The sequence below is a fragment of the Talpa europaea genome, assembly GCF_964194135.1.
Source record: "Talpa europaea genome assembly, chromosome: 10".
NCBI lineage: Eukaryota > Metazoa > Chordata > Mammalia > Eulipotyphla > Talpidae > Talpa > Talpa europaea.
Genome location: NC_140077.1, coordinates 101619603 through 101691691, shown reverse-complemented (window position 1 = coordinate 101691691; position 72089 = coordinate 101619603).

Sequence of the window (72089 nt, the reverse complement as noted above, 5' to 3'; positions counted from 1 at the left end):
ACACTATACATGTATGTACATACCTACTTTCTTTGCTACTTTCTAGTCAATATTCATTCAGGTGGTTGCATACAATTATTATTTATTCACACTTGCAAATTAATGGTATTCCATTTATGACTCTGTGATCATTACATTTGCTCTAATTAAATATGTGGGCTGTCAAAGTTAGGGTTTTAAAACACAATGATGCCATGTGCATTGTTTGGTTCATGTTGCTATAACAAAAATACCATACGCTGGCTTAAATGGCAAACATTTATTTCTCACAGTTATAGAAGCTGAAAGTCTGAAATCATGGTGCCATTGTGGTGAGGTTCTGGGGAGAACCCTCTTTTTGGTTTTCAGATAACTGTCTTACCCCTGTATCTTCTCATGGCAGAGAAAGAAAGAACCCACATTTCCTCTTCATTATGTGGATTCTAATCCAAATATGACCTAATAACCCTTCAAAAGCCCCATCTCTAAAATTATCATGTTATGGATTAAACTGTTAACATATGAATCCGGGGTAAACAAAAAACATTCAGTCCATAATAGCATGGATTTCTTTAAATGTACAACTTGGTTATTCTTAAAGTTTTTCTCTTATTAATAGAACACAAGACTTCCAGAAACTCTGCAACCCTTGGTACAAAACTTACCAAAGTTTTGATATTGTCTGATTTGAAACATTTTATAATAATATCTCAATGTTTGTAATTTGTCATTTCTTTGATCATTAATATTTACTGAGAATTTTACTTTGTCCTATTTACTGACAAGATAGTACTCTTTTATGCTGTGACTCAATTTTGTTCTATTTCTCTATCTCTTTTCCATACCTTACTGTCAATTATTTAAAGACATAGTTTTTTTTAACTCCAAGAACACTAGGCCTACTGTCAGCATTTTGTACCTCTTAAAAAGTTTTTGAATCAACTTGTTAAATTCCACTGTGAAGAAAATGAACCTACAGAGAATGTTTTGAATTTCCAAATAAATGTGAGGAGAACTGATGTCTTTGCAATAACGAGACTTCCAATCCATGAGAAATTTCCATTTCTCAATTTATTCAGAATTATCTAATGTAGCTCAATGTAGTTTACAATTCTGTTATTTGAGTTATGCAAAATTTACTTAGATTCACTTCTTGGTGTTTCATATTTTATATATTGATTGTGTATATAGTAAAATTAATGAAATTGTTAAATTATCTCATAAATTCTAACACTCTATATTTCTATTCTTTTATGTTCATTATCATATTATCTTACAATACTTTGAGCTTCCTTTCTAAGCTTCTCATTTGATTTTCTTATCAGTTGTTTCCTTTCTACTGCGGCTAACACCTACAGTGTATAATTAGATAGAAATGGCAATGAATGACATATTTATCTGGTTCCCTATCTCAGAGGGATAAGATTTCAACATTTTCTCATTGGATGTGGTATTTATTATAAGTTGATTTTGCTGATACTCCTTATCAAAGAAGGAAAATTTTCATTCCTTTATTAGTTTAATGGTTTAATCATTCATGGGTATTTAATTTTGCCAAAAGCTTTTTCTGCCTCTAGTAAGATCATCATAGGTTTTTGTTTTGCTTTTTATTAGTTTATATGGTAGAGTTCAATAATTAATTGCTTAATATTTTACCATGTTATATTATTTAGATTAAGCCAAAATTAGTCATCAGAACATATTGTAAAATTTATATATATATATATATATGCTTACTACTGAAAAGGATCTGTAATTTTCCATTCCTATAGAGTTATTGTCATATCTTATCACAAATTATAGTAAGAGATGTTCTTTACTTACTATAATATTTTATTTGGAATTAAAATTATTTTGTCTAAAATACTTGTTAGAACTCATCACTAGAGAAAAATGTTTATAATAATAATGCTCAATATAGAATCAGTAATCTATATTTTATAATGGGTAAGTAAAGTTTCCTATATCTTTATGAGGATTTTTGTATTATTATTTATTCACTTCATTTAAATTGCTGAAAATATTGTGATAAATTTTATAATAGCTCATTGCTTTTCTCCTGAAAATGTTTATTTGTTTCTTTTCTCTTCTTCTTGATGTTCCCACACTGTTGTGCCTAACTCTGGATCTTGTTTAAGGCAAAATTATATTTTGATAGTTGCTTATTCCACTCATTTTCTGATTTTCTGTTATTGACAACAGAAGCTATTCCTTAAAAAATTTTCTACAATTAAAGAATTTAGACAATGATAATTTACTCTTAAATAGACAGTTTAATTCAAGTAAATGTTAGATATTTGGATAAGTGATCATTCTTCAGTATGCCCTACTTTTAAAGAATTGCTTCTTTTAATTTTCATGTGAGGAATATTAGGTTTTCATGGAGATTAAATAACTTGCCTATGGTTAAAAAAGTAAGTTTTACAGCCTGGTTTCAGAGGCTGGCTTTTCTGGAAATAACCTTGTACACACATCCACCACTGTGCTGCATTGCCTCAAGTAATGCTCAGGTAATTGTAATCCCTAAAGATCCAAGTCAAGCCATTAAACTACCCAATAAAGGAATTAATAAGGCAGAACTAAATTCAAAAGTAAATTGACTTTAAAAAAGAAGATACAAAATGTGGAAGAGATCATACGCTTCCATTTTCTAACTTATTCTTGAGTTTCTGTTTAAATATTGTGAAGAATGGTCTTTTCCAATTTAATGAATCATTCATATGTCAAGTAATAGTATTCTGTTTTAGTAAAAATTATACTAATATATAATCTATTTAGTGATTCTATCATCACCACATACTGGTTGTGGTAATTGAATATATAATATTTCAATGTATTATTTAAAGATATTGGTAATTTCAGTCTCATTTACTGAAATTATTTATGTTTCCCAATATTTAATGATGAAAATCTCTAGCTGCTTTTATGTAATCTTAGACATGATTTCTAATTCTTGCTCTATTGTTGCACAGTTCTCAGATTTGGTAGATAACAATCATAAAGGGAAATAAGATTAAAGGGATAAAAGTGTCACCACATTTAATGAGTGCACATGGTATTCTGTCATAACAAATTAGCCCATGATACTTATGATTAACTAGGCTGCCACTTGTTCTATGAGCTTACAGTTGCGTGAGCCAAGTAAGCATAATAGAAAACTGTCTACAGAATTAGAGGGCTGTTTTAATTTCATATTTATCACTATCCTGTCATCTGTGATAACATTTCATCATATATGCGCTCTTGCCTGAAGTGATCAAAATTAAAATTTACTTATATAGAGGTATTGCAAGACCAATGAGGCAATTCAGTGCAGCAAAACAATAAGGTGAACAAATTAGAATGAATTTGTTCCAGTTTGAAGATAACAGCATTATGATAATCTCAAAGGGTCTCATTTCTTCACTGCTATCATATCTTTCCATTACTGGAAAATACATATCATTACCTCTCTTGGCAGTGATGTACAAATAATATTTTGGCACATTGTACTTTTACATCATCGTTTTTCAGCCTGGTTTGATTTTAGAAAAGATCCCAGGTAAATATCTTTTGCAAAGGAGTTGTGAGGACAGAATATTTAATATCAGATCACCTAGTAAAAACGCTAAAAAACTAAATGCCAAAATATAATCAATAATACCATAACAATGTATCAAATTCAGATCAAGGGGAGATTGTGTGTGTGTGTGTGTGTACACACTATCCTTTCATCCTTTCACTTCATATCCCTATCAATTTTGATCACCATCTTTCACCAGGACTTAAATCTATATTCCATTGCAAGCAGCCAGCATCTATCCATCTCTCTAGAGCAATTAACAATAGTCTTCCCTGCTCATTAGCTGTGATCCTATAATTTTTTCCAATCCTGAAGACTCTCCTTTTTCTATCTCTCTATGTCCACCTTCCTTAAGGTACCCCTATAAAACTATATAATATTACTACAACTCAAAATGCCTTAATTTTCTCTTAATTCATATTGTACTCATAATCCTCAATTTCTTTTTGCTTTACATATTTTAGCTTTTCCTCCATAGCTTTTTGTACTATCTTTGAGGTCAAGATGGATAATATACTTTATCATTGCTTGACAATATCTAGAGCAGTAATAAATATATCATAAATGCTCATATAATGTCATTGAATTTAATTTTTATCCCTTTTGTAATACTTATGAAGTCTTAATATAGCCTCAAATATATTATCCTAAATCTTGAAAATTTCACAAAAAAAAAACTCTGTTAATATCTAACTTTTTTATAATGTTATTTTCTTGAAAATATCATCATTAAAACAAGTTGGATAATATTTGAGTTTGGGAATAGTTAATTCAGAATAGTAATGGGAATATATTTCCCAGTTTAAACTGATTCCAATCTATCCTTGGATCTTTGTTTCCTGCAGTTCTATTTCCTATTTAGTGATTACTTTCTTGAAGACCACCACTGTTAAGGTCATTCTTTCTACTCCCCATTTTATTGGTCTCCTAGTTTCAGAGCTGCTTTTATATTTACTTTCCCAGATGCCTATATCTCAGGCAACAACCCCTATGGGTGATTTTTGTGTTGAGATGTAATTTTAGTATTTTCTAATATGAGGAATAGAACTTGCAAGAGAGAACCATATTTCTCCATAAGAACCCTCCATTTTCCCTCCTCAGAATACATACAAATACAATCAACTGCTCACTATATCAACATTCTCAAAAGTGTTTTCCTTGAAACACTGACCCCTGAAGTGTTAATATGGTCAAGCACATTTAAGAAATATATATCTTTTGGTTTTTGTTTGCTTGTTTTTGTTTTGGTGACTCTGGTGGGACATATACAGGAAATATATTTTATAAGATATATCTCTTTTTATGGAAGACTTCTCAGATGCTTTAATAAGCAAATGTAAATTGTGAATTTCCAAGACTACCAACTATATTTGTTAATTCTGTCGCCTTTCAGAATAGACAACTATACTGAATACTATAGCTCTCATGGAGTAAATTTTAATCATTTTCTTGTCTTTAATTAAGTCATGTAAAATCTTTAGGGAATACCTTTCAGTCCAAGCCAGTTCATTTTCCCTTTGAATTTCAAAATATTTATATTAAAACTTGATACATAGATGAGTTTTCCTACTTCTTTCATTGTTATCTGTGGATTCAAAGAGTGTATCATGTGTAAAATGATCAAAAAATACTTCAATGCTATTTTTTGCCAAACAGGTCAATAATGTGTATTGTTTTCAATTAGGAAGGGAAGGATATTCATATTTATTCTACTTGCCTTTAATTTATTAATAGTCAATTCAAGTACATCCCCTGCATTACAATAACTGCAGCAGAAACTGAATACAATGATGAAAAGACAGACACCATTCTTATGAAACCTTAGGTCAGGAAGAGACAGATCATTCATCCATGAGGAGACTGTATAACTTTGCTACCAGGCAGGCTAGCATGGACTGCAAAGGAGTGAGACCCTTACCTAAACTTCAACTTAGGAAGTCTTAGGAAGACTGTGCTTAAGTTAACCCTTGAACTGAAAGCAGAAAGATATTTAGGCAGAAGACTTCTAGTGAAAAAAAAAATTTCATGTCTAGGAGATCACAAATAGCTTTTCTTTTTGAAGGGAACAGCATGAGGAAAGGAAAAACCTCTTCCAGCCATTCTCGGCACAAGGTTCCTACTATTATGCTGTGGTTTTAGTCTCTTTTAAACATAGTATCTTCACTTGATCTCACAATTTTCTGATTTCTCCTTTACAAGAGTGAGAGAGAACAGTGTTTACCGACTGCATATGTGGTAAAATTATTGCTTTTTGAGAATAAGGCCAGGGTCAATGGATATATTTACAATATCACAGGAAAGAGGCATCTGAGAAAATGAACAGCATCTTTATTATCTTTATAATAAATATAAAGAAAAGTAGAATGAGAAATTGGAAGAGAAAGTGAATGCAGATGGGTAGGACAGAGTAAATTGTTAGAGAAAAGTCATATCATTTATTCCGTTTAATATCATAAAAGTATGAACTTATATTCAGTATTAGTGAAAACGGAAAAACACACACATCTTCATTGTACTTTGAATACTATTATGGGAAAAAATACAGATACATCAATAAAATTAGTATAAAATATTTGTCCAGTTTAGAATTAGCACAAAAGAGAAATACTAAAAGTAATACCAGAACATGCACAGCAAGTTTAAGTTTTCTTCTATCTAGAAATGTTTCTTGTCATTTCTCCCTCTCACTTGCCTAAGAGGTTTTTTTTCTCTAACATAAGTGAAACTCCACTGAAGCTTCCCAAAACTAGAAGAAAAAAAGATTTAGGAAATCAATTCACTGTACCAAGCGGCAGGGTTTTCTAAACTACTTGAAAGGCGCATCACTGACATATAGAAGGAGGAGCTGAGACTTGTAAAGGAAAAAGAAGAGAAGAAACTAGAAAAATTGCTCTTTTGAAAGGCACTATTGTGGTTGGGATAGGATGGGAATAATTGTTCACACTTACAAGGCTATTTTTGTAGGCAAAAAATAGAGCTCTCAGTTCTATGTATAGCCAATACATTAGGTGCCTAAATGACTCTAAGAGATAGATTCTATTATTGCTTCCACTTTAAGAATAGTCATTTGGCCACAGTGGGGTTAATGCTTTATTTTACATGACTTATCTACTAAGCAAGGACAGCAATTGAAATCCATGTATTCAGGCTACAGAATATAGACTTAAGTTTTCTCTAAAAATATTGCAAACAATAATGTTTTTATATGCCAAATACATTTTGTAAAATCAGATATTCATTATTTCTTTAAAGAGTGAATCTAAGTACGTAAAGGTAATTTCTTGGCCAAAATATTTAGGTCATATAGTTTGTCATAACTTGATTCAAGGACATACCTGAAAGTATCAATCCCACCTTCATATTCTTATTATAATGACACCAGAAGAAATTGATGAGGCATCATTTTTATTCATTATTCTTGCTTTACATATGTATGAGTGAATATACCTTGCCTAATTCTTAAAACTCCTAAGTGTAAAACACATTCTGAAAAAAATGAAGCAAAAAAATTAAAATAGATGTTTAAATGTAAAATGTAGTTAATATTAAGTTAATGCATGATATATAAACCCTAAGAGACTGTCTACTTGTTAGAGAAGAATATGCCAATTTTGATGCAAGATTCCTGTTGGTCTATATAAAATAGTAATTTATCAGAAGAATCAAATCATTCTTCCCCCTGAGAAAAGACATAAATTTCTCTTATAGATTATTGTAAAGTAATGAGAAATACTCAGGAAATAAGGGCATTTACCATTTCCTTCACTAACTAAATAATAGATTTCATTGTTGCACTTTGTTGTACACTAATAACATTGTTCCAAGCAGAATCCAATAAGAATATAGATGATGTAGTATCATCATAACAGTGTCCAGTATAGTAGTCAGTGATGACATATGTTAACATAAAGATAAAACAAAGTATTTTACGAATCACAATAAAATACAGATTATAGTATATAGATGTAAACGCGTACACATATGCATATAGGAAATGAAATAGCCTATGCTCTTATAGTGTAAGATGTACTGATATTTTACACTTCATTCTAGTATCATTCAATATTTATGTGTGGACCAAAAACTATTAATTAATTTCCTGACCCACAAATTGGTTGTGACCTGTGGTTTGAATATTACTGAACTTGAGCATATTTGGATCTCACATTACCTGTTATGTTCCTTATAATAAATCTGGAGAGATATTGAATAGAAGTGAATTTAAGTTTTTATTCCAAAAATAGTAAGAGGAACCTAACTACTATATTAAGGAGAAACATTTTCTTCTTTTACTGTTTAGCAAAAGTCTAAGGAAAAGTTCTGAGGAAAAGTTGTGATTACCTCACATAGATATAACTGGATAAGAAGACTTCTCAAATTTCAATTGAAAGTGGGCCAAGGGACCCAACCTGAGTCTTGACATCAGTCTAACTCAAATAATCATTCTTTTTTTTAAAAGATTTATTTATTTATGCATATAAGAGCTGGGGTATAGGCCAGACGTGCAGGGGGTAAGAGGATTTACCAGAGACAGAGTGGGGAGAACAGGCGAAGTGACAGAAATACACTGCTGAGGGGAGCAGCAAGTAGACAGGAGAGGTCTGCCGCCAATATGGGTTAGCTCCCTGGCCAAGGATTGAACTTATGCTGCAGTGGCTGGATATTGCTTCATAGAACTGAGACTTTACCCCTTATGCCACCAGAAAGGCCCTCAAATAATCATTCTTAATTCACTCCAACAGTAGGATAGATGTACAATGAAGACAGAAGGTTTTAGGTCATTGAATATAGCCTCAAATATATTATACTAAAACTTAAATTTTTCAAAAGAAACTATTAAAATCTAACTTTGAATAATGCTATTTCTTTGAAAAATGTCATCAATAAAACAAGTTGCAAAATGCCATCTATTTGGGTTTGGGAATAGTTCATTCAGAATAATGTAGGGGGATGAAATACTTGCATTTTATAAATGGGACCCACCCAAGGGAGACTGGCGCTTGGAGTTCTGGCTCACCATGAAGGACCTTTTAAAGCTGGTAAATAAGGAGCCACAAACTTTCTTCTACAATAAATAAAATCAGTAATAAATAAGTTAAGGAAATTAATACAAAATGCCAGCTCTGTGCGGAAGTATTAAAAAGTATGTTTCATTTTATACAAGTGACCCATATCTACTTTAATTTCTATGTTTTCTGAAAAACAAGGCTTTATTTGTATATTTTAGTCATCGAAAATTTATATAGTAGGCATTGAAATCAAATGATTTCTAACTTAATAAAATATAAGCAACCTTCAACAAAGTGTTCACCAAAATTTGAAACTCTTTGAAAAGCTCCATGCTGAATCTTTTGAAATTATTTTCTGATTTTTTTTTTTTTGCTTCCCTTAATTTACTTTCACCTTAAACTACTAATGATTGAATCAACAGAAATGCTGTGACTGCGGTTGGTTCTGACAAATTCTATCATTACTATCTGCATCACTTCACCTTTTCCTTCCACAAATCAATACTATGAATAAATGATTTATTATTGACATTGCACATCATAAAAATGCTAGGAATAAGTGTTGAAAAATAAATATAGAATGATGGATACAAAAATTAGTAGGACATAGATTTTTCAGGGATCAGAAACAGCATTTGATGGGACTAGAAAAAAATTTTTAGAGAAAGACTATTACACTAACATTTATTTTTCTTAAAGATAGAAACCATGACATTTCATCTATATGCACAATAATTTATTATTTACAGGAAAGAATATAATAGCATGCTCTTTTTATTCTGAAGGAACTGTAAAACTAATGAAAGTTGTTTATCATTTTCTCATGCATAAATATCAAAGTTAATGTCTGAAAACAAAATTTGTAAAAGCAGCATTGTAAATGATTTTGGCAACTCAAAATCCCCCTAACGTTGTAAGAAGAATCTAAATTGGTGTCTACTTATTACTGTGCTTATAATTCCTCATTCTTTTATGTCTTTCCAATGTCTTCAATTTCACGAGAATATACCTAAATCAAAAGGAAAGATATGCCTTTAAAAAATACGTGCTCAAGATAATATAGCCTAGATTTCTTTTGATCTTTGAAAATGTCCTGTTTCCATACCCTTTGAAGTTTAGAAAAATGAATCTCTACCAGTTACAAGTAGATAGTCAACTGCTGATTATTCTGATTAATCAATTATAATTCTGATTAATCTAATTATAATTTTAATAGGCTCAAGATCAAGACATATTTTCACTTGAAGAACAATTTGGATAGTTATTTTATTCTTACTAAAGTAGGTCTAGGTCAAATTAAATTCTATTTTCTTAACAAAATGAAAATTTTAAGTGCTATTTATGAATGTAAGTTTAAAAATGTATATATCTATAACACATTGACTACTAAAGTATGTAAATAATTCCATAATTGTTATTCTGAATAAGATGTGTATACAGACATAGCATATATACACACAATGGTTACCCTTTTCATTACACATAATGAGAAATGATTCTGTTCCCATTTGTCACTTACTAGATCTTTTAGAAACTATGTCTGCTGTTCTCACATTTATCTTGGAGATTTTCAGAAGACCAGGCTATAAATAAAATAAAAATCACTGATGAAAATGAATTAGCACCATCTCTGAAGGAGTCAAACCTCTCACACAGATGCCAAATGAAAGTCATTTGATGACCGTCATAAACACCTTGTGTGAGTTAATAGGAGTGAAGGTTCATTTCCATAATCACTCCACATTTACATCTGTTACATTTACTCAGGGTGCACAATAATAGAGTCTGTGTATGGAACAGGCTGGCAAAAGTCAACTGTGATCAGACAGGTTGTGATTCTCATCACTTCTCTAATAAAAATGACCATGCAGACTTTCTATATGGCCCAGTGCCCAAGTAACAACCATTAAATTGGCTTAACAACCACACAGCCTTTGAAGCACACCATCTGCTTGTCATCTTTGTTGCTACTTCCTCCTCCTTGTAACTACATAAATATTAATTTACCATCAAATGTACACTTCCAGAAGGACCACCTAGGACAAGGTGAAAAAACAGATTCTCTCTGTGGTTTAACTCTGTCACTGATATCCTCTGAGCAAAAGGAAGAATATAGCATGGAACAAGCTTGATTATGCAGTATAGAGAAGGCAATATGAATATGAAGGCAACATGAAGGGGAAATTATATCTCTTTGGAGGTTCTGCTCACCTGGAAAATATGAATTGCATTCTGGAAATCTAGTGGTTCTATTATTCCAGCACAATCATAGACTCAAATGATAAAGATGAAGAAAAAATTTCCATCTACTAGATAATGACTTAGAAAGAAAATTAGCCCTTAACCAGCAGTGGATCCCAGATTATATTATTTCACATTGAGAGAAAAATAACTATGCATTTCATTTTCCCATTATAAGAAAAACTAATGTGATAGCATTTAATAATAGAAGAAAATTCAAGTCAATTTTTACAGATTTTAAGTAAAAAAAATAGAATTGACCTTCATATATTCACATAAGTATTAAGCCATAGAATTGCAATATGTGTCTTATAATGTAAAAATAATTTTGGAATTGAATGCTTAAAGGAGCAGCAAAATATTTAATCTGGTTTTGACTTTAGTCACTTTGCAAGACCTCTTAAATTGAAAAAGACAAAAAAAAAATGATAGCTTCAATTGTTGCTTCAGAGAAACTGCCTATGACAATTTAGCAAATGTGAAACTTAAGATGGTGGGAAGGAAGGCTATCCAACAGGAAAAGGTGAATGTAGTGAGAAGAAATGATGATAATCCATAATGCTCTGGTACGTTATCCTTCAGGGACCACAATAAAGAAGAACCCATCTGCCATCAGAAAGATTGATAACCATTGCAGACTTTCCTAGATACGCTATCACAATACTTCCTTATTCAGAGACCCTTCCCATTTTGTGCATTCAACTTTTATTTTATTACTGATGGTTTTAATATCTGCAAGTTCAGTCCTGTTTTCCCATTCAAACACTAGCTATTATTTTCAATTGTTTTAGACACTCTTCAGATATTTTCTGCCATTTAAAAGTCAATATTAACCAATGCTTCCTTTCCTCTGTAAATAGCCGACAGTCTTTATAAGTCAGAAAGCCTTGAAAATTTTCTTTGAAAAATCTTTCTTCTATTCCATCATTTTTATTTCTACTGCCACTAATGTTTTTCACTACTTTTTCAAGCCTGAAGTGCTGAAATCCTCCAATTTTTCAAGCTAAATTCTCTCCATTTTTATTGAGTCCTATTGCCAACTCCAATATGGCCCCCTAATTTTCAGTCTTTAGGGAGAACTAATTTATAACCCCATTAAATGTATTATTTCTTTGCTTGCATCCATTTAATTTTTAGTTAATATTTATTGAACACAGACATTGAGCTAATTATTTGAGAAGAATTATCTTATTTATTTACCAGAATGTGCTAGGAGTAGAAATGTTCCTATTTTAATAACATGGAAATTTGAGGCTTACAGAGATTAAATCAATTTCCCATGGTCAGTTATAACTAGTTAAGACCAGAGTAAGATTTCTAACTCATATCAAAAAGAAATAGTACATTATTTTTATTTACTATAATGTAACATGATAAGAGGTGTTAGTTGATGCTACAATGGTAATCATATTGCAACAGGATAAATGTATCAAATCATGTATACCTTAAACTTATACAATGCTATGTAGTAATTATATTTCAATTAAAAATTATATGAAGGGTCAAATCACAATTTTAGTGGTAAACTTAATGTAATATATACACATTGTAATATAATATATTGTAATGTAATATATACACATTGATTTTCAATGCTGCACACCTGAAACATATGTTATGATGCACTACATCAATAATTTTTTTTTAAATCCTATATCAGTCTGACTTCGAAGCTAGTGGTCTTCATCACTCTGCTATACTTTCATACCATTTAGCTTTAAGTTCTAATTTTAACACATTTTCCTTTGATTTAGAATCTCTCCCCTCTCATCAATCTTTATTTTCTTTTTTTCTCTTTCTCTCCATCTATCTTTTTTCCTTCCCGTCTGTGTACACACACACACACACATACACACACACAGAGCTCCTTATATGATCTTTCTTACATAAAACACCATCCTTCTCCTTCATATTCTCTACATAAACATTTCAAGACAAAGTTCCTGTCATTTTCCAATAGAGAATCCAGTTTATCATAAAAGTATTATGAAGTTTGCTTTGAATAATTCACTATTTCCTCTTGAATTTTTATCTGTACAACTGATTTAGAGGTCCTTCAAAACAAGGAACTTATAGTTTGCTGCAATATACTATGAAAATGTATTTTATTATTATTTCTATTTAAAGATGAATACTCTGCTGATACCAGTGTACTGGGGATATAATGGATACTCTTTGTGATCTGTGCACATTCATTAATGGGCAAGTGGAACTTAATTAAACATAGATTTTTGATTTTCCGATTCAATGGAATGAAACTGTAACTCACAAGCAGCTTTATATTTGGAACTTGAAACCTAAGCTTCTTCGTAAAGCAAAATTGTAAAGTTAAGACTGAGTGAAAAGGAAGGATATTTTGTCTCAAACTAAGAAAGGACTTTGATGTTGTCAGAAATACAATGGTAATGAAACTTTACCAGCCCTGGAGGCTCAGACAAGACAGATTCTTGTCTGAGAAGGAGACTCAATTTTAAGATTCTCATTTTTAAATTTTGTACTTTAAATTCAAGATTTACATGTTCTTGATTGTGGGAAAATGTATATGGTTGAAACCACAACATTGCATAATACAGAATAGAGATTCTTAAACCTGTCAGCACATTAAATTCCTATAGAGAACTTTTTAAAAATATCAATGCTTAAGTACAGCTATGAACTAATTAAGTCAGAGTATTTTCAGTGCTGTCCATGTGATTTCTCTGTGTATCCAGAACAGAGGAGTCTGCCATCAAGCTTAGTGTGGAAGTTATGGAGGTCAAGGACTGCCAATTGAATGTGAGTCATGGGAAAGCTATTAAGTAGTTCCTGTTACAGACCTGACTTTCATGGACCCATATCCCAGTGATGAGCTAGATGATACTAGGTAAAATAAGAGAGTCAATAAAACTGTGCCCTAGTTCTCACTATTCTGTAAACACTGTGAGGCTATCAGCAGCTAAGTCACTTCTTATTATTGAGCTTCATTTGCAAGTTTATTCTCAGTTATGAGTCTAAATTGGCCACTGGACTGAGTTTCCCCTGAACTAACCTTGCAGCTGCTAAATGCTGCATTCAAATATGTCCCATTTATGTGTCATTAACACAGAATCTGCTGATGTCAAATCCTCAGTCTCTCGTTGGGACACTCAACTACGATAATGGTGATAGCCGGAGAGTACATTCCAGTATTACAATAATATTAAATCAGGAGACAGAAATTGAACTCTGGAGCCAGAAACAAAAAGTATTGATTGTGAACAAATTTCTGCCTTTATATAAGTTTTCTAGGCAGTTCAGATATTTTTGTTCCTTATGTAATAAATTCACATTGAGAAACTCAACTGGATAAAAGCTGAAATCTAAAACTTAGAAACTACTAAAAGAATATTGGAAGTGACTAAAAAACCACATATATATCATAAATAATATTATATGACCTCAGTAATAAGGACTAAACTGAAAATAGTTGAAGTTCTGGCCTAAATCTGTAATATTTTAGACTGTAAAGTGAAAAGCAAATTAATAAGACTGTACAATGACCTAAAAATGAGATACAGAAACTTGCTCCTGTGAATTCATCAAGTAAAATGCTAGCTTGAAAAGATTATACAATCAAAACTCAGGAACTTGTTTAATTAACAACATTTTTTTAAAGACTTTTTTTTTTATGCCTACAGGAGCTGGGGTACAGGACAGAGTTGCAGGGTGGGAAGTGTGAGAGAATTCACCAGAGACAGAGCAGGGAACAGAACAGGCATACCGAGTGAAACACACTGCTGAGGGGAGCAGCAGGTGAGACAGGAGAGGTCTAATCACCATGTGGGTCTCTCCCTGGCTGCCCAGGGATCAAACTTGTGCTGCAGAGGCTACAGATTGCTCCATAGTGTGGTGCTTAACCCCTTGCGCCACCAGGGAGGCCCTAATTAACAACATTTTTGAACTGGCATGTGATGTTATATAGCTAAAGTATAAAATGCTTCTCAGTGCTACTGAGAAAACTGTCATTTCTAAAAACAGGAGGAGAAAACTTTAAAATGAAACCTCAGTGACTAGTCAAAGATTCAGGTCTTCTTCTGCCCATTGATATATAATTTTCTCTGAGATATGCCTTTGCACCTGCATCTTCAAATTTGTTGTTCATGTTTCTGAGTGGAGGGTACATGAGTGGCTCTATACTGGGCTCCTGAAATATGTGAGAAAAATAGCTCTAGTCCTTTATGTGAGGCGTCCAGATCTTTGTGTGGGATTTTCAGTATTTAAGACTTCAGTATACCATGAAGAACTTTACCTGCATGACCAGCACTTACTGATGGTCTGTTTAAGTGCATAACAAAGCCCTGAAGTCATGCTTTGTTCAGTGATTTGAAAGAGAAAGTTGCAGTTTCTAATTCTATTCACTCAATCAAAAAAAAAAATAACTGAATTTATACTTTTTTAAGTTTTGCTTATGAGACAGACTACCTGGCTTCAGAGTTGTTAAAAGTTATAGATCATTTTTCCGCTCTAGCATAGGAACTGTCTCATGGAACAAAGGACATTAGAGTCAATGAGTATGTTGGGACATAACCCTGGTAATTTTATCCAGTTAGGACAATTGATTTGAACTTATAGGTGTTATTTTATATTTTTTGAGAGCCCAGTATTTTGTATAACTTCCAGATTCTGCAGATTACAACAAATTCACAGTAAAAGGTTATCTTATTTTTCATTTATCATTGTTCCAGGATATTTTTAGAACTGTTTGTGGAATACCCTGCAGAGTTTCTGATTGATATACTACTCCATTCTTACCTTTGTAGGGCAAGGAAGGGCAGAGAGTAGTGGAGATATCTGCTTATTTTGTAATAAGAGCAAATATCATCCATTGCCTGCACTACAGTAAGATTCTCAGTTATAGGAAAAAAAAAAAAAAAGAACATTTCACCTACTTCCTATTGCTTGCTTGGCCAATATAGTTGAAAAATATGTTCTTTTTGATTAAAGATGAGAGAGGAATATTAAAGTTAATTGAAGGAGATCATCAAAAATATTCAAGAAAATTTGATGTAACCGAGAGAGAAACTTTTAAAGTGGGTGGAGTGTCCAGCAAAATGGATAAAAATAGACCCACTATGAGGAACATTATGTGAATTTTTGAGTGGAGAAGACCAGGAGAGGTTTCATTTAGCCCCAGAGACACAAAGGAGGAAATTATAATGCTCACGTAAAAAGAATCTATCAGCTTAAACACAAGCTTGATCCATATGATCAAGAAAGTAGAGGAAAGAATAAGAAAGTACATGAAAGTTTTTTGTTTTGTTTTTTTTTTTTAAGATTTATTTATTTATTTATACAAGCACTGGGTACAGTCAGAAGTGCGGGAGGGTGAGAGAATTCACCAGAGCCAGAGCGGGGAGCAGAGCAGGCAGAAGGACAGAAGTACACTGCTGAGGGGAGCAGCGGGCGGCAGGAGAGGTCTGCGCGCCATGTGGGACCCTCCTCCGGTGGCCGGGGAGCAGCCTGGAGCAGCTGGGGATCGAACCGAACCTTCGCCGCAGAGGCCGCGGGCAGCTTTGCAACCCAGCGCTCAACCGCTGCGCCACCAGGGAGGCCATACATGAAAGTTTTTAAAAGCTCCAAGACAAACACCTAGAGATGAAAAACGCAACATCTAAAATTTTTTATGTGTATAATATATATATACAAACATATACTCTCATAATTTTTGTGTCCATTTAATTTTTATCACTCAACTGTAATTTTATATTTTTGTATCATTATATTATTAGTGTTCATATATTACATTACTATGAGTCATAAGTGTAGGGAATAGAGTTTATTAAAGGGTGAATTCCCAATATCTAGCACGATATCTGACACATACTAAGTAATCAATACATATCTTTGAAAAAAATGACACATTAAATTGTTTTAAAATAAGATTTCTCACTGAAATAAAATGTGTTTGGTTTATGGAATCTTTTCTTTATTCAATGTAATTATGCAGACACAAACTTTTCATTAGCATTTAAGCACAAATCAATTAGATTTGTATGTGTAGATTTATTAGTATTCCTAAGGGGCAATTTCTCAGAAATATTAAGTAAATTGAGACTAACACACTAAGCTCAAGCATGAAGGGATTGATGTTCTAACTAAAAACCTACAGAAGCATAATAAATGAAAGTATACATATCATAATTCTAAAATAATCTTAAATTTTATAAAATTTTATTTATGCTGAGAACATAATTTAATATAGATTGATAGTTAAATACTATACAACCAACTAAACAGGCATTTAGATAATAACAATAAAGACTGGATAATAAAGACAAAGATTCTAAAAGACTTTTCCTTCACTATTTTGGGTATTGGGCATTATTGTTAAATATGTCTAGTTCCAGGACCTCAGACACACCAAGGGAGTCTTTTTTTTTTTTTAATTTATTTATTTGTACAAGAACCAGGGTACAGGCCAGATGCACGGGAGGGTGAGAGAATTCATCAGAGATAGAGCAGGGAGCAGAACAGGTACAAGGACCAAATTACACTGCTGACGGGAGCAGGGGGAGAGACAGGAGAGGTCTGCAGCACCATGTGGGATTCTAGCTGGCCAGCTGGGATCAAATCAGCACCAGCTGGGATGGAACCGGAGCCAGCTGGGATTGAACCAGCACTGCAGAGGCTGCAGACAGCTTCACAGCACTACGCTCAACCATCTGTGCCACTAGGGAGGACCACCAAGGGAGTCTCACCAAGGGAGTCTTAATGAAGATCATAGAACTTTTTACCTTGCTCAGAGTTTAAAAAAAAATTGTCCTAAAAAATATTATATATGTACCTACAGCCACGAAGTAATTGAAACAAAGTCCATTTCCTTCTGCTCTCTGCCACCGTGGGGGAGTCAATGAAGACCAGTCTTTATTTTTCTATTTGAACAGATGTTGTTCCTGTTGCATTTCTTGGAAAGGATAATAAAGGTTTGTTTTTTTTTTTAATAAAAATATTGTTAAAATATATCCCTTCCGTTTCTAATCTTCTTGCTGCTATATGTGCTATTATCTACCACGGAGGCAGCTGTCTCCTAGAGCCAGGAGCAGTGACTATGTAAGAGTTGCAGTAGATATTTCACACTATGAAGTGATGCTACAGAGATTTTATTAATACACGTAATTGGTAAAGTATATTGAAGAATTCCTTTAAGTACAAAAAATATTGCTTGGGAATAATTCTTGCTGCTTTATTGCCCTCTGGGTAAAATATTGTCCCTTCTCAATACTATTTTTGGAGAGCAAAGTATTGTTCTCTACAACGCAGTTATTCTTTAGAGAACAGTATTAAATGCATCTGCCCTGGATTTATAATTCAACCCCTTACTTGATCTCACCAACCTATTGCTATGTAGAAAAAGAAGAAATTGCATAATAGATGAGTTTATTGTTTTGTAGAACTTTTCAACCTGACACTTAAGAAAAAAACACTTGCTTGGAAATTTTGTTTTGAAGAAGCAACTTCTTATCTTAAAGAATTAACAAAAGTTAATAGTAAAACAAAAGAAAATGCAGATTGCAATACCCTTCCTGTGCTGGGGTATTGATAATTTTCTTTTACTGTTTACCTTAAATATCATAAAGCCTTTTTAAAATTATTTTTTTAATTTTATATATTTTTACATCATTTTTCATTTTTGCACAATGTATGCATTTTCATGTTGGTTATAGTCTCCATGCAATTCCCACTCCCTATATTAATTTAATAAATAAATGAATGAATAAATAAGAAAATGAGTTAAAAAAGAAAGATATTTTTAAGGTGTGAATATCATGATCCAGTAATTTGACTCTTCCTATTTTCCTGATGTCTTCTTCATTAATATCTTAGTTTCTAATATAAAGAATACAGTAATGAAAAAAATAAGAATTGTTTGTAAAAGTTGCAAAAGTAGACTTAACTATTATTAAAATGAAGATTACTAAAATTTCCAGTTGTGATCAGCTCCCGGACTGGTAAGACTTAATTACCGTGCTCTTTATTTGAAATTGAATATTACTAAATGTCCTTCATTTTAAAAATAAAGTGCACAGAAATAAATGTAGAGATTATATGTTCTTATAAAGTAATATATATATATATATATATATATATTAGAAAGTCTGGCTCTCTTGACCTTACATGATACTGCAAATCAAACGTGGAGTGAAAACAGATTCCAGATACTAGATCCTACTTCCTATTGTAAATTACCTGTATTGTTTATACATTTACCTGATCATTTTGTTTCCATAGAGTAATACATAAAAGGGAATGCATGATTTGCTGACAAGCCTAGTTTTTGTTTTTTCAGCCTCAGATAAGATCCTAATAATGCATCTTTCCCAATTGTAAAGGAGCAGATAATTCTTTATTTTCCATCTAATTTTTCTCTCATGATGCTAAAGAATATTCTGTAACCAACCCCACAAATATCAGCTTCACCTTTTGTGAAATATATGACAATATGCTTAAAAGGAGAGTATAAATTGACTGAATACATCAACTAGAGACTATGCAGGCACAAGGCTTGATTTTCCTCTTTCTAAAGCTCGATTGTTCTATATGGGTCCAGGAAAGCCACACAATTCTGCTAGAAAAGTTTTTGAGAAATTATTGATTTCATTCCCATCATTCTTGAGTTCATTTATAAGAGAAAGAAATAAACTAGAGAATAAGAAAAGTGGTGGAGGGAAATCAAATCACAGAATTATTCCTCCCAAGTCCTAAAAATAAATGAGTATAGAGCAACAAATCATAGGGGTGATTCTTGTTCCAAAAAAAAAAAAAAAAGATTCTGGTACCTTAACTCAGCCTTCCTACCATGCTGAAAGGATGGACAGACACACAGACATACACACACACACACACACACATATCACTCTCGGAATTAATACCAAAAAAGAGGAGTGATTATGTAACACCTCGAAAAATTCTACCATTAGACTCAAATTAGAAGAGAAGTAGACTAGGAAACAAGTAGGCACTTGGGAAAAGTTTAAAAAAATATTCAAAGTAGGAGCGTTTACATAAGACAAGATTTTAGCAGAAGCAAGTGTCAATTTCTGACATTTTCACTGTCCCCTGCAGAAATGTGGTAATGATGAGAAACCCAAATTTTTTTTCCTCATAGAAATAAGCATCTTAAATGCTTATAAAGGACATTTTTCAGATTCGTAAAGAAGACTCAACTGAAATTCCCCCAGGCTTTCAGACTCCAGTAAATAGGAAGGTAACACCCTTCTAAGTGGAGCTCAGAGGTCCAGTAGTCCCAGATAATTCCATGATTAAACAAAGAGAAGAAAATGAAAAGACAAGAACATGCAAAAACAAATTCAAAAATGTAAAACAATAATGAGATTAAGACCCACTATCATCTAAAAGGAAAGATCTGGGAAACAAATAGGAATCAAAACAGCTCCATAGTAGAAAGAACACACTGGAAACTGGGACCACTGGTCAAATGAGGGGTTGTGCTATTGGCGTGAGCACAGATGAGAAATATAAAACCTTAATAAATCAGAGAACTTAGCTTTTATCCAGTAGAGCAAGAAGTTATGTGTCCTTAAAAAAAATTAAGAGGGTCCTCCCAGGTGGTGCAAGGGGTTAAGCACTGCACTATGTAGCTTTTCTCAGCCCCTTCAGCACGAATTTGATACCTGGCCACCCAGGGAGTAACCCACATGGTGCAGTAGACCTCTCCTGTCTCGCCTGCTGCTCCCCTCAGCAGTGTATTTCATCGGTCTGCCTGTTCTCTTCCCTACTCTGTCTCTGGTGAATTCTCTCAGCCCCCACATCTCTGGCCTGTACCCCAGCTCATGTATGCATAAATAAATATTTTTTTTTTAAATTAAGAAATCCTGAACACCTTTGAAAGCCCAAAATATGCTTGAATCAAAATATGTCTGTATCATTTCAAAACTACACTTTTGTTAACCTCTCTATCTCAGTGCATGCTACCAAGAGTTAGGTGAGGTGAGAAGAGTTAACTTACTTTCTATTTAACTAAAAACGAATCTGGCACGGGTTGGGGGGGGCAAAGAAATTGACTTGCTCAAGATCAAATGTTGAAGTGGGAAAGAAAAGGTAGTAATAAGCTGTTCTTCACCGGGAGCCTGGAGTCCAGTTAAAGAGCTTCGGTGTGAGAAAAGCATAAGTGTGACATGTTGAAGGCAGGATTAGAGAATGGTCATTAATCTGTCATTTTGAAATGCCTCCTATCTTTCTCTCAGATCATAAGCAACTTCTTATATTTTATTTCCAGTGACATCTCCAGAAATGACTAAAAATAACTCCAACTGGATGAAATGTAGCCGCAGGTTCCTATAGGGACCAATTACAAATAAACAGCCTCATTAAAGCTGTAAATGCTTATAAAGTACATCAGAGCAGGAACATCCAACAGTGAAGCACAGGTGTACACAGTTACTACCAATATTTAGCATAATTTAAATTTGGAACATAATTTAGAGTAATTTATGGGAAATGAAGGCATATGAACATCTCCCAAGCAATGTTAGAAGAAACTGCAGTGCAATACTGAAATGTCTACTTCATACTTCTTTCTGTTTCTACAGTTTATTTCTCCCTTTCTCTCTTCAACCCCACTGCTCCCTCCCTAAGTATCTCTGCGCCCCCTTCTCTTCATTTCTCTTTATCAAGAATTTTAAGTGACTCAAAAAAGGGCCTGACATTGGCCTTCTTCCTTGGAAAGTTATTCACCTCCTTTCACACATTCTTTTCATTTAGATGCCATTACCCTTTTTATTCCTCCCAGATTTTTATAACTGTTTCATTTACATGACAAGCAGGATCTTTACCAATACATGTCTTAAAGCACAAATGCTTTTAATAAAAAGAATATATTGCAAGGGGGAATAAGAGGAAAAATTGTTCAAGAATGATAGGGGAAAAAAAAAAGATTATAAAGCAATGCCTGGAACTCTAATCCCCATTTTTGCTTTCAATTCCAGAAAGCTGAATTTAGCACAATAGGTTAGGTCCTACCACAACCAGAATACAAAGTAAAATTTTCAATATGAGTCAATGCATTTTGTATTGAGACTAAAATGGAATGTAACTAGCAGAATTAATTCTAATGGCTTCAAAGTCAGTAGTAAGTAGTTCCATAAATAAGAATGATGTCTAGGGAAAAAGTTAATTTATTCTTAAATTGAATTCACAAACTGAATTTACTGACTGTGATTTTTACATTTGCATTAGAGAAAAGTTATTTTAGAATAATTTATTTGAAAATCACTGTGTCCACTTGCCTAGAACCTAATAAATTTGACTTTTAAATTGTAGAAAACTGAAAATGTACATAGTCTATGTGACCTTAGTTAAATTGTTAACACTAGACTACAGAGTCCTCCCCTGGAAAATGGACATAGTGTGGAAAGATAAAAAGGCATATTAAAAATTTCAACCATTTATTTGAGCAAAAGTTAGTTTGCATGAAATCAATGCAAGGTTTTCATAGTCAAAAGGGAGTGGGAAGGAGGAAGCTTTACTTGGTAGAACATAGCAGGGTTAGTTTCCTCTAGGGTGGGAAGGGTCTATCAGGCAGATTATCTAATTAGTGCTGATCAGGTGATTCCTCATTGACTGATTTAGGATTCCACTTCTAGGAAAGCCCAACTGTAAATAAATTTTGGTTTGGTGACATAATTCTTAGCCAATGGAGTCAAGTGACTCCATTTTGGCTTAGTGTCTTTTCAAAAGGATAAACTAAAATAAGTGATTTCAATTTAGGAATAGGAATCTTTGTTAAGAAGCTACATGTGGAATTCCGCTTCAAAGAGATCTGAAAATATCCTAGGATTTTATGCAAAATTGTGTGTATGTCCCTGCATGTATTGTTTTGGAGAGAAGAATTTTATGAAAGGTAATCTACATGTTTTTTAGCCTATCTAATAATCTATCAATGTTGTGATAATCTATTAGTGGTTCACTAACTTGAGTGCTTACGAATAATCTCTGAAGGTGGCTGTAGTTGAAGATATGAATCATTGTAACACACCAAAATGATTTTGATTCAGGAAGACCGGCATGAGCGTAAGTGAGAAACCTTTCCTGTTTGCCATGGAGGCTGTCATAACTGTCACTGAAACAAACAAAAGTTGTTCACAGTGTTTTAAAGTAGAATATCCCTTGTTAGCATGTGATTAGCCAGCCAATTTTCTGAGAATCCAAGCACTTAAGTTGTTTTCTGTTTCTATGTTCAATCTCGTTCATTAAGATGGGTCTATTCTCAGACCTCCCAGGTGGGCCAGGGGTTATGTCTCAGTCCTATCACCATAACAGCCTGAGTTGCCTGAGTTTGATCCCTGGCCAGGGAGCTAACCCAAAATGGCGCAGCAGACCTCTCCTGTCTTGCCCACTGCTCCCCTCAGCAGTGAATTTCAGTAGCTCTGCCTGTTCTGCTCCCCACTCTGTCTCTGGTGAATCCTCACACCCCCAACACACACCCCTCTGGCCTATACCTCAGCTCTTCAATGCAAAAATAAAATGAATAAAATCTATTTAAAAAGGAAAAGATGGGTCTATTCTCTATACTTTCAAGAGCAGTAAAAGGAATGGTGCTGAAGTTCAATTGAATAAATTTAAATCCATGTAGAATTCTGATAAAAGGTTTAGACATATAGAAGATCAAAACTACTAGTTAAAATAAAGTTGGTGTTCTACACACATCTACCTCTCTATGTTTAATGTAACTATGCTATTTTTTATTACTCTGAATTACAAAGATCTAATGTCCTTCTTATGAAAGAGACATTTCTCTGTATTACTTTTAATTCTACAGGGGTTTATATATTAAAGGAACTTTAAAAATATTATGTCACTGTGGAATCAAAATCATCGCTTTTAAATTATTCCATTGCTTATCAATCCCACAAAGTTATCTTTGAAGTCAGTGAAGAATCCTAGAGAATTTTCAGAAACCACGCTGGTTTCTAATTATTACTGATAAGAGATGGGAATGTCTCCTTTGTCCTGATGAGGTCATTATTAAAACCTAAGGAAAATGACTACAACACAATAGAAAATTCATCTAATTCACTTTTGAAACACTACTGTCAGGCTGAAAAATGAGTAATTCAGCAAGCATTAACTGCTCTCAAAAAGCTTTTTGAATTAAATTACAGTAAATCAGTATTTGTATTTTTTTCTTAAAAAATAAAATGAACTGCGCCTCCCTGGTGGCGCAGCGGTTGAGCGCTGGGTTGCAAAGCTGCCCGTGGCCTCTGCGGCACCGGTTCGATCCCCGGCTGCTCCCCGGCCACGAGAGGTGGGTCCCACATGGAGCGCAGACCTCTCCTGCCGCCCGCTGCTCCCCTGAGCAGTGTACTTTGGCCCTTCTGCCTGTTCTGCTCCCCGCTCTGGCTCTGGTGAATTCTCTCCCCATCCCGCGCTTCTGACTGTACCCAGTGTATGTATAAATAAACAAATAAATAAATACATAAATATATTAAAAAAAATAAAATGAACTCTGGCCTCTGATCACAGTCCTAGAAATTAGTCACAAGTCAGATGAAGAGCAAATCCAAACTTAGTAATTCAAAAGGATTATTTGAAAGGTGGGAAAGTGCAGGAGGACTATCACAAGTGGAAAAAAAGCTCTGACCATGGACTCTGCAAACATTTCAGGGGTCAGTCAAAAAGGGGTTTTCCCATCCAGAAAGGAGTGACTACAAAGAAGTGGGGAAGTGGGGTCAAAGGCTCCCGGAATAGTAGAGTGGAGTAGAGAATATCTTACTCTGAAGTCAGTTCGTAGGGGTATCTTAAAGGGCTGTCTGGGGCCTCCCTGGTGGCCTAAGCATTAAGTCTCAGCTTTATCACCCCTAGGGCCTGGATTCAATCCCCGGCCAGGAAGCTACCCACATGGCGCAGCAGACCTCTCCTGTTCTGCCCGCTGCTCCCTCAGCAATGTGTTTCAGTCAATCTGCCTGTTCTGCTCCCCATTCTATGATGAATCCTTTCACTCCCTCCTTCTCTGGCCTACATCCCAGCTCTTCTACACAAAAATAAAAATTAAATCTTTAAAGAGCTTCTGCTGGCTCAGGTTGTAGATGTCCAAAGGTCAGGGACCTGGGAGAAGGAGACATGCTAAACTGAAGTTTGGCAAACAAGTCTTTTGCTCCAAAGCAGCTCACTAACCATTTATGGGACCAAGAATAGGAATTTAGAGCATCTGTGTCTGGCCATGTCCCAGGTAAATAAGGGGCATCATCCGTGAGTCTTGTCTAAATCATATGGAAAGGTAGTTTTCCTGGAACATAGAAAAAAGGGGGGGGGATTTTTTACCTTCACTGTCTTCCAGGGTTATAGGAATCTAATAAATGTCATCATTGCTACAGATTTTTCAAGCGTCATCATAAGTTATCACACACATCTTGTATTTCTACCTCAGTGCGTATCCTTCATAGCAGAAATAAATTCCTCATAGATCCAGAGCCTCTCTTGGAGGTGGGGTGAGGTGGAGGAATGGGTGATAGATAAGCAAAGAAAAGGGTTCAGAAAAAAGAATCTTCACTGAGGAGAAGCCATACAGAGATGCTTTGAGTGGCCAGAAAACATGTTTAGCCATGAACATATAATCTAGAAATGGTTTCAGACAAAGGATGGGGTAGAAAAAAGATGATCCTGTCAACCAATTTTAGACTCAGGGAATCTTATGTCTCGACTATTAGTTGAACTCACAGAAAGGATTTTTCTTTTCCCGTAAAATGAATGCTATTGCTTATTATGTTCTAAGCACTACGTTGTTGGCTAGGTTGCCAGACATGAACGCATCATTCATATCTAATTTTAAATCTTCACAAGTAACAACTCCTCAGCTATTTTCTAGTTTATATATGAGCTAATGCTTTTAAATCAAATTTAGTGTTCTTGGAAAATAGCTTCTTAAACATTTCTATTTAATAAACAATCTAAATTCAATAATCGTCTAAAACATGTCTCTGTACCGCCATACCCTTTTCTTTTTGTCAGCATCATAGAAAATATAAATTTTACAAGTTGTCGAGTAACTGGACCATTTCCACAAGCTGTATACCATATGCCCCTGCTCTCAGCTGACTGTTTTTCTCTACTTTTTCCAGGGGAAGTCTAATAAACTGTCAACTATAGATATACACTTGTCCATGGGTAGAAATACAGTTCCTTTGTTAGCCTTCATAGAGAGTCATGGTGTTTATCAGACAAGTAAAGGGAAGATAGATTTAAATAAGCTCCCAGAAGTTCAGAACAGAGGTGGTGTTCTCCCTACACCAACACCAAACGGACATTTGCCTCTGGCTGGTGCTTCCAGAGTTTTCCTATGGTTCTTATGATTAGGGAATGCAAATAGCTATTCCAACAGTTAGTGCCAAGACTTAAGAGATATAAAACAATGAAAGCTATTTTTGTGCACACTATATGGAACTGCTATCACTTTAATCACCATTTTGTTTATATAAACACACATTTTTAAAAAGTATTCTCTATGATTAGCCCTTAACATTTAAGCTTCCCTTTTATGTGTTCTTTCTGTCCATTTAAACCTGATTTTAGCTTATAAAACTATTGATAAAAGTGGAAAAATACCTAGGTTACAATGTAATGTAACTGAGAAGCATAGTCCTCAAGTCTGACCAGGTATAATGATAAAAAGAAAGGATATAATAATTGTACATGTATTGTCACATTTTTCAAGTTATGACACGGTTGATGAAACATTATAAGTAAATACAATACTTGATTTACTTGATAAATAAATATAATACAAGCTAAGGAAGTATTAAGATCATGCATATAAATAATGGTTCATAGAATTTTCAAGATTTATGTCTCTGAAATATTCATACTCAATATTATAGTCCATAAATCAAAATGTAAACAAACATAATTATTTTTCTAATGGCTTTCAGCTGCATATATTGATAAAAATATGGTTGTGTCCACTTTCATACTGATAGAGGAACAACAAGATATAAACTCTGAGCCAATGAATGATGTCCTGGCTGAACTTCACCCCCTGATGTCATTATAGATATCATGCCCACCTCCATGAAGCATGCCATGAAGCTGACATCCTGGATGTGGGAGCTATGGAGGCTTAAAACCTGAACACATACATGTGTTTGCTCTTGTGCTTTTCTGCTTCCACTTGCACACTAACCTCAGTTTAGAGGGCATTGCTGGTAGGAAGTGTGGTCCAATTAATGTCTACCTCTCTTCTTCTTCACACTCCCATTAAAAAAAAATGGTTTAAAATTTGTTTTTGCATATCTGCTTTGGGGTCTTGTTTCAATTTTGTAAGCACACAAGCGAGGACTAACACCTAGCTCACCCCCATTTTCCCTGGAGTTGCCCTAAAATAATACTAAACAAAAAGAGACAGAATATTCTAACACATAGCCTTCTTTGGTTTGACTCCCTACTTCACTAATAACCTTGGGCTAGTTACCAGCCTGTTACCTGAGAAGTGAAGGGAGCTAAACAGGGAGGTGAAGGGAGAGGATACTTGGAGGAGGAATGGAGAACAGAGAGGCACATGAAGAAGCCACACTTGCTTGTCAGGCTTGGACTTCCACCTGGGACTTGGATGTAGAAGGAAACACTTGGAAGAGACATGAGTAAGAAACACGCAGGGAAGCCGTCAATGGCAGCCTTTATCTTGAAATGTATTTTGATTTTGTTCTTTTCCTTCCAGACTTGCCTGGCCCCTTCTGTCCCTTTCCTATGGTTCTCTGCCGGAAGATGCCTTAGGCTTGTGGCAAGCTTTCAGGCCTCAGTGTCCTGATTTGGACCAGTACTGTTTGGTTGGGACTTTACCCAAGAGGGGATGGATAACCATGTTTTGTCTTCAGACCAATAAACAAATAGTTAATAAATTGAACATGATATCTTGATTTGAGAGAATCTTGTTATTTGAGGTTCTGTTAGGAATGTTATGTTATCTAAGGGAGTGAATACAAATGCCAGTTTTGTAAACACACAAATCCAGTATCATGAAAAAAATGTCTCTGATAGTCAGAATTTTCTCAACCTCTCCATATTGGAAAACAAGATGGTTCCCAAAATTTTACTGAGTACTGTTAATGTTTGATAGCATTAAAAATGTAAATATAAAAGGCACATTCTCTTTAAGAATGATATGTATATCAAAATTAGACCCTTTCACCTTAAGCCTTATTGTGAGCTTATTAACACTTTCAAATCACTGGAGAACCTGTAAGGCAGTGCTTACTTCCATAGGCCCTCCTCTACTCTAAACTGTTCACCATCAATACAAAGTCTCATTAACCTTATCACTTTCTAGTCCTTGAGCACAATGGATATGTCAGGCAGCTGCCACTGTCTGTATGCTCAACTGCATAAGCTTAATGGGCTTGGAGAACAAGACTTCCAGCAGTGCCATGAGCTATTTAGGGGGACTTTTTAGCTAGCAAATGCATTGTTTTGAACCATCCAGCTAATATTGGAATGTACGGAGCTTTTAATTTTGATTTAATATTTTTGTAAGGGAGATGTCAATGGAACTTAGACCACATTTCAAAGCCCAACAAAAGTAAAAAAAGCTCTTCCCACACAGAACAAGTGACATTAAACAATGTCATGGGATGATGTCCTCTTTTTCCCAACAGCTACCTAATTGGATTTGTCCTTTACCTCATGGATTCAATTGTGCAAAGTCTAAGGAAAAGTTCCAAGATCACAATTCTCTTCAAATTACTGCAAGAAAAAGAAAATATTTTTAACTGAACTTAGTTACCAGAGATGTCCAAAAGTTCCTTTTGAGAAAAGAACAAAAAAATTAGAATATTGGACAAAGTAAAGCTATAAACCATCTCTACAATTTCCATCTCTACTGTATTTCATAAATATAAAATCTCATTGATATAATTAGTTACCCCAAAGTGATGTTAACTATAAAAATAAGAATAACCTGGTGAGGGTATCCCTGGTGGTGCAGGGGTTGAAGTCTCAGCACTATCAAGCTGTCACCAGCCACTTCAGGCCTGAGTTTGATTCCCGGCCAGGGAGCTGACCCACATGGTGCTGCAGACCTCTCCTGTCTTGCCCGCTGCTCCCCTCAGCAGTGTACTTCAGTCTGCCTGTTCTGCTCCCCACTCTGTCTCTGGTGAATCCTCCTACCTCCCACACATCTGGCCTGTACCCCAGTTCTTGTATGCATAAGTAAATAAATCTTTAAAAAAAAAGAATAACCTGGTGAAATGATATGATTAAGTAGTCACCAAGAAACTAATCTTGTAGTTTCAGACTTTCAAAAAGGGACAGAAATTAATGTACACTGAACCTATAATATGAGAAAAAATATCCAGTCTTTATTACTGTTTTCTTCCTGGGTACCACTGCCATTCACATTGTGAAAGTCAAAAATAAGAATTCTCATTGTGAATTCTCATTGTGAAAGTCAAAAATAAGCCATGAAATGTGATTACAGTCAAACTGAGGTGCCAGGGGAAGACTCAGAAGGTATGCCACAGAAGAGGTACGTTCTGCGCAGAAGATATGAGCTCACATCTCACAGTGATCACGCATCCTAAACACCAAGAGGTATATTTTGGTGTACATTTCTGAAAACTTGAGTGACTAATGGTAATGTTTAAATAAATCTGTCCCACTGGTATTTTTGTTCTTTTTTACATGGTAATTAGTGCTATTTCAAAATATTAGGCTTTAAATTTCTGTTTTTTCTAAATGGTAATTTTTGTGTGCCACTTTTATTGGAAGTGGGTTCAAGATGACAAAGCTTGGGCCTCCCCGGTGGCGCAGTGGTTGAGCGCTGGGCTGCGAAGCTGCCCGCAGCCTCTGCAGCGCCGGTTCAATCCCCGGCCACTGACGAGGGTCCCACATGGCGCACAGACCCCTCCTGCCGCCCGCTGCTCCCCCCAGCAGTGTACTTCGGTCCTTCTGCCTGTTCTGCTCCCCGCTCTGGCTCTGGTGAATTCTCTCACCCTCCCGTGCTTCTGACTGTAACCAGTGCTTGTATAAATAAATAAATAAAATTAAATTAAAAAAAGAAAGCTATGTTACTTTAAAAAAAAAAAAGATGACAAAGCTTGTATTAAGAAGGATCATTTATTCATTGGTATTGTATTTGTCTCATTTTGATCTATAAAACTTTTTACATTAAATGATTAGACAGTGTCCTTGAAATGAAGCTAAACTCCAACTCAAATGTCAGCAGAAAGAAATGCGAGTTTTTATGAAAATTTTGCTTATGAATTTTAAATGTGAGAATAATGTTCTTTCATTTGTAAAAATGTTCCATTTTCTTTCACCCTATTATTACTATAACCTTTACTATTTCAGACAAAGACTTTTCAGTTGTTTCAATTAGTTGATTTCAGAGAGAGGGAGTTTGTGAATATTGATTATTAAAAATTCACCATTGCCAATACTAAAGTAATTCCTAGTACTAATTCCTAACAGTTAACAAAACTTCCAGTTGTAATTTCTGGGTTCTTTTATCATATGTTCTCTTTGATATTTTTAAATAAAAATACTTTTTTTAACAGTAAGAAATATTAATTGTTATAACTAATGAATTTTGGGCAAAGAAATCCATTTTAAAAATCCCTTTAAATTATTAGAAGTACAATAGGAAGAAGAACTGAATCACAAAATTCTTATAGCTAATTCTTAAATAATTCTTTTTTTTTTTTTGACTCTTTAACAGGGAAAGGTTTCCTTTTCTTACCAGTTGCCTTTTTTTTTTAAGATTTATTTTTATTTATTTATACAAGCACTGGGTACAGTCAGAAGCGCGGGAGGGTGGGAGAATTCACCAGAGCCAGAGCGGGGAGCAGAGCAGGCAGAAGGACCGAAGTACACTGCTGAGGGGAGCAGCGGGCGGCAGGAGAGGTCTGCGCGCCATGTGGGACCCTCCTCTGGTGGCCGGGGAGCAGCCGGGGATCGAACCGGCGCCGCAGAGGCGGCGGGCAGCTTCGCAACCCAGAGCTCAACCACTGCGCTACTGGGGAGGCCCTAATTCTTAAATAATTCTTAAAGAAAGGTGTATGGATACAAGCAACTTTGGAAATAGAACTTATTACAGTTAGCTAGATTTTTTTCTTTTGATTTCATTACTAAACAAAAGACAGTTAAGTATCTCTTTCCAAATATCATCCTCTATTCCTGCTGAAATATAAAGAGTAAGGAAGTTATGTGAATTGTTATTGTGTATTTGAAAGGAATAGCTCTACTAGTTGCCATCGCCACCTGGGAATACTCAGAACTACTGTTGTTTTACAAATATATTAAAGAATTTTATTATACTATTAAAGAAACCAAAAGCATTTAAAAAAAACCTTTTATACAGGATTTGACTGCAGTAAGAGCTAACGTTGAGTATGTCAGAGACAATACTAAGAGTTTACACGCATTATCCTGTTCAAATATTGCAATAACCCTATGAAATAAGTACCATAGAAAGCATAAAAGATTCAGAGAGATCCATGTAACAACACAACACATTTCTGATGGTCTGGTCCAGCAGCTAAAATTTTGACCAGTGTGATAGATGCTCTTATTTGTTCAAAATATCTGCTGCTCCTCTTGCAGAGCACCTGGCTAGGGAGGGGGGTAACACCTGACTTCAGGATTGTGAGATCAGCTTCAGCCATTTGATTATGACAAGTTGACATAAGATTAACAAGTCATTGCATGGTTCTCCAACTTCTCAATTTCCCTTTTCCCTCAAACCTAGCAGCGTCCCCAGTAAGACTAATCCCACGACCCAGGTCTCAGGTGATGGCAACACTGAGCAAGAACCTCGACAATACTGAACATGCAACTTCATGTTTATGATCTGGGCCAGTGAGATCTATAGGTCATTTTTTATTATGAGTCAAACCTGCTAATACATCTACATTATTCTGTCTGTGCCTCCATTTGCTTATTCCTTCCTCTATGTAGAGGAATTTATTCATATGCAAATTCATATGCAAATTTTTCCTTTGCTTCCAATAAACTCCCACACATCAAAGTCTCTCTATCAAGCATTCTGAAAACATCATAAAATCCTTTGGTAAGCTCTGTAAATATACAACATAATTAAATTATGAGGACATGAGAATTATAAAATGCCCACTACGGCTGGATGATATACAAAGTGCATATCAAGTAGAAGAGTAAATACTTTTCAGAGATTATTTTCCATTATCCACTGTTATTAACACCTCTCCTGGTACCAGCTAAACCATATAAACCTTGTGGGTAAGCACATTTTAAAACAGATTCTGTTGACAGGTGCAGCTCTAAAGACCACTTCAACTTTGGTGAAACAATATTGTTTTCCTACTCACACACCTCCCTTTAAAATGGTACTTACACCCACTGTCACCCAAATGCTTTTATTGTAGGAGACTAAAGAGTGATTCATCGAGTTTTTAATCTCTTGGCCTTTGCAGTGGGATAGGAGAATCTTACAAAATAGAGATGGAAATAATCGATTGCTTTTACATTCCCATTTTTATACCCATAGCATTCTTCCCACAATGTGGGGTTGCACAAAAAAGGTAGGTCCAAATCCTGTTACAGATAATCAACTACCTACCCACTGAAGGGTGGGCATTTGTTTTATTTAGAAATGATAAATGGTAGATGTAACTATCCTTTAAAATGCATTCTTTTGCCTCAACATGGACCCATTGATTTCGTTTTGGTCACAATCTGTTTAAAAACAAGATAAACAGCCATGCATTTCTCATTTGCAACCATTTAAGTGCATGGGAAGTGACTTATTGGTCTTCTAATTGAACAGTCATCGCTCACTCTTTATCAGACATGTGGGGCTATTTACCACTCTCCTGGCTCTGACCTAATGTCAGGCCGGGAGCTGCTCTGTGGACAAGGGCACTGCTTCTGCGGCCAGAGCAGCCATACATAAAGTGTCTGCACACAGGCTAAATGGAAACGTCAAACACAACGTAGATTTTAAATGATTGCTGCAGTCTTTTGTTTATGGGTCAGGCTTAGCAAAAGCAGTTTGTCACCTCCAGAACAAAAACTTTTGGCCCTAATCTGACTTTTGACAGATGTTTTTAAGAAAATTGAAACCAATGACAGTAAGGCCTAGATAATACAGCTAAATTAAAACAGTATGTTTTTCCTTTGTATTAGCACAGGTTGGCTTATCTCAAAGATTGCTTCAAGGTTAAAGGTAGTAAATATAGATATTGTATCAGGAGAAAAATAAATTACACCAATTAAAAAGGCATGAAGAATAACACTTATATACTTCTTACATAAGGTGTAATGCAAAATGAATTCTTGAGATTTCATGTGGATTTTTCTCTTACTCTTCTACTCATTTTACTTAGTACTCTAAAAAAATCCATTTAACCCAAGCTGCCTAACAGAGCATTTTATAAGATGGAAATGTCCTATAATTCTGCACAATACAGTATATAGCCTCTAGCCATATGTGCCTGATGAGTGCTTGAAACCAGACAAGTGCAACTGAGTAGCTGAATTTTTAATTATATTATTTTTTCCTGATTTTTGTTAAAATGATATTTATTGAGGCAAATTTGATTTACATACTGTTTATGATTCACAGTAGAGATTCACACCTCCACAAATGTAAGTTATCACACTATGTCTGCCACCAATGCACCAATAATCTTTCACCATAGTCCACTGGGACTCCGCCCTCATCCTCCCATCTGAGAGTTTCAGATCTGCAGTCAGACTTTTTTGGTTTAATTTTATCTCTTCCTTTGCTTCATTTTCCTTATATATATCCCATATGAGTGAAACGATCTAGTATTTGTCTTTCTCTTCTGACCTATTTCACTGAGCATAATCCCTTCCAGTTCCATCCATGTTGTCACACATGGCAAGATTTCATCATTTTTGTTTATAACTGTGTGTGTGTGTACTGCATCCTCCTTGTCTACGTATCTGTCCTTGGGCATTTAGGCTGTTTGTATGTTATAAATTATTATAAATAGTGCTGCAATAAACTTAGAAGTGCATAAATCCCTTCAAATTAGTGTTTTGGTATTCTTCGTACAGATACCAAGGAGAAGGATTCCTAGATCACATGGTAGATATATTTTTAATGTCCACAGAAAATTTCATACTGTTTTCCATTTTAGCTGGATGGTCGACCTTCCCACCAACAGTAGAGTAGGACTGTAGGACTCCTTTTTCTCTACACTCTCACTGACGCTTATTGTTTCTGGTTTTATTGATATGGACTGTTCTTACAGATGTGACTATTATTTTATTATGGTGGATTTGCATTTCCCAGATGAAAAGTAATGAACATTTTTTTTATGTGTCTATTGGCCATTTGTGATTCTTCTTTGGAGAAGTATCTCTTTAGTTCAACTATCCATTTTTTTTTTTTTAAGATTTATTTATTTATTTATACAAGCACTGGGTACAGTCAGAAGAGCAGGAGGGTGAGAGAATTCACCAGAGCCAGAGTGTGGAGCAGAACAGGCAGAAGGACCAAAGTACACTGCTGAGAAAAGCAGCAGGAGGCAGGAGAGGTCTGCATGCCATGTGGGACCCTCACCTGGTGGCCGGGGATCGAACCGGTGCTGCAGAGGCTGCGGGCAGCTTTGCAGCCCAGCGCTCAATTGCTGCGCCACCGGGGAGGCCCCAACTATCAATTTTCAATGAGTTATTTGCTTTCTTTTTGTTGAATTATCTAAGTTCTTTATTGATTTTGGATATTAGCCCTTTGTCGATGTTTAAATTATATTTAATTTAATGTGATTCGGACACCTTTATGTGGCTAGCAGTTGCCACATTAGACAATCATTTCTAAATCATGCATACCTGAAATCAACAGATATTAGTATTGAAAGCATTTTGCACTGGTATTACACTGGTATTGAAAGAGTTTTGCAGAGAGTCAGACCAGGCTTTGTTTTTTGACTCACGCTTTGAAAAGATGACTTATAACACAATGTTTGGAAAGATTCTATTATCAGTGATAGTTCATTGCTCCACCTAGTCTCTGCCAGAGTCCAGTAATTTTGTTTTATATTCACAAAACTTAAAATCATATTTCTCAGTTAAAAAAATAGCTCAAGTTCTTTTCCATTATTTTATTTACATTTTTGTTGGCAATGAGTATTATTAAAATAGTAAATGATAAATATCTCTCAAAATATTAAAAGCACCTCAAATAATGTTGTTTGCTTTTACTCTTAATAATTCATAAGAAGTAAATACAAGCATTGAGGCTGAGTGTGTGTGTATGGGGGGGCGGAGTTAATAGCTGAAATATCATTTCTGCAGAAACATTAAAAATATTTTCTTTGTTGCTAAAAATCAACTCATTTTCCTTTGCCTCTTCATTCCTGAGCACAGTGATTCCAATTTGAGAGATGAAGAATAAATGTGATATGAACTTACTAAATTCAAGTGACTGCATTAGGGAAGCTGAATGACATTCCAAAAGTCATTCTCCTGCCCTCAAAATTGATAAATGACTTTATTCTTTCTTTTCTAAATTCTGACCTTATATTGGAATTACTCGAAAATTTTGAAACAGGTCCAGTTTCAAGAGGGTAGAGTGAGTGAAACAGGGTTCAGTTCCATGGCAGTTGAAGGAAACTAACTTTAATAGCAGTTATGATTAAGTATATACAGATATCACATTACAGTGCTGTATAACCAAAACTTATATAATGTCATAAAATTATGTTACTGCAATTAAAGTTTTTGAAAAATAAAAATTAAAAGGCAAATTGCTACTCCTTCGCACTCAAAAGGTTATAATCAACAAATGAAAACCAGGGCCTCTCTGGTGGCCCAAGGGGTTAAGATGCAATCTATGAAGCTATCCATAGCCACTTCAGCCCCTGGCCAGGGAGCAACCTACATGGTCCTGCAGACATGGTGCAGCAGACCCCTCCTGTCTCGCCCACTGCTCCCTTCAGCAGTGTATTTCAGTCAGTCTGCCTGTTCTGTTCCCCACTCTGTCTCTGGTGAATCCTCTCACCCCCCACACCTCTAGTCTGTACCCCACTTCTTGTATGCATAAATAAATAAATCTTTTAAAAAAATGAAAACTAGCAATAGTTGGTGAAGTTGTGCAGAATTTGGAACCCCTCTGCATTGTTGGTGGGAATGTTAGGTGGTGCTGTCCCACTGCAGAAAATAGTTTGGTGATTTATTAAATTGGTAAATATAGAATTATTATAGGACCCAGCAATGTTACACCTAGGTATATACCCAAGAGAAAGATGTATGAATCCACACCAAAACTTGTATATAGATGTTCATTGCAGCATTATTCTCATTAGCCAGAGATGGAAACAACCCGAATATCCTTCAACTGATAAATGAATGAATTAACAAAACATGGTATATTCACCAAAAGATATTATATAGTGTGAAAAAGAAATCAAAGCACTGACACATGCTACAGGAGAACGGACTGTGAAACCATCACTGTCAGTGAGAGAATCCAGTTACATAAAGACAAATAATACATGATTCCAATTATGTGAAATGTTCAGAATAGGCAAACCCATAGAAACAGAAAGAAGCCAGTGGTTTCCAGGGTTGGCAGGAGGGGATAATACGAAGGGATTGGTTAATGAGTAGAGGATTCCCTTTTGGAAAGACAGAAATGTTTTAGAAATGGATGACAGTAATGGCTGCATAACATTGTGGATGGACTGAATGACACTGTACATTTTAAAATGTTAGTTATGTTATGTGAATTTATTTCAGTAAAAATAAAATCACGCAGTTTCTGTCTAAAATAAATAAGTAAATAAATCTTATCCTTAATGTTTAAAAAAAAAAGTCCCATCTCAACTCCAGGAAGACTGTTGTTGAAGTCATGAGTAACGTTAATTTTTTAATTAATTATTTTCTTAATTTAGGTAATGATGGTTTACATTGTTGTTTGCATTTGGGGAGTCTAGGGCCCCTACCCTTCAAGTGTTATTACCACAGTGTCCCCAGCACCCATGTCCATCATCTTGGCCCATTGTGCTCCCTCCCCCCCCTCCGGAGTCCTCAGTTCTATAATTTTCCAGTCTTAGTTTTTCAGTTTGGCTCTTTATCTGTTCTTTAGTTTTGCTGTATTCCACTTATAAGTGACATCATCTGGTATTTGCCTTTCTCTTTCTGACTTATTTTGCTCAGTAGCTGCAAAGCCTTCCCAGGTGATTCTAACATGCAGAAAGTGTTGAGAAACTCATTTTTTTTTTGGTAAATTGTGGTAATAAGGCAAATGCCAGGTATATTTCAGAGTCATGGTGAGGACCTGATATTTGAATAATCATAACTATCAACAACTGCTATTATATATATATATATATATATATATATATAATCCTAACTGTGAGTACCACACTACTGTATGTCTTACTTTATAGAGAACTGCTAGGTTATTTTAGTGTTGGATTGAAAAGGACCAATTTCTATGAGAATCACCAGGAATCTATACTATGAAAAGGTGAATTTTCTGAGACAATAGGAATTTAAAAAGGATTATCTGTTTAATTTTTGCCTTCATTATCTGCTTATCAACGTCTTTTCTATAAAGGCCAATTCTGGAAATTAAAAGAATTCTCAAATATAGTAATAAAAATTTAGTTAAAATTTCAATTTGAAAACAAGGGCCACAATTTTTCAACATAGTTAACATGAACACATAAGTTCAAAGATGGTGATAATGACTGAAAAGAATGTTTTACTTTTTCTATTATTTGAAAGAGATTAGAAAATATTTACTCAACACTTACAAAATTTAAATAAATACTATATTTATACTATATCTATTCATTACAAAGTTGAGTTTCTGACTTGGTCTTGTTTTCAAAACAAAATATTTACTGCAATTTAGAGAGATATCTTTTAGATATCTTTTAGATATCTTTCTCACTATTTACTTGTTACACTGAGATTTTTTTTTTTAAGAAAAGTATATTTTTGGTAGAAAATTACACTGGTCCACTTAAAAAAAAAAGTAAAAGACCAACAGAAAAATAAAGGAATTTATCAGATATAGACCTGTGGATTCTGAAGGTAAAAATTAAAGATTAAAAATGTTATTTACAGGGCCTCCCCTGGTGGCGCAGCGGTTGAGCGCTGGGTTGCGAAGCTGCCCGCAGCCTCTGCAGCACCAGTTCGATTCCCGGCTGTCAGCGAGGGTCCCACATGGCGCGCAGATCTCTCCTGTTGTGCCCCCTGTTCCCCTCAGCAGTGTATTTTCATCAATCTGCCTGTTCTGCTCCCCACTCTGGCTCTGGTGAATTCTCTCACCCTCCCGCACTTCTGACTGTACACAGTGCTTGTATTAAATAAATCTAAAAAAAAAAAAAAATCCTTAAAAAAAATGTTATTTAGGGCCTCCCCGGTGGCGCAGAGGTTGAGCGCTGGGTTGCGAAGCTGCCCGTGGCCTCTGCGGCGCCGGTTCGATCCCCGGCTGCTCCCCGGCCACCAGAGGAGGGTCCCACATGGCACGCAGACCTCTCCTGCTGTCCGCTGCTCCCCTCAGCAGTGTACTTCGGTCCTTCTGCCTGCTCTGCTCCCTGCTCTGGCTGTGGTAAATTCTCTAACCCTCCCGCGCTTCTGACTGTACCCAGTGCATGTATAAACAAGCAAAACAAACAAACAAATAAATAAATAAACATGCCTCTATTAAAAAAAAATGTTATTTACAATCACTAATCTTTTTATCATTTATAAAATGGAAAATTTCTCTTTTAGTATGTTCAATCAGCTTCCTTTCTGACACACTCTGCAATCCGGCGGCAATTTTAACACTGCCTAACAAAGAGAAGCTCCAAACCCTTCTGGAGGGAGCAAATGTGATGAATAATTGAAAGAATTACTCCATTCTCCAGACTCAGGGAAAAAACTTGATGACTTCTGTTTAGGTGAATACATACAATTCTAATTTATAATTTTATTATTGTAGGTTCAGTCTCCCCCAAAAGGTTCATATAGATTTTTTCCAAGATGTCCAGAGTAGATCTATTACAATATATTTCACCTTGGTATATGTGCTAAGGTCAGTCAAGGTCCTGTGGGTCTTGGGAAACTATTACCATTACTTAAAGAATGTAGATTACCTAGATTTAGGATCATCTCCAGAAACAACATTTTTAGGTAAATTGAAACTTATGACAGAGAAAACATCTGGAGGCAAGGTTTTGTCAGATGGAACCATCCCCTCCTCTGCCCTTGATGGCCAGGCCCCAGTTTGACCCTTTTTCTTTAGAATTCACTTATGTAAATTCTTCATATTTTTAAAGCTGGTCTTTTTCTCCTACTGATCCTTCTTAAGTTAATTTGTTGGTCCAATCTCAGAAGAACCCACAGGGCTAGGAGAGTTTTTCCCTATGCCCCAAAATTATCAATGTAATACATTGCAAGATTTTGTGTCTTTTCAAATAAAAGTGAATAAAAATATTGAAAAGGAAATAATTAGGTGAATTCTCTATGTATGAAAGGATAGGTAAATTAGAAATCACTGGAGTCTATTTAAAACCCTGAATGGTACTTTAATTTTCAGAGAATCAAAATAGTTCAAGAAAAATCTCTTTTGTGTCTGATGAACAACATTACTGCTCTATTTGAATTTGGATGATAGCAAGAAAAGGAAACTATGTCTCTGCTTAAGATTTTCCAAAGTGTAAGTAAAGAGACAGAACTAAAACCTCTTACTTCCTGTTTGACAAAAATGATAGCTTCCCAAAGAAAATAATATCCCAATTATGTAACTATTGATTCAAAGAAACAATGATTTAAAAATACATGTATACTACAAATTAAAAGTAGCATTATTTCAAAACCTGTGTTCTTTATTGTTTTTGGAAACAATTTATTGATAAAAGTTGCAGAAAATCATATACCAAATTAGACTTTTCTGAATAACCACATGATTCTAGATGCCATAACCACAGCCTTAATTAAAGAAGATAGTTCAAACTTCAAACTCTCAGTACTCTTAAATAATCTTCTTGGCAAAAAATGTTATGCAAATACAAGCAATGAGGAAAAACCACTTCTGAAAACTGCAATGTGCATTTAAGTAAATAGTTATTTAACACAGAAATGTGCCTTTCTGATTCTACTAAATGATTTCTTTCTACAAACTCCAAAGTCAGGATGCTGAAACATTTAAGCATATTGATTGCAATTCAAAATAAACAAAGTTAGTGAAGGGCATTTTGTACAAATTTAACAGGTTATAATTTTATAATTTACCATTCGAAATTCTAACATAGTTTACTTTTAAAATAAAATTTTTGGACTCGCTCCACTCTTTGGAAAAAAATTGTAATTCTAGAGAAAAAGTTCAATCTTCTTATGTTCCAATTAAATTAGTCTCTATACAAGCCATTACTGTTCTTCAGGGGTGAGACGGGGAAGAACAGACCCACTACTAAATGATTGGAAATCCTGGGGGAAAATCTCCTATATTAACCTTAAGATTCATTCTGGATATGTTTTTCCCAAATTGCCACTGTGTGAATATAGCTACTGACTCAAAGAGCTATATCTGGGTTTTGAGTGAGTGTTCAATTAAGGAAAATCTTTACATCTGAAAAATAAGATAAAAAATAAATAAAACTAAATGTGAGGGCCTCCCCGGTGGCGCAGCAGTTGAGCGCTGGGTTGCGAAGCTGCCCGCAGCCTCTGCAGCACCGGTTCGATCCCCGGCTGCTCCCCGGCCACCAGAGGAGGGTCCCACATGGCACGCAGACCTCTCCTGCCGCCCGCTGCTCCCCTCAGCAGTGTGCTTCGGTCCTTCTGCCTGCTCTGCTCCCTGCTCTGGCTCTGGTGAATTCTCTCGCCCTCCTGAGCTTCTGACTGTGCTCAGTGCTTGTATAAATAAATAAATAAATAAATAAATAAATAAATAAATAGATAGATAGATAAATAAATAAATAAATAAATCTTAAAAAAAAAAAACTAAATGTGATAAAAGTTCCCCTCTTTCTTTTGGGGGCTAGAAAATCTCTCTGTCCCCCTTAGAATGCTGTGGGGGAATCACTGCCTTTGTCCTCACAGTGAAAGTCAAGTACCTGCAGGGCCGGACAGGTAAGAAAAACATAAGCAGCAGGAAAATACATTCATCTGCAAGTGGTGGTTACTGTGGTGACCCACTTAAAAACATTCATATTTGGCAAGAAAAGTTAAAATTCTCAATCAACATTAATCATTAAAAATTTAACTTATGCTCAGTGAAATAAGCCAGCAGGAAAAAGAAAAATATCAGATGCCTTCACTTATAGGAGGAATATAGGGGAAGCAAATAAGGGATCTGGAAAAAAATTATAATAATAAAAAACCAAAATTAACAGATAACTATAAATCAGAGACATTCTACGGGGGGGGGGAGAGAGGGATCAAAAAAGAGGGAAGGAAAGAGCACAAGGGACTGTGGTGATGGGACACTGGTGAATGGTGGTGGAAAATTTACAGGGACTATACCTGACAGGAGAAAGCATACACTGTACAACAATGAATAATAATGTAAAATATAAATAAATTAAAAAAATAATAATAGTTAATAATCTGTTGCATATTGGAAAGTTCCTGAGAGAGTAAATCTTACAAGTTCTCAGAAGAAACAAATTTTTGTAACTGTGTAGTGACAAATGTTAATTTAGATATTGTGGCCATCACCCCACCATATATGCAAATACTGAATCATTATGCTGTGCATCTGAAACTAAAATAATGTTATATGTCAATTCTACCTCAATTTTTTTTAAAAAGGGGGAAAAAAGCTTAACTGAAAATTTTAGATTAAATATATTAAAATGATAGAGTCAATATATCTTGTCTAATTCCAGTGTGTCACTGTCCTCACCCTGCTACATGGGTCTCCTACTTGCCAGAACACTGGCTGTGTATGTTATCCCTTAACCGTTGTATTTTATATTTCCTAATAGACACTGATGTATGTCAATTAACTATAGGTATCAAGGGCAAGAAAGATTTTTAACTTTTCACTGTTTTCCTATGATGCCACCTAATATAGAGTACAATAATCACTTTGCATCAATAAATCATTCACAGATTTATCACTTCTGATAATTTGTACCCTTATAATTAAAAAAATTTATACTTGTCAATTTTATTTGTGCAAAGTTATTCATAATATTACCTTATTGTCTTGTTAATATCTTGAAAATCTGGAGTAATTCCCTTTCAATCCTGAATTGATAATTTGGGAGATCACTCTTGTTCTATATTAGTTTAGTCAGAACTTTATTAATTTTTGACTTTTGGAAAAACCATTTAGTTTTATTTTCTCTATTATTATCTGTTTTATTTCATTGTTTTCTGCACTTGTGTTATTTTCTTCCTTCTTCCATTGTTGTTAATATTGTTTTAGATCATTAGAAATTGTTCCGTTCACAAATTCCTCTTTCCCTGAGCTCACAGGGTTACTGCTAATGTAGTAACTGGGCACAAATGTGTCATCTACTAAGCTTGATTTTGTAGAGGTTTCTGAGAGAAGGGCATGCAATGTCCCAATGACTCCAGCATTACTGAAAAACAGATATATTCTAGGAATTTTTGAACAGCTTCTTTACACACTATGTTTTTTTTTTTATTTATAAAGTATTAGCCCTATATAAACCAAATAACATAATAAGACTTAGGGCTGGAAAAGAATCCAAATTAGCAGGACTACAAGTACCTTATAAAAGTTATTTCTTAAGTTTCTCAACACAGTAAAGTACCTTTCAAATACAATTTTAAAAAACTTTCAGAAGCATAGATTTTTAACTATTTAAAAAAGAACTGGGTATGCATCAACCTAACTGAAATATAACTCAATAAAATTTCTTCAACATAAAAAATTCAATAGAACTTCCAATTGTTAATGTTGCCCATTTTTATACACTTCAAAATCCTAAAAATATCTTCTACAGGAATTTTTCCTATGTTCACTTTCTATAATAGTACTTTCAAAGATTATAAGTGAAAAGTTCATCAGATTAATAATAGCTGATGCTACACTTTGCTGAACTTCCCAACATTTTTCTTTTACTATCAGACATTTATTACATGACTATAAATGTCTAAGTCATTTGATGATAATTGAGCAAAAAAAGCAAAAAATCTTTTGCATTGATTGTTCCTTGCCTTTGTGTCTAAGAGAACATTCCACCCTTCTCCCCTGTAGTTGCCACCAGAGCAGGCAACATGAGGCAGGCTTGCGCTGTCTGCTGTGTGGAGTGACACACCATTGCAGCAGAACACCTAGTCAATCAAGTATCTACATTGCTCACTGCACACTCAATGTTTCTTCAAAATGCTGGTTTGGGATATGTGCAAATTCAACCTAACTCTGTTTGCAAGAGAAAGGGTAGTTACTACCAAAAAACTGTGCTAGAAGAATGAAAGTTGCAAATTCATTTTGTTGTTCCCCTTCTATAACTTAGGCTAAGCCTGGGCCAAATATTCTAAAAAGTTAGTTAAAACCAGCAGCCTCTGCTCAACAAGACCTTTAAAGATAAAATTAACATAGTTCTACTGATTTTTCAATATAGATTTATATAGTACACTTAAATATTGTTTTGTGTTCCTTTAAAAGTGAGTGACAAATGCCAAGGAAAAACTTATATGCTATGTGCCATGACATTTGTTACTGATATTTGTATTGAGCAATGGTATTTGATTTGGACTACTGGCATTAGCCCACTGCAACCTCCTTTTTTTGTTTATATGGTTCTTTCTGCCTGTCCTTGAATGTCCTCTCTCCACTGCCTCTGTTTACTGACTCATGTTCTATTGGTGGGGAGAATTTTCTAAAATTTAAACTTTTGGTAAGAAGCCTAATTTTCTGATTATATCTGAGTTAAAAATAGTTCACAAATTTGCCCTGGAGTTATGACTGTCAGGGTATTTCAAATGTTATATGTCTAAGCATTCTCCTGAGCTAACACTCCTAAAGGTTTAACTGCATGATCGGTTTTTCTACAAAACCACTGTCATCTGTTGGCATCATTTAAAAGAGAAGGCACAGTATCCAATTAGTAGAGGTGAAAAGGATAGCAAAATTTTCTCACTGATTAAAAATAAGTGATAATTTGGTAGCCTGTTTTGGTTAATACATTCTGATTCAGATATTAAGAAAAATCATATATTTAGTAAACGAGTTCAAGTGAGCCAGTAAAGCTAAAATGCTCAATAAAACCAGATTATCCTCTATGTCTCCACTGTGATTTGAGAATGGAAATATTTGCATATTTCAGCAATTTAGTTTCAAAGTGGATTTTTTTTTTTTTAAATCTCAGCACCGAATTGGGCAACTATGTTTGACACTGAGTGTCTAATCCTGCCTACTCGGGGAGTTATTGAATTCTTTGCTAAATGTGGAGGCACAGACAGCTGCTTCTGTTGTTCCTCTCTCCACAGCACAGCAATGATTTAAACATGACGGTGGCATTTGAATACTAAAGCATATTCATTCTTTCCCTGATGAAAACTGAAGTACTAGCAGATATAAAATGCTGCTTGACTTAGTTGATTTTAATTTAATTAACATAGTGTTTTTCAAACTGGAAAGTGTTTCTTTTCAAAGATAAACTTAAATCATCTTTCATAAAAAAATTTAATAGAATTTGAGCTAAAACAATTTGTATTTCCACAAAGTAACATAGTATTGTAGGTCAATTTCCTTTTTGGTCTAAACATTTTAAAAAACAAACACCAATGAAATATTTCATTCTAATAGGATGCTACTGAATTTCCTAATTTACTCAGGAGTTCTAAAAGATAGATCAATTTCTCAAATTGAAAATAAAATTAACTTTGCAAATCTCCTTATGGAAATCAAGAGAGGCTATTTCACCATGAACGGTTTCTTATTTATATTGTTTTTTATATAAAATCTTAACACGAAAAAATGAGATAGTTATATAGCTTATAAAAATCTATTTTAGTATTATTGTGATAAATTTATTGTGATAAATAAAATATTGGAAAATTAGTTCCTTCTTAAATAAAATATGTATAGGTGGTATATAAAATCTGTTTCTTTACACTAAAACATGGGGACTTTTTATATTGTGCTGGCATAATAACACTGTTTGATAATTTGATCTACTATTATACATTTATAAGGATATTTGCAAATGGGTCAAAATTACTAGTAGCTTCTGACAATGACCATGAGAAGTTTCAAATAACAGGAAAATACAATGTTCTTTGACAAAGTTTTCCTTCTAAAACAGAATCAATCAGCTATTTCAGTGACCTTTATACCTTAATTAACCAGAGGTTTTCTGATACAAGAATATTTGTAATCAAAAAAGGAAGCTGTAATCGAAAGTGATGTCTAATTCATACTCTTGTGAAACAGAAAATACTTTTCTCATACCTGCTGAAGGGAACACCTATCATTGGTCCAGGACGACCCTGTTCTTCTTGTAATAAGCCCTATTTGTAATTTCTACTCTTGAGGCACTTTGTGAGTTTTTTCAATATTTGTGACTAAATTATTTACAGTTAGTCCCATATTCATGAATAATTAACCTGTATTAACCTTAGCTTTCTGATATAGTGACTTGAGGTTGTTTGGTTTAATTATTTGTTGTTTTTTTAATGTATCTGTGCTCTACTTAAACTATCCCCCCCCAAAAAAGGTTATAAAGTGAGTGCAAAGATTTAAGCAATACTTACACATAAATATGTAAATGAAAATGAATACAACATAAGATAAACTATATTAAAACAAGAGAATGGTGGAAAAAAGAGGCAGTAGGGGATAAAAGCAGGAAAGCAATATGGGAAAACTTTAGCATGGAATAATAATTCCACAAAGTAGATTAATTTAGTAAAGGTGAGTCACAGCTATCGCTCTAAATTTATTTAATAAACAGTGTAGAAAAGGAACAGAGTAAATTACAGGATTACCTATACATCTCAGTATTTCTGGGATCAAAACAAACAAGTAGGGCTTCCTTGAACCTCTTAAGAGAATGTCATACAGGCAACATTCTTAGCAGAGCAACAGTCTGTGTTCAAGTCCCTTTATACTTCTCACCAACAATGTAACTTTGGACATTCTATTTTACCTACCTGTGCCTCTGATTCTTAATCCATCAAATAGAAATGATAACAGCCATGAGATTGTCATTGGGTTGCTGTGATAAGTAATTTAATCAGTACACTGTCACATTAAGAAGGAGGTGCCCTTAGGAGACTTCTCTTGGAATTGAGAACCGGATGTCTGAAATGAGATTATTATATAAGGGCCAAGGATGTGACAAGGTCTCAGGGAAAACTGAAAAGGGACCAATTCAATAGGGAGTCACCATCCAACCTTGATAATATTGAGAGTCAAAATTAGGGGGCTGCAATTGTATGGGGAATATAAAAATAAAAAAATTTAAAAAGTATTGAGTCTACTTGCTGTAGATATTAGTAGTAATATATTCATGTCAGTCAGCAATGATTTCCTCCAAAGAGGTTGAAGGACTCCTCTCTCAGTGGCAATGAGAATATCTTGAATTACCCAAACTCAAATATCATTTTAGGAATAAAGGAGGAAGAAAATAATAGGAAAGAAAGATGGATTGTGAATGGATTGAATAGATTGAATATTTACCCTATAAAGGCCACATAACTTGGAAATATCTAAGGCATTTTTTGGATAGAAAAATTTAAGTTGATCTTTACAACTGACACTATATAGCCTCTTGGTTAAAATTCCTACACATCTGAGTTAGTGAGTTAATAAACTGTTCATCTTCAACTCACTGATACAATCTATTAAACTTGAGTCAAGTACTTAAGAAATAGTCTAACACATTTCCAGTTTCCCAGAGTATAGAGGCAGGAATTACTTTGAATGACTGCAGTGAGCTGGCAGTACAATTCACAAACTACCTTGTCACAGCTCAAGCCGCCATATCAGCGCACTGTACCCTGGATGGCTTACACAACTCAACTTGTTTTCTCACAGTTGTACAGGCTGAGAAATCCAAGATCAGGACACCTGTGTTTGATCTCTCAGGACCCGCTTCCCTGCTTACACATGACTTCTTTTTCTCCTTACATGGCACAGAGAATCGGAGAGTCAGCAAGATCTTTGGTGACTCATATGGGCACTGCTGCCATTATGAAATCCCACCCTCATAACCCTATCAAGACCTAATTGCTTCCCAAAGGCTCCATCTCCAATATCATTTCCCTTGGAGGACTTGAATTGAGAGAGAACACAATTCTGTCAAAGCATAGCTTAATCTAAAAGATACAGAAATTGCTGCATTTCTGCATTGTAAAAACGAATGAGGAAGGAGACTACAATTTATAAATGAAGATTAAAAGGAATTAAATATTAGAGATCCTGAAGCATAGATACATAATGGTCTAGGAGTCTGACTGCTGTGTTAATCCCCGCATGAATCTAGCAAGGGATCACTAAAGTCAGTTGGTGTACAAGAACTAGCTCCACTCATGCTAGTCAAAGCCCACAGTGTATTTAAGACATCTCAAGAGCAAGCTGTGACCCACTTTGAAAAGTACAGCATTAGTTCCAGAAGTATCGAAATGAATGCTTGGCCAGTCTCCAGATTCTCAAGGAAGATATACGTTGAGAAATCTTAACAGTGCCATTTTAGGAACTTTATGCTGTGTCTTGTATAGACTAGGAAAAACATTTTGGGAAACAATCAGGAAATCTTATGAGTCATACTGCCCTATCATTTTATATACTTTTTCTGTTATTTGTTATTTGTGGCCATGATATTTGCGGAATGCTGATTTTTATATAACACCTATTTAAAAAGAGAAATATCTTAGGTTAGCCCTAATCAAAGGATGCAAGTTCAATTGCAGAGTCATTGACATATAATGGAAAATTCACACTTAGCTAAGCAACTGGATTGTAGATTCTAACCCCTCAGCTGTCACTAAACAGTTATGTGACAATGAGGCGTCCATCTCTCAGACTCCAAGTTTCACCATCTGTTAAATGGAACTCTTTGCCCCTCTCCTTCCTTCTTTTCTTGTTTTATGGGAATACTTAATAGGATGCTTTCAGTGGGGAAAAAAAAAAACTATTAAAACTAGGAAATAGAATACAGGTAGAAGTTTGTATTTTCCCCCTTCTCTCCTTAATTATGTTACCTCGAAATGCTCTGATTGTTCTAAAAGTAGGACAGGGATGGGGGAAATAAAGGTAAAAGTTAGAAATAGAATAGCTGGTGTGTGTATTGAATGATCTGGGATTACTTTAGTTTTAAGGTTTTAGAAATTGCTAGAATGATCTTGTCCTCCTAGGGACACTCCCTTGTATTTTCATTCCTCTAAAACACCAGATTATATCATAAAGGTCATAATGTTTTGATTAGTAGTATTTCTGTCTGGATTATTTTTATGATTTCTGGTTCCTCCTCTTTTTTTTTACAAATAAGAAAACCCACTTCTCTAGTGGATGCCTTGATAATTTGACCTCAGCACTAAATTTTAAATTTTGTCTCTAGCTTTCTCTTCTGCCAATAAACAACCTAAAGTTTTCATCACAGAAGCATGAGCAAACCCAAAGTCCTTTATTCCAAAACCCTTTTGCCAGGCAGATTTTACAATTCAGATCTTTATAGATTTACAAAGGTCTGCATAGCAAAAATTCTGACGGCTCCACCCCCAGCCCAAGGGGCGATGCAGCACCTCATGGCCAAATACATTTATATTTCGGCAGCAAAGCAAACAGATATTCACACGTGGGATATATAAAGCCTGGAAATGGTCTCACATCCATTCAGGTTAGCATTTGCAGCCAAATAAGTTCAAATTAGGCCAGATTTTACAGCCAAATAAGTTTAAGAAGTCTTAGTTTTCAGAGCCATTTGGATACCAGAACTGCAGATAAGGAGTCCTTAGCTAAAGGTGAAAAGTCCTGAGTTTCACTTTTTACATTCAGCTTCAAACACAGCAAAACTACCAACTTTTTCAAGGTGGAAAAAGCGTATCAGCTCCCAGTTTCCACATCCTTATCTCTATGTCTGACATTAATTTTTCAAAAGGTTGTCATCGATATATTTTTCTCTTTTTTTAATTGAGGGAACATTGGTTTACAACACTATATATGATACAGAGGTATAAGCTCACACCTTTTTGGTCTATGTTACCAGACCACACCCACCATCAAGGCACCCATAGTCCTGACCTCAGTCCATTGTGCCCCTCCCCACTTTGTCTCCCCACACCCCCCCACTCCTGAGCCTCTAGTAGACTAATTCTACAGTCAGATTCTTAGGGTTTGTTATTGATCTGGTTTTATCTGAATTTTAGTTTTCTTTCTTTATACTTCACATGTAAGTAACACCACCCAGTATTTAACTTTCTCCAGACTTTTTTCACTTAGCATAGCCCCCTCTGCCATTTAATCCATGTCGTTGCAAATGGCAAGGGTTTATCTTTTTTTGTAAGTGAGTAACATTCCATTGTGTGTATATCTACCATATAGAAGATGAAGACATTAAAAAAACAATCCCATCCACAATTACATCAAAAAGAATCAAATATCTAGGAGTAACCAAAGAGGTGAAAGACCTGTGCAATGAAAACTACAAGACATTGTTAAAAGGGATATAAGATGCAAAGAAATAGATAGAACTTCCCTGCTTATGGGTTGGATTTCTAAATATAACTACATTTAATTTGGAAAGGGCCTTAGAAATTACTTGCTATTTTCCTAATACTTAGTCTCAGAGATTTGAGGTGAAGCTGTGTGCTTGCAGGATCAAAGTAGGAATTTTATTGTGAATCAGTTAGATCTGTCATTAAATCTTGCCTCTGCTTCTTGCTGAGAGTACAAAACTGAGCAAGGTGTGTGCTTTTCTTAGCCTCATCATCCTCCTCTATAGGGCAGGGATCTTAATGTCACCTTCACAGGTTTATACTCTCTACTTAATGTTTGAGTTTCTACTTAGTGGCAGGTGCTGTTCAGTGGAATGGGGAGCATGGGGAATATTTTGAGGGTTGAATGTGACAGTATATTTAAAGAATCTAGCAGGGTGACTCGGACCGTATAGATTCTCAGTAAGTACTACTTTAAGTTATCATTATTATCAGGTGGAAGAATCACAAAAATATTCTCAGCTCTTTGGCTTTACAGCCCATTTATTCTTCAGGAAAAAAAACGAGAGAGGTGATGCAAAAGCAGGTAGTGCAGTTCACCAAGTCAAAATGCCCAGAGAGTAATACTGGATTTGCTGTATTGCAATATCAATATTTCATTATTAGTGATTATCTGGTTAGTGGTAGGGAGATGCCCAGCTTTATACTACTATTAAAATGTCCAGTCTTACATCACCCAAAGCAGTGATAGTGAAGGCAAAGATAAACAGCTGGGACTACATCAAATTAAAGAGCTTCTGCACAGCAAGAGACAATAACAAAAACAAAGAGAAACCCCACCAACTGGGAGAACATTTTTGCACACAACACTAATGATAAAGGACTGATCACAAAAATCTGCAAAGAGCTGACGAGACTCAACAACAAGAAAATAATCCTGTCAAAAAATGGGCAGAAGAGCTAAAAAGAAACTTCTCTGAAGAGGAAATGCAAATGGCCAACAGGCATATGAAAAAATGTTCAACATCACTTGTAATCAGGGAAATGCAAATCAAAACTACCATGAGATACCATCTCTTACACCAGTGAGAATGGCACATATTAAAAAAACTAGCAACAACAAATGTTGGCGAGGTTGTGGAGAAAAAGGAACTCTCCTGCACTGCTGGTGGGAGTGCAAACTGGTCCAGCCACTATGGAGAGCTCTGTGGAGATTTCTGGACCTACTAAACATAGAGCTTCCATATGATCCAGCAATTCCACTCCTAGGTATTTACCCAAAGACACAGAAACATCAATTCCAAAGAGCACCTGCACCCCTATGTTTACAGCAGCACTGTTTATAATAGCTAAGCTTTGGAAACAGCCCAAATGCCCAAAAAAAGATGAATGGATCAAGAAGATGTGGTACATATACACCATGGAATATTACTCAGCATTCAAAAAATATAAACATATGCAATTTGCAGCAACATGGATGGCGCTGGAAGGGATCATGCTCAACGAAATAAGCCAGAAAGAAAAAGAAAAATACCTGATGGTCTCACTCATAGCAGGAATCTAGAAAATTTAAATAAGGGATCAGGAAAATGAATAACTATAAGAAAGTGAAAATCAAAATCAACAAAAAACTATGAACCAGAGATACTCTATGGGGGGGGGGTGGGGAGGGGAGGGATTGGGGTCAAAATAAGAGGGTTGCAATTGTATGGGGAATATAAAAATAAAATTTATTTTAAAAAATAAATTAATTAATTTTTAAAAATAAATAAATAAAATGTCCAGTCTTGGGAAATGTACTACCTGAAGGGGGGTAACCTCAGAGACTGCCTAAGCTGTGTGCTGCTGTGACCATTGTTTCATCAGTATCATTTTCCTGATATACTTTATCATTTAGCTCCTAGCTAATTAAACTAAAAATTTATATAACTAAATGGGAACATCATTATTTCTAATTATAGCCAATATTCTGCTATTTTCATTACTTTCACGATGCAACAGCATTTTCTTGGGAGAGAGCATAATGCAAATAATTTGAACTAATGAAAAAAGTTTTGTTAGATTATTGCCAACCTCAATAGTCAGAAATTTGTAATTATTGTTGGGTTAGGTGCATGAGTCAGCAAGTTATTATTTCTGTTTTATATCAAACTGAATGAATACATCTGCCTGACTTTTCTGTCCTAAAATTTTAATTATTTTCTGTGCAAGACATATTGTTTTAGTTCTAAGTGTAAGAAAGAATTAGGGACCAAGAGTATTTCCTACCCTGGAAGATACAGTCCATGCAACTTCTTTTCACTGGAACTTTCTGTAATTAAATGCTAGTTGTGTCATTTTTTGAAGTATGTGGGAGCAAACTGGCAGTTCTCTTAACAGAAATGTTCCTTGCTCTGACTCAAATTATAGAAACAAATGGATAAACTGGAAGCATTTTATTCTAATATAGAATAGCGATGTATTTAACATTCTAGAAGGAGAGACTGTAATACCTGTGACTCACAAGATTCCGGTCCTCAAGAAGAAACACCATTCAATCAACTTATTTGAATTTTTTTTGGCCCAAAATAAATTGAACTAGTTAATTAGTGTTTAAAAATTATCCAAATTCATATTGAGTCACTGTAATTTTATTATGACCTCTACATAAGCTCTGTCCAATTTACTAGATTTTGAAGAGGCTATAGTCTATATTTTTAAGATTTTAATGTTGTGAGGACAATTTTGTGCACTATGAAAAAGGCACAAGTAGTTGAGGGAAGTAGATCACTTTTATTTTCAAAGTTCTCTAACAAAGTATTGACTCTAAAATGATCTTTGTTTCAGGAATAATTTTTCAGAAATTTCTGGAGACTGTAAAAATTATTGCCCCAGGTTTGGAAAATTTGACAGCACAGGGATTACATGTTTTGAAAGATGGAAGCTTATAAAAATAATTTGCAATAGGGTCCTCAAATAACTCAGGAAGAAAAAAAATAAGCAGGAAGAAACAAAACAGAGAAAGTATACCTAATAATGTTTTTCCTTGGCCTTGTCTTTGGAAAACAATACTCTGTATTGACAGTGACAAAATGTTTGGACTAGGAGTTCTAGAGGCAGAAAAGATAGGTTACTACAATGCCTCTTCTGACCCACTACTCTAGGTTGTATGCAAAATAAACTTTAATTACAACTGCCATTTTTATGTTGCTTGATATTAATGGAGTTTATCCAGAGAAGTGTAGGCTAAAGCAAACATGGCAAGTGATAATCTCAGAAATCTAGTAAAATGATTATTCATCAAGGAACATGTGTAATTTCTAAAAACAAGTATCGATGAATATTATTAGTGAAAGCCTAGTCTCAGCATGTCTTATCTTCTATGATGCAAAGTGTCATAAAATAGTTTGGGTATAATAACAACTTCCTTTATTCCACTTTCGTATTGGTGGTAGTGGTAAGAGAAGGTAAGTAGGTGATATAAACCCAGCTTTTTCATATGAAACAATGTTATTTAATGGTTTACAAAAAAATAACTTAAAAACATTTGTTACAAATATATAGGTTTTCTTTGTGATGACAGTGTATGAAAGTTGAACTGTCCAGTATTATTCCCACTACCTTAGACATTGTTATATTTAGTACAGTTGTATAAAATTATGTAAATAGTTCCTTAGTCACTATTGAAAACCAAGTAAGTGGTTTGAACTAGAAATAGTCAATATTGTTACATTCACATATCATAGCTTCTGAGAACACAATTTATGGTTGTATGAGACTCTGCCTCAGTGGATAATTTCATGTTGTCAAACAGAGACACAAACTACTTTGTTACCGTACTTTTTTCTGTATTATGATCCCATTCTTTGAAAACCACAGATAAATTGTTTTCCCCTTTTTAAAAGAATAATTTTTAATATTAACAGGATACAGTAGGAAACTGGAGTGAACCACACCTGTCTCAATAATACAATCATCTCAAGGGGCATAACTACCAGCAGTACCAGTAGATTATAAATGACCAAAGTAAACATATTATTTTCCAAAGATGTGAAACAAAAGTAGGTCTGAGAGAAAGAGGGCAGAATCATCCTTCATGCCTACTTGGTGATGTTAACAGGCCAAAGAAAAATAAAACAATCTGTCTCCAAGGATCAGAACCCGGCACAAAGACCTAATTAGAATCTAGATGACAGCGCTGAAGGCAAGTAACAGATTAAGAAACAGAAATATAACAGTCATTTTTACTGCAGTATTTTATTTTCCCTTGAGAAGCTACACCAATGGATTGAAAAGTACAGTGTTCCACTTTAATACCATCTAATAGATCAGACTTGAAGTTATTCTGGGCAGTCACTTGCAAATTATCCAGCCACAGAAGAGGTAGGTGCAATCAAAAGTAGTGACATTTTTAAAAATTATCCTTTTGGGGGCCTCCCTGGTGGTGCAAGGGGTTAAGCACCGCACTATGAAGCAATCCGCAGCCTCTGCAGCATGAGTTCGATCCCCGACCGGCCAGGGAGCAACCCACATGATAAGGAAGACCCCTTCTGTCTCACCCACTGCTCCCCTCAGCAGTGTATTTCAGTCACCCTGTTCTATTCCCAACTCTGTCTCTGATGAATCTTCTCACACCTTGCATCTCTGGCCTGTACACCAGCTTTTGTAAGCATAAATAAATAATCTTTAAAAAAAAATATCCTTTTGCTAGGATGTAGAATATGATAATCCACTATTACTACTATTAATATATTTCAAAAATTGTGACACTTTAGCTGCATCCTGCAAATACAAATAAGGCAAACGTTAAGCACTGATTGAGAAGGAGCTCAGAAGCCCACAGCAACACCACATACTAAGCACGTAACATTGAGCATTACCAGAAAATAGCCAATTCAGTATGTGACCCTGATGTCCCATGAAAATTAATAGGAGCCCAACTCTCAGAAAGAGCACAACTATGAAATGCAGTCAAATGGTTATGCTTCAGTGGATGTTTCTCCCACATGAAAAGTAAAAATAAAGAGTTTGAAATGTCAACAAAAGATGTAATTCAATGTGGAAATTAATTGTAATAAATGTGATAAACTTGTCACTACTCTAAAGAAAATCATAAGATGAAGCTAAGATTTTTCCAGATAATGTTGATGAAATAACTAAAATTTGCTTTTGTGAGCTACAGATAGGATCTAGAGAGCAGTGCTCAACCTCAATGGGACATTAAAGGACCCGAGAAGATTTTAATGCCAACAACTACATCACACATTAGACTTTCTGAATATGGGAACCTTATGTCAGGATTTATTTTAAGTCCTCCAGATGGTTATAACGTGCATCCTGGTTTGAGAACAACTGGTTTAGAACAGAAATCTTCTCTGGCTTAAATCTGGTAGAGCAGCCCTGCCCCCCAAGACTCAGGCCTGGGGTGGTCAACATTGCCATCACCCAGGCTGGACACAAACCACATGGTGTCCCTTCATCCCTCCTACCACTACATATCCATTTTGAATCCCTAAACAATGAAATTTCAATTCAATTCTTTTTCTTTTAGGTGAGCTTCTTATAAAATGTTCTGCACATGTAGAGCTCAAATACCGATCATATTTTGGGGCAGCATTTGTACAGATAAACTGGGGACCTCTCTTCTAGTTCTCTTCCTCTAAGATATCTATATCTATAGAAACAAATCTATAGTGTTACTGCTAAGAGGCATGAAGGAGATTATAAGGGTAATGGAAACCGTCTTTATCTTGCTTGGGAGAGTGCTTTCACAAGTAGATACACCTGTCATAACCCATTGGATTGCACACTATGAATGGACACTGATTATTCAAAAAGTTGTCTAAAAACCTGTAGCTTCATTAGCTACCATCAAGTTCATTTATATCAGGTAATAATCAATAAACTCTTGTGTTATGCCTAATAATAAATGCTTTACAAGTATGCATATTAATAAAGTTGACATATAATTTGATTACTGGAGAATGTACCAAGTGCTTCCCCCAGTATTCTTTCCAGCTATTGTAATCTTCATGAAAACACTGAAATGTAGGCCAGGCAAATGTTTCTATCCTTATTTTAAAAGCAAAGACACTTAAATAGTGAGGTTAAATAATTTATTAAGCAAATAATTCAGCTATTAAGGAGTAGACTTGGAAATCTCATCCTATCATTCTGTCTAATAATCATTCTAAATCATTCATAGGAAGTTTCTTTGAATTGTATAAATGTATATTTCTGAGTAATTTTCCAATTTGGAAATGGCTGTTATTTGCCCTTGTTTTTTTAGAGGAAGAGGCTTACATAGTTGACTCATCACTATTTAACTTTGCTCGTGTTGAACTGCAGCTATTGTAAGCAACTAGTCCCATGTGTGACCTTCACATGGAGAGAACACTAACTCCCATGGACTGTGTTTATCTTGGGTGGCTAATGATCCCAACTCCAATATCTACCAAGGTTATAACTCAGGGCACCCTTCCAAAACACCCATTAAAGAGAGACTTTTTTCCCCCTCTCAGAAGCAAGTTCCATGTGAATTCCTGGCTTCTGACTCATCTGCCAAGGCCAGCACATTGCACTATACCTCAAAGGCACCAGAAGAGTGAGCCAACACATCTAATTCCTGCCATAAATTAAGCTTAAACCATGAGATTATTTCCTCAGGGAAGGATGTTTTCATACCCCTCAATCTTAGAGTTTCCTCCTGTATTTTGCTTTCTATTTAAAATGAAGCAAAAATATATTTCTGAACTATATCTCTTTATCATGGTACATTTGCTATTAGACATAAGTACAGAAAGCTCAGCTGTGTCCATGCATGTATGTACGAGAGAGAGAGAGAGAGAGAGAGAAAGAGAGAGAGAATTGGAAGGAGAGAAAGTGAGCCAAAGAGGAAAGGGGTTGGGGGTGGAGAGAGAGAAAAAAAGAGAAGAGATTCTTAAAAATATATGTCTACTATCTCAAATATTCTGTTGAGTAATTTGTCACTTAAGAATGTTTCAGAATATTCTTTCTGAGACATTTTGGTGAAGTCTAAAAAATTTACCTTTTACTTCTTACCTTTCTTGGCTATTAAGTATGTAATTCTATTGATAACATTTCAAGTATAGATTTTTTTATGAACTGTATAACTGTAAAAGAGGGAGTAAGGGAAGGAAGGATCTCAACTTACTGATATTTTAGACACAGATAATTACATCCAATAAATAATATTAAGAAGAAGGTACACCAGCCAGGATGGCTTCTTCTTTTTAAACATCACATTTGAGAATCAGCCCAGAGGGAAACACATAAACACTTAAAACGACAGAGATAAATCAGAGCATTGGAAGCGATACTGTGATGGTTTCCTGGAAAGAGGGAACTAGCAACTCTTACTTCATGCCTGAGATGGACAATCACACCCAGTCCAGTGCATATTCAGGGCAGGAGGGGGTGGGGAGATTCCTTTCCTCTCCCCCAGTGACCCTCCCTGATTCAAATAGCAAAATGGAGGAACTAGCAAGGGAAAGTGATTCTGGTTTGTGCATAGTCTTCTAACATAGGAAGAAATGTCGACTGAAGCACAGAGTGCACCCGAACCACTATGCTGGTGTTTCACATGTCACATTTCTTTCTAAAGAATGTGACAACCCTTTGCAATAAGTATTATTATTTTTTTAAAGATTTATTTATTCATTTATACAAGCACTGGGTACAGTCAGAAGCGCGGGAGGGTGAGAGAATTCACCAGAGCCAGGGCGGGGAGCAGAGCAGGCAGAAGGACCGAAGTACACTGCTGAGGGGAGCAGCGGGCGGCAGGAGAGGTCTGCGCGCCATGTGGGACCCTCCTCCCGTGGCCGGGGAGCAGCCAGGGATCGAACCGGCGCTGCAGAGTCTGCGGGCAGCTTCGCAACCCAGCGCTCAACCGCTGCGCCACCGGGGAGGCCCATGCAATAAGTATTATTATGGATTGGTTTTGTGATTTTAATTTATTTGCTGGCTTCATACAGATGAAGATTTTAAATTGAGAGCATTTGAGGAATTCCTCAAGTCATAGTCAGCATTGGAATTTGAGTTGAAAGTTGAGTCAGGCTAAAACAAAGCCCCTATTTTTTACTACTACCAAGGCAATATCATCCTGTGGTTAATAAATACAAGTTGTTATTATTATGACATTGTATACATTTATTTATGTATGTCAGTATATGTACATATTCACTTAGCATGTTATAATCATTTAAATAAATTAAAATGTAATGTATACTTCCTCTTGATAGAGAAACATTATTTATATTACACACTAGAATATTTTTTGGCGAGGAGAGAAATAAATATGCTCATGGGATAGCAGAAAATGTGATCATAATTATGTTTTGACTGGCTAAGCAATAGAACTGAATCATGCCCAGTTACCCAATTAGCTACGATCATCACAACTAGAGTTGCTATCTTGGCATAATTGTTCATTTTTTTTTTTTTTGGTAGGAACATATGGAGTAACCATAGACAGCACTGTCTGACAATTAAAATCTGAATGATCATAGCGCATCAAGATGTCTGCTCACTAATTAGAAAAGTGATTAAAAAGGTATAATTTGCAAGTTTGTCAGCATTAGAAATTAAGTAGTGTTCTATTACATATTGAAGCTTACAGAGACACATCTTCTCTCCAGCATTGCTAGTGCTTTATCATGTGGCATAGGAATGAACTGTAGAACACAAATCCTGAACAATTAGTTCTGCTTATAAGAAATTACCCTGAAGAATGGCTTTGAATTTTTCAATCAGTGCAGTATCAATTCTTAAGGTAACTGACTCCCAACAATGGTGGGACCACATCACAGAGGTTTTTCTCTCTTCCTTTTGCTTTCCCATAAGCCTTCCTTCTTCTTCACTAAATGGCAGGGATTTTCCCTATATTTCTACCTCTACCTCAATTATCCTTTGGTTTCTCAGTTCTTTTTCTTATTAGCACAAATACAAATCTATGATTCTCAGTCCTGTCCTAAAAATGCTCTTGTAAATGAAACAACACATTAGGGTTACTCCATTCATTCTGATTCATAGAGAGTGAAACTTTACTATTTGCCAGGCTCTCTTCCAGATTCTGAGGAGACTTTAGTAACCAAAACAAAAATGGATCTGCCAGTACTTTGTAAGGAAGACATGAAAATACATAATAAACCATACAAGCTAAACAAAATAGCAAAAGTTTACACCACAGGATAGGAGAAAATGGGGGTGATGAGGTGATGAAGATGGCCTCTTTGAAAGAGTAATGTTACAGCAGAGAGGAGCCCACTCTGAGAGCATCTGTGTGTGAGGTACAAAGAATATATAATGAAGAGACTTATGGTGAGAACACAATGGTCTTTCTGGAAAAAAAAGAAAAGAAAAGCAAAATGTCTGGAATGTGGTTAGCAAGTGTGAGAGGGAATGTTCAAACTTAGAGCTCTTTGCTGTAGAGTTGCAAATCCATTTTGATGATATTTAACAAATAATTGAAGGAAAGCAGAGGTTCAGAGGAGCTCTACAAAGCCCCAAATGTAAGTCCCAGCAGTTTGGACCAGACACAAATCAGACCACCACAGGGTTGCTACAGACCACCACAGGGTTGCTACCGTGAGCAGGTCAAGTCACCACTTCTGAACACAGATTTGCAGCTCCTAACTGTGAGGTCAAATACAGGTTCCCAAACTCTGCCTCCATCCTCACCAACAGATAATTTCTCCACCATTTTCTCCCATTGCTCCTTTGAAATATTGCACACTGCTTTGGATTGACAGGGCCAAGATCAAGTAGATAATAGGAAGCTTCTACCTTGTGAGCAAGGGACTAATTATTCTCTTAGGTAAGGTTATCAAAAGAAGCCAGCTCATCAGACACAGACACATGTCCATGACATCTGTGGCCAGACATGTGGCTGACTCAAGAGCCCTATGAAGGGCCTTGATTGCCTTCAGTTTTCATATTGCTATTGTCCCTCTTCTACCAGATATTAACTATCACATCTTTGGAGTTTCATGTTACACAAATTAAAATAATGCAACTGTAAAAAGTATGAAAAGCAAAAGCTTAGCACTTGATAATGTCTTTATGGATTTGCCTTCTCTGGACATTTCATAAAAATGGAATAATGTAAAATTGGTCATTGTGACTGGCTACAGTTTTTAATTTTTCTCATCATCATCCTATATACCACTTTGAAACTTGTTCCTCCTCCATTCCTTTTATATTTTTATTTTTAATACTCTTTTCTCCCCCTACCACTACCCCTGTGTACCTTCCCCTCCCGTCTCTAATAATCTCCAAACCCTCATTTTTGTGGATGTCCAGGAAATCTGAAAGTACTAACATTATCTTTTTGGCTAATATTTGCATTTATTCAGATTTGTTTTGTTCCATTCATATAATTTCTTCAAATTCCTTCCATTTTCTTGGAAATGGCTACATTTCATCCTTTCTCATGACTGTGTAATGTCCATGCTATGTATGTTCCACCACATCTTTTTTATCCTTTTATTCATTGAAGGAGATTTAGAATGCTTCTATAGCCTACTTATTATAAATAATGGTGCTGTAAATATTGTAGAACATGAGTGTTTTTGCTTGGATTTTAAGATGTTGATGTAATTTCAAATAATCTATGTGATGCAATAGACCTATTTTCTTCCATTTCTATGATATTGAAATAAGGAAACTGTAAAGTACAAAGTGTATTTGACTGCCCCAGTATCACAAAACTAGTGTATGAGAATAAGAGCTGCATGATCGATAACACAGATGCGTGGTTCAGTTTACAGCGCGCCTCTGAAGGACATTTAATCAGCAGGCCTATGTCTGCCCACAGGAGCAAGGGCTGATCGCCATTGTGCCAAACCTCATTAGAGTGATCAACACGAAGTGCCACCTATTCCTTGAGTAAAAGTACATCACTACTGTAGGACTCCCACATGGAAAAATTGACCACTGAAAATAGGCATGGATTATTAAGAGTGTGGCAGAAAATTAATGCCTTCCACAAACATCATTCTAAACTATACTTCTGTAGTTGCAACTTTCACATTGCTAACACAGTCAAAATCATTTTTATTTTTTTTTAAAGATTTATTTATTTATTTCTACAAGCACTGGATATAGTCAGAAGCACGGGAGGGTGAGAGAATTCACCAGAGCCAGAGCGGGGAACAGAACAGGCAGACTGACAAAGTACATCGCTGAGGGGAACAGTGGGCATGGCAGGTGAGGTCTGCACGCGATGTGGGACCCTCGCCCAGCGGCCTGGGATCGAACCAGCGCTGCAGAGGCTGCGGGCAGCTTTGTAGCCCAGTGCTCAACCACTGCGCCACCAGGGGAGGCACAAAAATCTTTTTTAAAATGGGACTTGAAAAGAAAAATTCATCAACTATACCAAAAAAATCTCTTGACAAATTTACAATTCATTGTATTTGGAAATTAAATGAACATATTCAGAGCAGATATTTTCTTTCCATGACTAGACAAATAATACCAAGTAACATAACTAAGCAAAAATCTGAACCTTCATACCTTTGATTAGGGAATTAAACTTTTTTTAGGACTCTATTTTGAATATGGTTCGGAAATAGTTGAACTCCATTTATCCCATATAAATGTCTACAAATTACAAAAAAATGCAATTTTCTGTTTCAGGGCATTGGGAAAGAGATCTGACTATGTATCAGAATGACTTGGGGAAATGTACTAAAATAAAGATTCAGGATGGATCCTACTACAAGATTTGGATTCATTATTGTATCTTCTGGATTCAGGGATTCAATACATCTAATGCATTCATCAGTAATTTTATGTTATAGCTATCTATCCCCAAACAGATCTCTTAGTGAAATCATGTGATTTTTACCTCATCATAGATACATAAGAGGAAACTTTTTATAGGACTAGGATGCAAACATTCTGGGAAAAACCATTTAAATAGTTACTAAACAAAGGACGTGATGAAGGGTCATCTCCCTGGAAACATCCATAGAAAAATACTCCCTTTCTTCTAACCTCTACACTTCTCTAATAATCTAAAATAATAGGAAAATGTTTCAAACATTCTTTGAAGGGGTTACAAAGCAATAACAATCATAATAATAACAAAGAAAATAAAAAATAAATTAAAGGAGTATAAACTGAAAAGCTAGCGAGAAGGTACTAAAAACAATATATGTAAATAAAAGCTAGAGTTAATTTTCAAAAACCAAAAACAAACCAATTTCTAGGACATATAGTAAAAATGTAAACAAAATTAGAAATGAGAATGAGGCTATAACAACATAGAGAATTTTATAAGATAATGTTTATAATTATAGTGAAATATAGAATTCTGTGTTTTCAGAAAATGAATCCCTTGCCCAAACCAAAGCTATGAACGACTAAAGCCAAATAACTATATAAGAAATAAAACATGTTATTAATAACTTGCCACCTTAATAGAATTCCAGGCTATGTAGTTTTGCACCTATAAGAACAAGGTCTCCTATGCTATACAATCTTTTCTTAAGAATAGAAATTAGCAATGTTCTGTTATGTAACCAAGAATCAACAGAAATGATAAATAATGGTTATTAAAAAGAACAATACAAAATGTAAACTGATTAAGGAAAAAGAAGAGAAATGGATTAGGGAAATCTGTAGGGGTCACTTTTTTTATAAGAAACCCCACTTACAAGGCTCCACTATCATGACCTAATCAGCTCCCAAATGTGCATCTCTTTATACAATCACATTGGGCATAAGGTTTCAGCATATGAGTGGGGGCAGAGGGAGGATGCAAGTGTTCAGCACATAGTATCTGGGAAATCAAAGAAAATCTAAAGTCCAGATATTACTAGTTCAATTCTCCGGGCAAAATCAATTGCTGGGTATCCATTTTCAATGCCACGCAAAACCTAAAAGAAAAGAAAATAAATCTGCAATTTTAAAGAGGTGCCCTTAATAAAAAACCATACAAACTCTGGTATCAGCTCATAGAGTACTAGGTTTTTGATGGTTAAGCCTTTTTAAAAAGTGTAACAATATAAAAAACCTGCATGATAAAGGAAAAACAATCTCTAATGCATAATACAATGTCCAGTTATAACTGAAAAAAATATAGAACACTAAGATAATAATAAATGTTAATTACCCCAATGAAACGTGATTTGGGCTGAGTACAAATTTATTCTAAGAGCCTCCTTGGTGACGCAAGGGGTTAAAATACAACCTATGAAGCGATCCACAGCCACTGCTGCACAAATTTGATCCCCAGTCAGGGAGCTACCCACATGGAGCAGCAGACCTCTCCTGACTCACCTGCTGCTCCCCTCAGCAGTGTATTTCGGTCAATCTGCCTGTTCTGTTCCCCACTCTGTTTCTGGTGAATCCTCTCACCCCCCACACCTCTGGCCTATACCTCAGTTCTTGTATGCATAAATAAATAATTCTTTAAAAAAATTTGTAATCAGGGAAATGCAAATCAAAACTACCATGAGATACCATCTTACACCAGTGAGAATGGCACATATTAAAAAAACTAGCAACAACAAATGTTGGCGAGAATGTGGAGAAAAAGGAACTCTCCTGCACTGTTGGTGGGAGTGAAAACTGGTCCAACCACTATGGAGAGCTGTGTGGAGATTTCTGGACCTACTAAACATAGAGCTTCCATATGATCCAGCGATTCCACTCCTAGGTATTTACCCAAAGGACACAGAAACATCAATTCCAAAGAGCACCTGTACCCCTATGTTTACAGCAGCACTATTTACAATAACTAAGCTTTGGAAACAGCCCAAATGCCCAAAAATAGATGACTGTATCAAGAAGATGTGGTACATACACACCATGGAATATTACTCAGCATTCAAAAAAGATGAACACATGCAATTTGCAGCAACATGGATGGAGCTGGAAGGGATCATGCTCAGCGAAATAAGCCAGAAAGAAAAAGAAAAATACCAGATGGTCTCACTCATAGCAGGAATCTAGAAAACTTAAATAAGGGATCAGGAAAATGAATAACTATAAGAAAGTGAAAATCAAAATCAACAAAAAACTATGAACCAGAGACACTCTATGGAGGGTGGGGGGCGGGGAGGGGAAGGATTGGGGTCAAAATAAGGGTGTTGCAATTATATGGGGAATATAAAAATAAAATTTATTAAAAAATTTATTCTAAGAAAATATAAAATGCAAATCATATGCTGACATTTAATGGAAGTTGATAATACAGAAAACATGACGATACAGAAAATTGATAACTTTTAAGAAATAGTAAATTCAAATTTCTTACTTTACAACTAGACAGAACTTTAAGAGTTTGCCCATTTGAAATATACCCATCTGCTGGCTTGATACAATGAAACGAAAATATGAATGGAAAAGAGACCACGTTATACAGTTCACAGCAAATGATAGGACAACTTATTAAGAATTGTATATAAAGCAAGAGAAAACACAGAAATGCAATAGTTTCCCAAGTTCCCACAAATTTCTAGCAACTTAAGTATCCCTTACTGATTTGGTTCCCACAGAGCAAGTGATCAATAAAAACTAGCCATAGCGCAGGTCTGGTGTTTACAGAGTGATGCTGCATAAAGAAAATGTCAATCCCCCAGGAGAATTGCTCAGCAGGTCCAGGCTTCAGGTTTATCTGGTTTCGGACTGCATTTGAGTGCCTTTACATTTAACCCCCCTCCCTTTTTTCTTTTATATATCAATTTAGCAGGCAAAGAGTTCTATTTAATTTCTCAGCCTCCAGTAGCTATTTTATACATACAATAGAGAGGACTGATTCATCAATTGATAAAAACAGAAGAAAGAATTTAGCTTTCCTAATTTTTCTTTTATTAATTGTTCTTACTTTTTATACTTTTGACATAGAATGCCATACAATTTTTTGATATATAAAGCAATGTGATTAATTCACATCATTGCCACCATTTTTCATCTTTATTTTCACTTTTTTTCCTGCCATGCCAATATTTGATGAAGACCAGTGTCTCCAACATATTCAGTTAAGCATAATTTTGTTAGAATTATTTAATGACTAATGGTTGTGTAAAAAAGAAAAGAAATCCAAAACTGTCTGTAGTGTCAGGATTTTGCTAAATGGAATAGAATCCATTCTATTTTAAGAAAGTTGTAAATGGTTATAGATTCTTTAGAAGAATTCAAGATATAGAATATAAAATGAACCATCAAGGATAACTTGCAATGTCAGACTTAGCTGCCAAGAAGGCACTCTTTGTGACAGCTGTTGAATTAAGAAGCTATTGGCTCCAGAACTACACTGCTCCTGCCCAGATCCCAAGGCCAATGGATCAGGAAGGAGCTTGCTAAATTTGGAAGTTGGCTCTATATGTACTTACACCAGAACAATGACATTTCTACAGTTTCATAGCAGCAATATATTTCCATTCCCTTTGTCTCTCTATACATTACTCAGTTCCAGATTCAAATATGTGGGGTGCATATTAGAATAGCAAAATCTAAGTCTCACCTAGACTCTTTGCTACAAAAGGTCCTAAGATGAATGGACTAAAGACTTCATTTAAAAGCAGAATGTTATCAAACTAGATTTTTTAAAACAAGATTCCAGTATATACTATGTACAACCATCATTCTTGAATTAGAAAGAAGCATGTTCACTACTTTTGCAACCATGTATGGTCAGAGATATTAACTAGACTTATGATGATCATATTACAATGCATTGCAATGCATTTAAATATTAAATCATGATGTATGGCTTAAACTAATGTTATATGTCAATTAAAAACAGATATAAAAAAGGTACAGATACATTGAAAGTAAAGGTATGGGGGAAAACAATGCAAATTCTTAATTTTAAAAAATACATGTAGTGGGCCTCCCGGGTGGCACAGGGGTTAAGCACTGCACTGTGAAGCAATCCGCAGCCTCTGCAGCACGAGTTTGATCCCTGGCCGGCCAGAGAGAAACCCACATGGCGCAGCAGACCTCTCCTGTCTCACCCGCTGCTCCCCTCAGTAGTGTATGTCAGTCAGTCTGCCTGTTCTGTTCCCCACTCTGTCTCTGGTGAATCCTCTCACCCCGACACCTCTGGCCTGTACCCCAGCTCTTGTATGAATAAATGAATCTTTAAAAAAATACCTTTTTTTAATGTAAGGCAAAACAGATTTCAAACAAAGAAATAATGTATCATGATAAAAAAATCAATTCATCTTGAATCCATAACAACACTAAACATGCACATATTAAGCAATAGACTTAAAATACAAAATACATGGCACATAAGAATTTTCATAATTCCCACCTCAAAATTGATAACATTGCAATTGCCCCCAAAATTAAAGACCTAAATAATTTCATGAAGAGAAGTGAAAAAACCATGCTGAGTAGAATAAGGCAAAATGATTAAATTTGGGGAGTGGGGAGAGTAAAACTCTTCTTACTAATAATGAGTAATATACAGAGAAATTCCAAAATAATTTACAATCTACTAGAATTAATAATTTAAAATAGTAAGTCCATAGGGTATAAATTCATTACATATAATCATTTTTACTTTGTTATAATTGAACCTACAATTAAAAAGCAAATTAAAAACACAAGTCTGAGTACAAAAGCATAAATTTAAATGCTTATAAATAACACAATATGTAAAACATCCCCATACTTCATACTAAACTTTGATGAAATTAAAAAAGGCCTAAATGAATGAATTTAATATCTTTATAGACAAGAAGATAGATACAATATTGTGAAGAAGTGTATTATGTTGTATTAATCAACGTTCTCAGAAAAAAAATATTATATAGATGGATATAGATACATCAACAGATATAGATATGAAGAGAGAGAGATACTGGAAGTTATTTTAAGGAACTGGTTCACACAATTGTAAGGGTCCAGTTAGTCTGGAATCCAAAGGGTAAACCAGTAGGCTTGAAACTCAGACAGAATTTCTGTGTTACAAACTTGAGGCAGAAGTCATTTTTGGGAAATCTTTGTTCTGTAAGACCTCCAATGACTGCACAAAGTCCACCCATATTATAGAGAATAATCAGCCTTACTTTATTTATAGATTTATATATATACACATATATATATTTAAGATTTATTTATTTTTATACAAGAACCAGGGTACAGGCCAGATGCATGGGAGGGTGAGAGGATTCACTGGAGACAGTATGGGGAACAGAACAGGCAGACTGAAGAAATACACTGCTGAGGGGAGCAGAGGGCAAGACAGGAGAGGTCTGCCCTGCCATGTGGGATTCTCTCAGGCCGGCAGGGATCAAACCCGCACTGCAGAGGCTGCAGACAGCTTCACAGTATGGTGCTTTACCGCCTGTGCCACCAGGGAAGCCCTATATACATATAATTTACATCACCTTTCATTTTTGCACAGTGTATGCATTTTCATCTTGATTATAGTTCCCATACAATTCCCACCCCCCTTCTTTTGATCCTACTCCTTCCCCACCCCCAACCCCTGCCATTGTGTGTCTCTGGTGTATAGTTGCTTGTTGGTTGTTGATTTTGATTTTGATTTTGTTATAATTAGTCTTTTTTTGGTCCCTTATTTCTAAATTCCTGCTATGAGTGAGACCATCTGGTATTTTTCTTTTTCTTTCTGGCTTATTTCACTGAGCCTGATCCCTTCCAGCTCCATCCATGTTGCTGCAAATTGCATGAGTTTATCTTTTTTGGTTGCTGAGTAATATTCCATTGTGTATATGTACCACATCTTCTTGATCCAGTCATCTATTTTGAGGCATTTGTGTTGTCTTCATAGCTTAGCTATTGTAAATACTACTGCTATAAACAAAGGGGTGCAGGTGCCCTTTTGAATTAATGTTTCTGTGTCCTTTGGGTAAATACCTAGATGTGGAATTGCTGGATCATATGAAAGCTCAATCTTTAGCAGATTGCAAAAGAATGAAGCTTGACTACCACTTCACACCATGCACAAAAACCAACTCAAAATGGATTAAAGAGCTAGACATTAGACCTGAAACCATAAAATATATAGAAGGAAAAAAAGGTGAAACACTACATGACCATACACCTCAGTAATATCTTTAAAGATACATCACCCAAAGCAGTGATAGTGAAGGCAAAGATAAGCTGGGACTTCATCAAATTAAAGAGCTTCTGCACAGCAAAAGAGACAGTAACCAAAACAAAGAGACAACCCACCAATTGAGAGAAAATTTTTGCACACAACATTAATGATAAAGGATTGATCACAAAAATCTACAAAGAGGGCCTCCTTGGTGATGCAGCAGGTTGAGCGCAGTGCTGTGAAGCTGTCTTCAGCCTTTGCAATGCCAGTTCCATTCCCGGCTGGCCAGGAAGATTCCCTCATGGCGTGGCAGACCTCTCCTGTCACACCCACTGCTCCCCTCAGCAGTGTATTTCAGTTGTCTGCCTGTTCTGCTCCCCACTCTGTCTCTGGTGAATCCTTTCACCCTCCTGTTCCTCTGGCCTGTACCCCAGCTCTTATATAAAAATAAATAAATCTTTAAAAAAAAAAATCTACAAAGAGCTGATGAAACTCAACAAAAACAAAGTAAATAATCCAGTTGAAAAATGGGCAGAAGCACTAAAAAGAAACTTCTCCAAAGAGGAAATGAAAATGGCCAACAAGCACATGAAAAAACATCACTCGTAATCAGGGGAATGCAAATCAAAACTACCATGAGATACCATCTTACACCAGTGAGAATGGCACATATTAAAATGTTAGTGAGGATGTGAAGAAAAAGGAACTCTCCTGCACTGCTGGTGGGAATGCAAACTGGTCCAACCACTATGGAGAGCTGTGTGGGGATTCCTCAACCTACTAAAGATGGAGCTTCCATATGATCCAGCCTTACTTTTAAAGTCAACGGATTTTAAATGTTAATCCCATGCACAAATCTCAGCAATATCTAAAGTTGCCACAGCTTAGCAAAGTTGACATACTAATCATTACAGATGTCAAATATCCCCCAAATTATAAAATAATTAATATTAATTTCAATCAAAATCTCAGGAAGCAATTTTTGTAGAAATTGACAGGCCTATTTTAAAATACTTTCATGGAAAGAAAAAGGACATTGAACAGTCAAAACAATTTGAATAGTGAAAGCAATTTTGAAAACACAAACAAATGAAATTTAAAGGACTTGCGATATCTGACTTTAAGACTTACTAGCTATGTAATAAAGACAGTGTTTTGTTGACATAGAGACAGATAGATCAACGAGAAGGAAATATACCATGAGCAACCAATTAAGTCCATTCTTTAGATAAAGTTATTTTTAACAGATGTTCCTGGAACAGCTGATTATTGACATTGAAGAGGGAAAATATACCTTGATTCTCACCTCATGTCATACACAAAAATTAGAACAAAATTGATCTCGCTAGCAGTGCTGGAGAGTCCCAAGGGGTCTACATCCTTGCCACCACTTAATGCCATCCATCTTTTACCACCACCTATTCATCTTAACCTTTACAGAAGTGTTGCAATCTCATTAACAATGTCTATTGATGATCTTTTCATATTTTATGTCACCCCTATCTCCATTGAAATGTCTCTTCAATTTTTTTGCTCACTTTTGTTGTGCTGAATTTGTATTGAGTTGTAAGTATTCTTTATATATTCCAGATACAAATCCTTTATGAGGTTTGTGTTTTACATCTTGCAACTAATAAAAACAATGATACTAATAATAAAAAGATGGATCTTTGGCCAAGACAGAAAACTAAAGCTTCTAGAAGAAAACAATAGTGTCACAGTCTAGGGGAAAACAAAAGAGTTCTAGGAACTCCAATAACAATAAAAAAAAAAAAAAGAATTTAGAAAAAGTGTGACAAATTAGAATTCCTTACAATTTTAAAATTTCTGCAGTCTTTATCAAAAGACACCAGAAAGCAAGTAATATGCAAGTAAAAACTGGGAAAAATATTCATAGTACATGTCCAACAAATCATTGTTTCCAGAACATTTAAAGACCACTTACACATCAATAGTTTTAAAATGATCAACATGGCAAAAAGTGAGCAAAATACTTACATTGACCCTTTATAAAGGGAGATCTGTGAATGAAAAGTAGCTAAATGATAAAATCTTCAATAATCAGATATAACCTCTTACCTACTAGATGACTAAAATAAAAAAGATGAACAAAATAAATTACCAGTCAGAATGTGCAGCCATTTGCATTTTCATGCTTTTTTGCTAAGAATATGAAATGATCCAACTCCATGGGAGAACTCTTAGATATTTATTCATGAAGCAAATAATAAAGTAATCCCTTACACAGACTTGCAAGAGAAGTATTACAGATGTACAATAAGATATTTATTCACTAATAAAAAGAATGATAAACACGAAGACAAGCTTACTGAAAAAGTTAGAAACAAAGAAGTCTTCCTCTATAATTTCATTTAGATGAAATTAAAATCCAAATTATTCTAACGTAATAGAAATTAGATAATGTTTGAAGGAGCACTGGAAAATAAAATTTACCAAAAAGAGGCATCAAATGATTTTCTGAAGGGGTATAAAGGTTCTTAATCTTGTAATAAGAAGTGTTTACAGAGTACAGACTGCTGTCCAATCTCTCTACTGACTAGTTAAAATTAGTTAAAAATATCTCAATAAAAATAATCCAAGAATTTTAACCTTTTTCTGTGCAGTTTATATGCAAGTTATGCAGTCCATACTATGTTCAAATCTTTACATGGATTGTCACTAGACCAACTAATAAAATAATAGTGATATTAACTGTAGTTTTATCATTTTACATTTAGCTAAGTTCCACACACATATTTGCAAAGGAAATGAGAGATATGAATGAGACACTAGGGAGCACCATGTAAGAGAAGGCTATACATTATAACAGAAATAACTGATGTCTTTCAGAGATAAAAAGCAAACAGTCCCTTATGAGAAATATTCGCTATAAAAATAACAATATTTCTCAAACACAAATTTATCCTGAGGTATTTAAAACAAACATACTGAAGAAATAATTACATTTCTAAATAAGAATAACCAAGCAAAGCAACCCACTTTTGGTGTGAGAATTTGCATTCTAAAATATATCAGTGAATATCATTTTTGGTTGATTTATCACAAGCCTTTGTGATTAAAGGTTTATAAGGGAAATGCTGACACAGCTTTGGTTCTGGCAGTCAGATTGCTTGCATTGTAATTAGATAAGAATTTAATGATGTTAACTGAATTTGAGCTTTTTGAGAAAATCACCAGAGATAAAGCAGCCCAAAAGGATACATGAGACAGATTTTATTTACAATGCAAAACTGCAACATTATTAGTGATATGCCATGTCCTTCAAAATCAGCATTATAACATGGACTTGTTATCCAACTGGGACAGGAATTTGAAAACAACCACTTTTAACATTCTAGAAACAAACGTTGTTTTATAATGAAATATAGATTTCAAATAAGATCACTTTTGTACCATCTCGCATCAGCCACAATGGGATTGAACATGAAGCTTATTAAATGAAAGACCAATGAGTCACTCTCCAGTGGATAAAAATGGAATGACACTGACAAACATAATCTGCAAGAATATCAGTTCAGCAGTAGGTAGCAGTTAAAAAAAAAAAAAGTTAATTGTCAAATATGCAGAAAAATAATAAGACCTGAAGTGGGAGCAGATTTAAGATTTCAAAATAGCTAGGTTCACCAGCTTGATGAGCGTGCATAACAAATGAAATGGGAATTACCCCAGGTTATTTGTTTTAACCTTTTAATCAATATAAAAGTCTTTTAGAAAATTTGAATGATTCATGATGAAACAATCACAAAATGTATGTATATTCCAAAATTTCTTTATCCATTTGTCTGGTAAATGACAGGCATTTTCTAAGGAGACTGGAAAGGGAGAGGAAGGTGGGTAAGAGGCCTATTAGAGTTGACGAAACAGAATGGATAAAAGCAAAATAGTCTAGAGACTGACAAAATAAGCAGGACACCACATATAGGTGGTGACTAATGACCTGAGGCAGAGTACAGTGCAGTGGAAACTGATGAGTCTGAAGTGGTGAAGATGAGTCAGCTGGGCCTCATGTACCATATTTCAGACACTGAATTTTATCTTGAACACATAGGAAGGACCCTGACAAAGGCAGATCAGAGGAGAATGATGCGGTGGGTTATATAAAAAGGGAGAGGTCTAAGAGGCTCTAGAGTGGTTCACCGAATCAAATCTTATGGAAAGGCAAATAAAAACACAACTAAAAAGGAGATTTCTGGACCTACTAAACATAGAGCTTCCATATGACCCAGCAATTCCACTCCTAGGTATGTACCCAAAGGACACAGAAACATCAATTCCAAAGAACACCTGCACCCCTATGTTTATAGCAGCACTGTTTACAATAGCTAAGCTTTGGAAACAACCCAAATGCCCAAAAATAGATGACTGGATCAAGAAGATGTGGTACATATATACCATGGAATATTACTCAGCATTCAAAAAAGATAAACACATGCAATTTGCTGCAACATGGATGGCGCTGGAAGGGATCATGCTCAGCGAAATAAGCCAAAAAGAAAAAGAAAAATACCGGATGGTCTCACTCATAGCAGGAATCTAGAAAACTTAAATAATGGACCAGGAAAATGAATAACTATAAGAAAGTGAAAATCAAAATCAACAAAAAACTATGAACCAGAGACACTTTTAGGGGGGCGGGGGCGGGAGGGGAGGGATTGGGGTCAGAATGGGGGGCTGCAATTGTATGGGGAATATAACAATAAAATTTATTAAAAAAAAAAAA